This window comes from Plectropomus leopardus, chromosome 13 (genome assembly GCF_026936395.1).
Source record: "Plectropomus leopardus strain MGB_pleo_1.0 chromosome 13, ASM2693639v1, whole genome shotgun sequence".
NCBI lineage: Eukaryota > Metazoa > Chordata > Actinopteri > Perciformes > Serranidae > Plectropomus > Plectropomus leopardus.
The window spans coordinates 30,095,001-30,162,574 of record NC_142188.1 but is presented as its reverse complement, the minus strand read 5'-3'; the positions used below and the strand labels follow the sequence as shown (position 1 = coordinate 30,162,574).

Below are 67,574 nucleotides of genomic sequence, written 5' to 3'. Positions count from 1 at the left end.
CTTTGCATCTCTGTGGTGATTTTGTGTCTCTTCATTGTCATTTTGTGTCTCTCTGTAGTTCCTTTCCATTACTTTGTTGTCTTTTTGTGTCTTTTGGGGTTTTATTTGTGTCTTTCTTGGTTATTTTGTTTTTCTTTGTTGTCGTTTGGTGTCTCTCTGTAGTTCCCTTGCCTTTTTTCTGGTCAATTCATGTTAATTTACGTGACATTGATTGCAGGTAATCCATACTTGCAGGCTGAGATCAACAAAATGTAAAGCAAAGCACGATTTTGATGGCTTTCATTTAGCCACTGCTGATCTTTGACAATATGCCTGGATCGCCCCTCCTATCTTGGAACATCTTGACTGAGCACTTTGAATAGACCTGCTCAATAATCACATGCTCTCACCCACTGTTATCTCTGACTATGTAAACGCCTGGCTAGGAAGTTAGTCAGCTAAAATAGAACAGTTACATCCGATCCTGTGTAGTAACAAATGTCAAACGCTCTTACAGGCTTTGGATTTAAAATTAAGTTCAGTTTTATTACATGTTGCAGTAGCTTAACACTTTAGTCCTTTGTTAGTGAAGGAGAGGGAGGGGACGGGGGAAGAATTGGCATTCCTGTCTTTATCTCAGCACAGGACACACATGTGATTACATGCTCTCTTGCTCTTTCACTCTGACTTTATCGCACACATACACACACTCTCTCTCTCTTGCTTTCTCTTTCTCCCTCTCACGCACACACAAAGGCACATTCATGCTTACAAAGACGTGCAAGCTCTTACACATGCACTATCAGGCTCGCTCTTTCTCTCTCACGCACATACAGAATAAGTTATCAAGACTGACGTGTGGGGCCCATGCCATCCTTTAAGCATTTAAATTAGTCCGCTCACACAGCATGGCGGTTAAAGGTGTGAGTTTGTATAATGAACACATAAAGGCTCTGCAATTTTACTTTGTGTGCGCGCTGATTTAATGAAAAAGTGGACAAATAAGGCAGAGAGAGAGGGAGAAACAGGAAGTGAGCGTTTGGGCTGGGGGAGCAGGGTCAGAAAGGCCATGATGGGAGTCCTCCACATTCATTTGTGTGTGAAGAAGTAATTAGATCTGTGTGTGTGTGTGTGTGTGTGTGTGTGTGTGTGTGTGCTGAGCTGTGGGAGTATGTATGATGGCTAAACAGAAAGGCCGAGTTGTGTTTACATGGTAAATATGTATGTGTGTGTGTGTGGGTCGGGAGTTAAGGTTGTGGAATGTCACATGCTGATAGAATGCTTACTGGACAACAAAGCCGTGGAAAAAAAACATGGTGGAAACCATTAACTCTGCTGGTCACTGCCCTGCACTCAGTCGGCACTGTAAAACTGTAAAGAATGGAGGCTGCTTTCTAACTCTAACTGAAGTGTGTGTGAGCAGTGCTGTTAGGGCTTGTGCACCAACCTATTGCTCTTGTGTTGGAATGACATTGAAATTTCAGTAACTAAAAAAAGATTAAAAAAAAAAAGATTATCTCATGTCTCAAAATAAAGAAAAGAGGGGGGAAAAATCTAATTTCTAAAGCACAGCAGCAGTATAATTTAACAGTCATCCTGTGCTTTTGTGTGATGATGGATTATGCCTCTCAAGCAAGAAGCCGGTCTGCAAGTTTGAGAATAAGAACAGACAGCAGAAGAGAGTGGAAGTGACACAGACAGGAGGCGTCAGCTGCGGAGGAAAGTCACCAAGCTGGCAGGGGGACAGAAACTAGACTTTTCCACTAGAGTTGTGTAATTCAGCTCTCTCACGTCAATACTGTATGAGCGTGTATCCATTTGATTACTTATGTTATATATCTGTTAGAAATCGGTAGGTGCTCAGTGATCATAAGATAATCATATGATGGTGATGATGCTAGTGTGTGTGTGTGTGTGTGTGTGGGCACATACATTAGCTGATAAAGCAGTCAGAATACACTCTTTTGATCATTTCACTTGTGTCCAATGCAAATTACTTTAATGTAAGATTGTTATGTCTTGCATGTCCCAATCTCATTAATGCAACATCTCAAGAACACCTTGAGGGGATTTTTTGTCAAAGTAGGGCCCTACATCCACTTGGACTCAACACTTCTCTGATTAGATTTTGGTATTCCAAGGTCAAGGTCACTGGGACCTTGCATTTGTCTCATTATTGTGAATGGGATATCTCAAGAACTTCTTGAGGGGATTTTTTTTAAATTGGCACAAATGTCCACTTTGAGTCAAGGATGAACTGATTAGAATTTAGTTATCAGAGGTCAAAGTCACTGTTAGTTTGTGTCCATCTCATTTTCATAAACATGATAACTCAAGAACACGTAGAGTGAATATCTTCAAATTGGGCACAAACATCCACCTGGTCTTAACAATGAACTGATTTAAAACTGATGGTCAAACTCAAATGTCAAAGTCACTGTGACATTGTTCATCTCATTCTCTTTATATCTCAAGAACACCTTGCAGAGTTTCTTCAAATTTGGCACAAACGTCTACTTGGACTCAATGATGAACTGATTAAAATTTAGTTATCAAAGGTCAGGGTTACTGTAACATGGCCTCTCTCAGATTCTCATGTATGCGATATCTCAAGAGGGCTTTCAGGGGATTTCTGTCCAATCTGGCACAAATGTCCACTTGGGCTCAAAAATGAACTGATTAGAATTTGATGGTTAAAAGTCAAGGTCACCGTGATCTCAAAAAAACATGTTTTTGGCCATTGATCAAAAATGAATAATGACATCATTTTACACAAATGTCTAATAGGATAACATGATGAATTGACAACGTTTTATATCCAAAAGGTCAAAGGTCAGCTTCACTGTTATATCATAATGTTCTGGGAAAAAAACTTTTCTGGCCATTACGTCATAACTCAAGAACAGAAAAGGAGATATTTGGTAAGATACTGAATTGGTGGCACAAATCTTTGTATGGATCAGTGCTGCTGTGGGGAGGTCTTTTTAAAATGTCCACATTTTTTCTGCAAATCGACTGGTGTGCAGAGGCATACAACCGCGAGATGATAGATTTCAAGTAGTGGAATTACCTCACAGAAATGCAAGACATCCTCACTTGCTTGACTAAATGAAATGTTAATATGGACTTTTTTACAGTGTAGTGCAGCCCCACATGTGTTCATGACGTGTGTTTGTGTGTTCATAGGTGCTGTATCCTCTCCAGGCCGGTTGGCAGTCAGGGCTACTGTAAACATCCTTGACTGGAAGCTGGTGTTAGGTTCTGGGGCTTTCAGTCGGATGTTTGCAGCAGCCAACTGCTAGTACCATCGCTACACTTCACCTGCTGTAATCGTCACATGACGCGTGTGAAGTGCACTGAGGTCACTGACACACAACTGTAAGTACAGTGACTGCTGATTCAGAGGATGATGGCGGATGTTTTACAATAATGGTAAAATAAAAGGATAATGAGGTTAAAGGAAAATTATGGTTTAATATAAGTTGGTTTTTGTTTTTTGACGTCCGTCATGCCAAGGTATTGTTTAAAATAATTACAATACAGGTAACCTTAAAGTGACATTGATACCAATAGAGTACTCATTTGATACCTATCATGTGGATAAAAGCATTTAGTTGCATAAAATGCCACCACCACTGCCCCATTCAAATGATTTTTACACAAATGCGAATAATAATGATCAGTATCGGTATTTGCCTGGAGAACCCTAATGTATAGTGCTATAAATCATAATTACATGTAATATACTTGAAATATTTTGGTTTAAGTGAGTTGTTTCCAACCTTTTTCAGCTTGTGAACAGTCAGTGAAATTCATCACCCCAATAATAGTCTTGATGAATAGAGCTTGAGAAAGAGCACAAGTCGCATGGCTTTTAGTGGGAAAACATTATCTAATCATTGGGGATGACTCAATTCACAGCAAAAGTCAATATGTACCAATGAGACAAAGCACAAATCACATAAAAAAAACTGGAGGGAGGCAAAGGAATGTGATTCCAGGGAGAACCGGCGGGCAGTGATAGTTGTCTCCATTCAGGCCATTCAGTTCCCAGTGGATGGGAGCGGCTTCATCCTCCCCTGGGAGACGAGGACAAGGGAGGAGGAGGGGAGGAATGAAGGGATAAAGGGAAAGAGGAGCAACATGGGAAGAAGGGAAAAGTAAGAAAGGATAATAATATAGGAGAGAAAGGTAGAGAAGACACAGGCGAGAAGATGAAAATGGTTATTCCTGAATAATTTGACTATTCTCCCGCGTCATGAGTGGGAGCTGAGGGGAAGTGGGTGTAACGTACACTACAGGACCACAGACAGGGAAGGAAGGAAGGAAGGAAGCATTCTAATATTACAGACTCCCCCCACCCCCACATTCATCATACCATGAATGAAAACATGCTGTGCTTCTTGCAGTTTCTGTCTAAACAGTCTCAGCGTTCCTTCCTTGGTGCTGGAAAACCCAGGAAATAAGAGTTCAGCTCTCACAAGCTCGTCCACTGCACGAGCAAAGAGGCCGTCGAACCATGCAGCCTGTGATGCAGCAGTTTATTTGTTGCTGCCACGGTATTTATACGTAACTAAATCCCGTATCAGTTTATTTGAAACAGATAAAATCCAGCACATTTCCTGCCAAACAGTCTTAGTTGAGGGCGAAAAAAGTTTTGAAAACGAAATAATCCAACAGTAATTTCCTGCCAAATCCGTCTCAGGAAAAAAAGTTTTGTAAATGCCGTTTTTCAGTGGAGCTCCAGGCACAAAATGAAATATTTCAAAACCTGGGAACATAAAGTTAGATGATCCAGCAGAGCACTAGTTCTCAACCTGGAGGCTGGGACCCCAGTGAGGGTCACTAGATAATTCTTTGGGGTCACGAGAAGATTTACAGGATGAGAAAGGTGACAATATATTTTCGTCTCCTTTCTCATCCTGTAAATCTTCTCGTAACACAAAATTATGTTTTCTTTTTCAGATTTAAATACTTTTTTTCCCTCGCTTATTACTGAATAATTTGATGAATTAATTAATGATTAATGATTTGATTAATTTGATTTGATTAATTTTTTAAAATTGTGTATTTAAAAGGGACAACGCATATTAATGAACATCGATATAAAATACAAATGTAAATATGACAGAGTTAGCAGGACTGTTAATATGCATCTGTAGTAACAGATAATAGAAATATCAAGAACGAAAGAAAAAGTAAAAAAAATGCAACCATTCATCCACAGGACAAAGTGCACCAACAGTAGCAACTATCTGACATAAAGTGCATAGTGCAAAGTGCCTTATTTATGTGCAAGGTGCAAAATTCAATACGTGTTGGTCACTTGCATGTATCATGGAGCACCGGATAAAAGGACAAGGAGCTATAGTGCAGATATAGTGCATACAAGGAAAATTAAACAGATGATCAAAAAGTGATTTGTTTTGTTTTAAGCTCAGAGGCATATGCTATGTTAAAAGTATGACATATTTTTTTCCTTTTAATTGGTTGAAGTGACTATTTAAGCACAGTAAATTGTGTTGTAGAATGAACTGTTGTCTCAAAAACAAACCGTATCCAGGTCCACTATCTGTGCTGTGCTACTTCACACTTGTTTCTATTTCGAAGACGTTCTCAGGTCTCTAATATGTTTTAGAATTTTAACATTAGCATCAACTAACTGTATACACAGTGTAAAAGTGCCCTTTGACCTCTGAGTTGCAGGAAGTGTAAACATCCTACACTCTCGGCGTCTGACCCCTGGTGGCCGGGAGTGGGAATGTTTATACTGCCTGGCTCAGGAACTCAACCAACAGCTGGGGAGGAATGTTTAATTTTCTGTCAGTTTACAATGAAGTGAATGCAGATATCACTCTTTTTCACATAATATAATGTATCCAGTGTATTTTGTTTGTGTTACTTTACACATGATACTGCAATGAGTAGGTTTAATTCTACTTTGCTTATAACCTGAGTTACTGAAAGTCCTAAATTATGCATTCCACCTATGGGCTACATCCACTCTAATATGTTTTGGTTTGAAAACACACAACTATTGCTTCATGTTCGCATTTCTGATCCCCTAAAACAGAGACCTCTGAAAAGTCTGCTGATCCCGCTTTGGCATGAAAACTCTAGGGCTGCGTTTTAGTCTGGACCAGTGGAAACGGAAACTTTTGAAAAAATTTGGCGGGTTTCCATTAACCCTCCAATAGCACAAATTGCCTAATGAAACAATTTTAAAAAAATTCTCATTTATGGCAAAAAGGTTTTTACGCTCTCATGAGGTGGTATTTTAGGCGATTCCAAAAAAACATATTTCACAAAACTGCAATGGAAACACTTTTTGTTTTCCTTTTGGCTTTTCTAGGTCACATGATGCTATGGCTATGCGCTTATGGTAGGAAGTGGCTCCCTCATGATGCAGCAGGAGCTACAAAAGGTGTCATTGCATCACATAACTCATCAAAGGTTGAGTAGATTATCTGGAAGTTTTGAATCCACAATTCCTCCTCTGTGAAATCCCTCATACATGGCCGTTCCCACGTTTAAGGGGCTTAAACCATTATTGCTCGCATAATGCATCCACATGGCCTTTGATTGAAAGTAATGACAGCTAGTGTGGTGGCTGCAACAGAAATAAACCCGCTAATGTTTTGAACATCCATCGCCATGTTTCTTGGAGCGTTATCACAAGAGTCAAAGTCAAATAAGTCAAATAACATCACTCCATGGAAAAAGCAGTCACTCAATTACGTTTTATAGACGTTTTGTGAATCTAGTTTAAATTTAACTTACATTTTTAATGGTAACCTGCCTAATGATACAGACACCCACATTCCCCTCACAATTGGGTCTTACCAGTCACAGCATGTTTAGTCAAAACATTATAGCTTGGTCTGCATACCTTATGTGATTTCATCCATACTCCTATCCCAATGCCATGGATTCCTCTGGCAATAGAGAATACTCCCTGTACCACTCTGACATATGGCCATCTTTGCTTTGCAGCGACTTCCAGTCTTGTTTCAGATGCCTTGACCGCCTTATACTCCTGTTACATTTAGTAAAAGTTCCACCTCTCCAAGCAAATAATTCTCTGGTCTTACTTTTCACCCTCTCAATAGTATTTTCTGCAACTAAGCAACCAACTACAGAGTAGACAATCTGATATCTTACACTTTGCACATGCTTGCCAAGTGTGCATTAATGGCCATGTGATATGTGTTTTCATGCGTGTAAATATGGACAGTGCAAAAACAGTTGTGTGCACGGAGATCATTTTCGTTTTAAAATGTATTACGGATGTGGCCTTAAATGCCTCTTCCTATTTTTATTTGAGAAGAAAAGAAGGAGGATTAAATTGCATTTTTTACCCTCTCTATTAATAATGTGGTTATTACACTTTCCAGGTTATAATGCGTGGCATTTCTTTGTTTTTTATCAAGTAATTTGAAAGTGTTTCAGCGTGTGGATGTAGAGTTTGAAGTCATAGGTGCAACACCAACACAAGCACAATTTGCTTCTTGTAAATCTGACAACATGATATGCCAAAGTAAACGTAAACCATGCATTTCAGTGTGGAAATCAGTCGTATTTATTCTCCCAAATCTCTTTAATCCAGTTACGAAACATTAGCACAGCTAAGTGTTACATGAAGTCTTTGAAGTGTGGTGGTTTAGAGAAACCAGCCTGGCCACACACAGATTTACAGGACATTACCACAGGCCTACAGCGTCTCTCAGTGTCACAAATTTTCCATTTGTGTCCATTCTCAGTGGCATTAAAGAGGACATCAGCAGTGTTCAGTTTAACTTGATGTAAGCGTCCGGCAGCCCGTGTAAATAAAGAGCTATTAAAGTATCAGCTGAAAGATTTGAGCAGTTCATCCTTGGCTGGGCTGCTGGGGAATGCTCGCCATTCGGGACAGGAAATGGGGAGTGGCACATCTCTGATTGGCCGGTTTCCCTGACCTAGCGACCTCGGTCATGGCTGTCCCACTGGGGCAGGGACACACACAAACACACACTTCAGAGTATGTGACAGAGTCCAGGGAAGGGACAGAATGGAGAAACAAAGGAAATTACGACTTGTATAAAGGCGTTTTGTTTCACAACATTGTTTGTGGTCCTATATTCTGTAACGTGTGTGTGTGTAGGTTTTCTTTGGCATGTTAAGTGGCAATAGGAGGAAAGACGCACAGAGGAAGCAGAAACAGTGGGTGTTGTCTGAATGTGCGCTCACAAGTCTGCTGTTCTAGAACCAAAAATATACAATGTGTAACACACACGTAGGAAGGGAGGATGTGGCTGTTTAAAGGTGAAGGAATGTTTGGCCAGTGTACTCAATAGATCTCACTATAACTACTGTATACTGTAGATGATGGAATTTGCATTATCAATAACTAACACACACACGGAGCTGTGTATTTATTCAGTGAAATCCAACAGATGTCATTTCTGCTGATGAACGCTAGAGGTCAGACCAGACATACGTTAAATTTACCCTCATTAATCCCAGATGCAAGTGGGAGGCCTTTCACATGGCTGTGTCCAGGGGCCCATTGCATCATGATTTGTCCATAGTTTCAGACTATTTCAGTTAGCACAAGTATTTTTTTTATTTTAGGAACAACACAGTATTGACGATCTTGGTCCTGACAAACTAAACCAATATCAGAGAGATATTGAAAGCACCCTGCTGTGTCGCCTCATGTCACCTGCAGCCACTTTTACAAAGAGATCCCACTATAGGGCGGAAATGAAGTTCCCCCTTTATACCGCCCTCGCACTGTTACACAGAACCATCCGACGGCAGCATCATTCCACTCCTGTGTGTGATTATACACTGCGTTGCGAAATCATCCAGAAATTAAAGGATGCATGACGGGTTATCACGTGAGCGTCAGCATCTAGAAGACTCTTTGAATTAGCCGCTATGATAACCGCTGCTTTATAAATCTCCTGCAGTGAGTCACATGCAGAAACACAGAGCTCAATGGTTAAAGAAATACAGTCTTACCTCATGTAACAAGTTTGTTTCAGTCTCATTCCCCCTGGACTTAGGCCGTTTGTTTACACCCGTCGCTCGTGTTTCTCTTGTTGCGCCCTGAGCTGAATGGATAATCAGTGTAATGTCACTCGCTGACGGCAGGGATATTCAACTTGCTTTGTTTGGGGGCCACTTTTCCAAATTGACAGGAAGCATGGGGCCAGTTGCAGCGGCCCCAATACATGTTTCTAGGATTTTAGACATTTCTAGGGTTTTAGCAGGTTTCAAGGATTTTAGGATGTTGCTAAGATTATGGCATGTTCCAAGAAGTTTTTGACATCTCTAGGATTTTAGGTAATTTCTAGGATTTTAGGACATCTCGAGGATTTCAGGAAATTTCTAGGATTATGGGACATTTCTAGGATTTTACGTTTCTAGGATTTTAGGACATGTCTAGGGTTTTAGCAGGTTTCTTGGATTTTAAGACGTTTCTAGGGTTTTAGGACATTTCTAGAATATTGAGACATTTCTAAAACAGGGTTTTAGCAAGTTTGTAGGATTTTAGGACATTTTCTAGGATTTTTCTAGAATTTATGTGTATGTTCTCTGTGGGTTTTATTTAATTATTTTGTATGATGGCACTATTTGCAGTAGAAAATCTTTTCTTTTTTGGATGGATGAATAGAAACTGAAGCACAGAATGTCAGCGTGCAATAAAGTCTTCTTGTACTTTGATGTAAAAGCTCTCGAAAGAATTTTGTAAAATTTGCAGTTCATACGTTTACCACAAGGTGGAGCCACAGTGTCACAGTGTCACCAAGAGTGTAGTGTCACAGTAACACCACCTAAAGTAATCACTGTTGTACAGATTCAATGACAGACCTTTTGGATGTAGTGTTTGGCTGATTGAATTGATTGAATAAAGTGAATTATGAGTAATAAGATTTGACTAGACTGGTTATTGCATATCACTGTGTCTGTGTGTCTGCATAGTGAGCCTAAACACCACTACAGCATGAAAAGGTGTGTGTATGTCAGGGGTAGGCAACCTGTGGCTCTAGAGTCACATGCGGCTCTTTAGCCCCTCTCCAGTGGCTCCTGTGTCTCTGACTAAAAAATATATGGAAATGAATGGCGATTATTTTTTAAAGATTTTCATTCAGTTTTTCAATTGCAAAAATATGTAGCCTGTACACAGAATATGAAAATGTATTAGCATTTCATTAACTAAAATATGCATCATATTTCTGTGACCTGGGAGCCTTTTCTGCTTAATTTTGCCAAATTTCAAAAGCGGTGGACGCTCCTGAATCAAAAAATGCTTGACTAGCTATGGATTCCAAATCCAAGATAGGAAAAGTCTCAGAGGAAAATGGAGAAGTTAATGCATATAGATAATAATAATAATAGTGCATGAATAGATCTTTTAATTTTTACCACCAACACTGTAAAGTTAATGTAACAAAAAAAATTAAATAGTGGTAAAACATATTAATGAATGCTCATATAGACCCATTAATAATATTGATAGGCTAGTTTGACTATGTGTTGTGTTACTTGCGGCTCCAGACAGATTTTTTTTGTTTGTTTTGGGCCAGAAATAGCTCTTTTGATAGTAAAGGTTGCCGACCCCTGGTGTATGTGCATTTGTGAAGGTGATGATAATCAGGAGCTCCTGCTAGATTCTCTATGTCTGCAGAAGGTTCCCAGGTTAGAATCAGAGGCAATAAAAGGTAAGGAAAATTAAAATTAAGTTCCTGTTTTGTGCAAGGCAGAAAGCAGAAGTTATCTTTCCGTCTCGGCTCCAGTTTCTGCTATAACATGGAAAGCCCCCGAAACCAAGTCTTACTACAGTTTCATTCTGTCATCGAGACTGAAGCAGAGCCGCAACACGGAATGAAAAATCTGCAGTCAAGAGTTTTCAGCCACAACAGTTTGTCTGTGAGAGATTACACAATGACCCAGCCTTAACACTGCTCATAGGAAAGGTCATCCACTATGAACTAACTGAAGTGACCACATGGCAAAACAATAGGCTTGTTTAGGATGACCTGTGCCTCACCTGAGGAGTGGATGAGATAAGAAAGCAGCACAGGGCGGTGACACAATGCTGCAGTAAAGTTAAGTTTTTAGCAGCCTTTGAAGATCCTTCAGGAAGTCATAGAAATATTCAAATCCTGTTAGATCCATTGGTAGGCCTCCTGTAGTTTGCAAACCTCGATATAACCTTAATTACTATTATTATCAACCACCCAAGATATGTTTTGAGATTAAACATTTATTGCACCTCATGAGACTAACAGCCTACAATCTAATGTTTAATAAAGTCAATCAGCTTTCTTATTAGGCAACGGAGACCAAATGCAGTGCCATATCTTAAAAAACTGTGGCAGAAAAATGCTATAGCGTTTGCAGCTTTCTTCGCCCACTATTTCATTTTACTCAACTGGAAAACAAAGACGTGAAAGAGGCAAAAACAAAAGGAACGGCTGTGGTGCACTCTGCTGTGTCACAGATACGGCCTTTAGACTTACTGTTGTGAAAATAAGTGTGTTGGTGTTAACCCGTTTCCGGATCTCTCATGTTCTCCCCTCGAGGATGAGAGGGGTGAATACTGTGAAATATCTCTTTAAAAGCACAGCGGCGTGCTGCATAACATGCTGGGAGGAAATGGAAGACGAGAGGACAGGAAGCACATGGAGACACCATCTGTTGTTGGGCAACAACGCAGCAAAAAAGTGCCAAACTGGAGACACACACACACACACGACATAAAGCAAATGGTAAACAGAGTGCAGGCACAGACTGTATCAACAGTGTAGGCACACACTGGTCTGGAAATGATCCGTCAACATTTCAACAAAAATTCTGAGCTAGATGCACTGGTAAATTAATAAAAGATGAGAATATTTGAAAGGTAACATATAAAACAAACTGTGGAATTAACTCATTGTACAATTTGCATTATTACATTTATTCGTGGTGCAACTGCTGCTTTGCTTACATAAGCTAACATGCTTTCTTATCCTGAAACTACTTCTCAGATGGATCAGTGTCACAATTATTCAGCAGAGGCCTCCACTTTCCTCAATTTTCCGTTAGCAAACACAATAGTTAAGTTTACTGAGGGCAACAGGCCATGCAGTGAATCATAGTCACTGATCATAACTTTAGTAAAAAGGATGGTCTACTAGACACTGTCAATTCTGAAGTTTTGTTCAGATAATTAGTTTCAGTTCCTTTTTTAATGCTTGAACGCTGAATTTCATAGAGAAAAGGGGCATTCCAAAAATACAATGACTTATCCCCCAGCACCACCATAAGATACCTAGTTTGTTGCCAGGGTGCTATGTTCCCCAGATTTATATGGCACATAATTCCCCAGCTCTGTATTTGCTCAATATGGCATGAGCTAGAGTTAGAGTTAGGAGAGGGGATTATAATCATAACTCTGAAAGTCATGAAAGTGCACTGGACTCAGCCTTAATGGTACATACTGTGCCCAGTGAGATACCAGAGCGCCTCAATAATTTCTCTTTTTGTACCATATTTCAGCCCTGAATTTAAAATAGTAATAGGTCAGTCTATTGATTAACCAAATGCAAGAGAGGAAGTTTAAAAAAAAAAGATGGAGAAGGTGAAAAATAGCTATTTGCCATTGTAGAGTTTAGAAATCAATAGTAGTTTGCTATTGCCATTTCCAAACAAAGGAGCCTCGGAGCATAGGACCCTCAAAACATGGGACCTTTTGAACATATGACCCTGGGAACATAGATGTGCTCTGTATGTCTAAACAACTATTGGATGGATTGACATGAAATTTAGTCATGTCTACCTTCAGATTCTAATAACTTGGACGATCCCTCAACTTTTCACCACACAGGTTCAATGTTAATTTGGTCATGTATGACTAAATAAAGCTCATAACATATCCCTTCAGCCTCAGCTGTATTTTTTATTCAATGCTAATAAGCATAAATTATGTTAATATGCTAAACTAAATTGGTGGTGCCATTGGGGGCATATTTGCATGTTAAAGTTGGCGTCAAGCTCCAGGCACAGCTGACCCAAAAGTAAAGCCTCAGTCGTCACAGTACTGTAGAGTCTTGTTTGAAGAAGGGTCCAGGCTGTGCGCTGACTTCTATGATGTCTGAAGATGTATGAAACAACTTGAGGCCAAATGTAAGCCACACAGACACAGTGCTTGGTTGGTATTTGTTGCTTCCATAATTTAGTGTCAGAAACAGGATGTTTAGGAAGAACATAATGTAGGAAAGGGATGCTTAAATGTGCTCTTTGGATGGGAAAAGTTTGGGGTTTTTTTTAGGCATAAAGAACCCAACCAAAGGATTTTTTTAAACTGCTTTCATGCATGTAAGATGCAAATTCTGGTTGCTTATTTGAATCTATTCATTGGGTATATGTTATCATTCATTTTTGTTATTGCTATCTTATCTATTTATCTATCTATCTATCATCTTTTACTGCTACGTCACTGTGAAATCAGTTAATTTACAGGTTTTGTTCATCATGGCAAATCCACAGAAATTTTATCACCTGACTATCACTTGATGTTCCCTTCAGCGTCTTTCGCACGCATACAACACATTCACACACTATATAAAAAGGTGAGTGCCTTTTGTGAGGATTTGGTCTCTTGCAGTCAGCTGTGCCACCAAGTTAACAAGGCAGAACAACTCTGCACCGATCACCAGGTCACCCCTACACTGCCGGAACACACGCTTGCTCACTTTTTCTGCTTGAGCACACATTACAGAAGGCCTCCTCATTCTGTCAGTATGAATCAGGTGAGTGTGCGCATGGGAGATATATACATACAGAAACACACGCACACATCATGGATTATTATGTGCAGTGTTGCAGGGCACAGTGTGATGTCATTGCTATTTTCAAGTGCCATTTACTCTCTGTTTTTGGTCTTTAAAATTAGTAACTGATCATATCAAATATTTGACTGATCTTGTTTGGAAGACACACATGGACATTAAAAGGCGACATTGCAAAAGCAAACTGGCAAAGTAGCGTGTAATCACGCAGCAACACTTTAACACAGAGGCACCACGCTGAGCAGCAATCATTCCCTTGTAAGCATCTCATTACAGTGTCCCTTTTTACATGCACCTCATTAGAACGAGATGCCAACATGCACGTTTGAAACCTGCTCATTAGCTGCTTTCTCGAACGAGAAGTTATACTGAGATGGTGAGGGAGGAAATGTCAGAATCTTCCCTGATGTCTGAAAGTTAGGTGGATGAAGAAAAGACAGAATGGGCCGAAGAGGAATAATGCCTTGAATTTTACTTTGGCTCTATCAGAGAGAATATGTTCTCTCTAATACAACTGCAGTGTTGACATAATCCTTGTATCTGCTTATTCCTATGTACAACACATGATATTATAACTGCAAGTTTTTGTTTTGTTTAACTTTTAAATGTCCACATCACATTGCTGTGGCAATACTTTCCATTTCATCCTTCCATTACAAGAAAAGTTTTTCCCATTTTAAAAATATGTTTGAGGTAATCAGTGTATTACATACAGTAGATGTCAGTTGGCACACCCTCAATTTGGAGAAGCAGGATGCAGTCCGAAAGCAGGAAAGCTAAGCAATGCATTGCTTTGAATGGGGGTCAGCAACAAAAGGTATTTTAGCCACCTAAAAACGTGCCACCTAAAAAAACAATATCGATTTATATGTACACTATATTGAGAGTATGTTCACCACTTTAATTTAATGACAGACAGTGATTTCCCAACCAAATATAAAGCTATTATATCTCTGTTTCCAAAACCAGACTCTATTGAGAACAACAGTGACGACTTCCTCATCAAAACAAACTGTCCGGAGGAACACTAAAGCAGCAAGAATACACTCATTCCCATTTCCCACCAAAACAAGCTGTGCATGTGGGTTTTTTAAACACAGGTACACCCACTTAATAAAGGTGAGTACCAGTGAACACACCGCTGCAGCAGAAGAGTCTGCCTTTCTGTTATCTTTTGTGTGTGTGTATGTGGGTAGTTTTGTTGATGTGTCTGTGCAGCATCACAGACAGGCTGGAGAGCAGGTGAACCAACACAGTCTCAACCCATACTCATCACATGGTAACAGTTGGTCAGTGACCTTTCACGTTAGGCAAGGATGCCTAAAACATCATAGGTTGAAGTGGAAGGTCACTGACTGACTGTCACCATGTGACAACTTGAGAGTGAGACCGGGTTAGGTGAACAGTAGGTAACAGTAAGAACAGCAGGAGTTGATGTGTAAGAGTGGCTTTTCTGTATGCTGTGGTCTTTATGCACCCATTAGCCTTCACATCGATGTCAGCATCTTAATTATATGACTACAGCCAGATCTGTCAAGTCGTTTAACTTGTGCTGAATGAAAACTTCGGGCAGGCTTATTTTTCTTGTGTGTTCTCAGTAAAAGCAGCTATCTTACAGTATACAGACAGAATAAACTTTCCATTTTCAAAATGTTTTCAAACTGAATCATGTGTAGATCATATCTGCTGCTCCCTTGACACTTCATTTCTCCCGTTTACTGTTTTCTCTTCAAGGCTCATCGACGGCAGTGAAGACGAGTGGAAGGATCGACGCCGCGGCAGAAGGGAAAAACAAGAAAGGCTCTGCAGGAGTGAGATGAGTCGCACTACAACAGGACTGATGTTCTTTGAAGACCGTCACATCTCTCCGCGTAAGCCCTCTCCTGACAGCAGCAAGCTGTCTAATCATATCCCTCTCATTATCTTCCAACTTCTTTGTGAAGAAAACACTCATTGAAGAGCGTCCTTCAGTCGGGTTGCTATTGGCTCCTTGTGCCTCGACAGTGCTCTTGACTGAGAACTTTAATCCTATTATTCGGCTGGCAGATCTGCTGCAGCACATGTGTCCTTTGTAGTGGAGAACCAGAGTGTATTGCTGTCTTGTCTTGGCTCTGGAAGGCGAAGGCATCACATGAGTGACTGTAAGAAGCTTCAGGACTGGCCATGTACATAATGAAGATGATGATTATCAATACCTCAAAACCACACTAGAAATATATGGAATGGTTGTCAAACTTTGTAATGAAAGAATACTGCTGTAATGTACTTTCTGTGAACGGATCTACAGGCATAACATCTGCTGTCATGTGGTTTCAGGCCTGCTGTAGTTCATTCGCCTCACCTTTTGTCAGCTGTCTGTTTGTCACAGTGTCATGTATGAATGTGCATTTTTGTTTCAGGCCTGCCAACAGAGTAATCTGTCTCTTGTTTGGACACAACTGAAATGTTTAATGTCAACAGTTGATGATAGGATAAATTAACAATGTATTATGCCAATAACAGTCATGAGTAATCGATGCAGGCTGCCAAGAAATACTGCTACATTGAGCCAAAAGCTGATGATTCTACTGTTGCAGACAACAGAAAACAGCGCATAATATGAGACCAATATATTTTGTATTTTATTATCAATAATTTCTAAAACAGAGTTTTTGGAATACCAGGAAAAGTTTTTGTATATCAGTCTGTTGAGTGAAGCTATGAAACACCTCTAATACAGAGCTAAAACAATGTCCAAAGATAAACCAGTTTATATAATGTATAACAACATGATTTTCAGGATGTACAGGGATGAAGAGGGAGTTTGACGGTCACCAGCAGTTTACAGGGGATACTGTTTATTTATTTGGTTACTTAATATTCATTTTTCATTTTTATTCTCTTTTTTTCTGTAAATAATAATGAAAAATTGTAGATTTTGTGTATGTGGGTACATGCATATATGTTTGACTAATTAGAGAAAGAAGTTTGTGCTTCTTCACACTCCTTTTTAAATGTGTCATAAAGTGTTTGACAGTTTCTGTAAATTTTTAATTTGCTGTCTGTCTGCTTTTTTGTATAATCATTTCTCTGTTTTCTTTTTACATGTTCAAATGAAAACAAATCAAATCATTAATTAAAAACTCCCACTCAGCTTTAGTGATGGGAAGGAAAACAAAAAGATAAATAAATAAATAAATCATATAAACCAAATAAATATAATTTAAATTTCTATCAGATTGCAAGCATTTGTTTTTCATCCTTTGTTTCTCTCTGAATTTCTTTACTGATGATGTTGTTTTTTATCATTTTTTATTTATTTACACATTGTATGTACTTTTGTGTTTTACTACAGTAATTAATTGAATTAATAACCCTGGAAATAAAAAAATAAAACTTAAATATTAAAAATATAATAAGTAAAAGAAGGGTTTCATCAGTTAAATTTTGTTGAGTCATGCAAAATAACCGTCATTACTACAATTATTGGTGGTTGTGACATGACTTTTTATTTATTTATTTATTTAGTTTACTTATGTTTTTTTAAAACCCCCAGTGATACAATTATTTTCCATTAAGATTCACTGAGTGACTGGGAGAAAACACATGACCATCCCTGCACCATCAACAAGCGTATGTCACAGTTTCTGGCTATAATACATTATGGTATTTTGGAGATTTTAAAACACAATATGTCTTTAAAACCCACTTGCATGTTTGGGGGTTCTGGGTGTATTTAAAATATATACAAAACACAATCATTTAAAGATGAATGTCCCTCATTTAAGCCAAATCCAAAAAAATAACCCTCTCCTCAGTGCTTAAAAAAATAATCTGAACTCCTTCCCCCATTATGCACAACCCTCTCTCCTCTCATAAATAACAAACAGTCCCTTACTCCTCTGTTGCTTCAGCAGCTGCATGGATTTCAGTATTTTTAGATAGGCAGAGCTGTCCCGGCTCTCTTAGGCCCCCTAAATCACCTTCCATATGCACTATGTGCTCTGTGCTTACATTGCTTTCTCCTAATTCTGAACAAACAACAGTGCAGGCTTTGACTGGCAGGTGGAGCTTCAAACTCTTTAGAAACGTTAGTGTTTTTGAAGAGTTGGTTTGACTTTTGCTGTGCAGGTAAGCTAACTGTGGTGCAGCTAATGGTAGCCATATAAGCTAGCAGGCTAATTTGGTTGATAAAGGTTGCTAACATTTCACTCATGCTAACATCCACTGGTGCTATCATTTTTGGTTAATGCTACATTCTCACTCACTGAGGGTGTATTAGCAATTAGCAATGAAAAGCTTAGCATAACTAGGATGCTAACTTTAGCTTTAACTTGACATGACTTAAAGCTATCGGGCCTGTTTACTGTGAAGATGTTGATACTTTCCAGTTTGAACTTAGTCATTTTGGGGATTTTATTCAAACATCATTAATGCCACTCACTGCCATTTATTGTACAGGTTTTACTTAGTGGCCAAAGTATTCCCCTTCCTTAATGTAGCTTTGGCTTAGGCTTCAGACTGTATTTTGCTGCTTACAAAAGTCTGTCCTTTGCCTCTGAGGAATAAATCAGCTAAACTAAACTACTAAATTCTGATCTTTTTCTCTTAATCGACTCCTTGGGAGACATAAAGAGCAAATAATAAACCAGCATGAGTTGTTTTGCTGTGCTCTTAGGCTTCTCAGAGGTTTCTAATCTGAGAAAACATAGAAATATACAGAATTGAGACTTGAATTTTATCACTGAGACAAATTTCTAATATTGTGCAGGCTCATTTGTTAGCCAGTCAAGTTTTCCTTTGGAGGTTTTTGTTTTCTCAAGAGCTGATTTTTTAAGACAGCAAACCTGTTGAAACCTGAGCAAACTGGCTTAATTACTTTACATACATGTGAAGAAACCAGTGAGCAACATGAGAAGAAATTACCCAAAAATTAGTAATGACTTATGAAGGTACAAGAAAATTACCTGGAAATAATAAGTAAGCATTTAAAAAAGAAAGGACAAACAGAAAAACCAAAGTAAAAAAACAACAAAAAGGAACAACTTGGAAAAAAGTGCTTAATTTTTCTTATAATTTCATAAAATAATTTTAAATATGTAATTATGATCATTTTTCCCTAGCTATTTTTCCTAGCTTTAAAAAATAGTTATAACAGTTATATTTACTTACTTTTTTTTTTTTAAGGCAGTTGGTTTCCTATTTTCTTTTTATATATATATATATATATATATATATATATATATATATATATATATATATATATATATATATATATATATATAGGGCTTATTTTGCCTTTATTTGAGAAGACAGAGGAGAGGGGACGACATGCAGCAAAGGGGCAAGGCTGGAGTTGAACCCATGAACGCTGCGGCGAGGATTCAGCCTCTGTACATGGGGTGTCCGCTCTATCAACTGAGCAACTGACGCCCCCCCCCCGCTTTTTTTTTTTCAAAGTAAAATAAACTTGCCTGATTTTACAGTGCAGGCAGGACAAAGAAAATATCTTATTTTGAATTTCCTTTTCTCTGGGTACTTCTGTACTTCTGGGTGTGCACTAACACCTTAATAAGAGTGGGTGTGATTCACTTTGCATATCATAAATATTGATTATTCATTAACATCAATTAGGTTGAAATTAAATTTGTTAAAATTACAATTCACGTGGATATTCTGGTGTCATTCTGAATAAGAGTTTCAATCAGGCAAATAATGTAGATTTTTTCCCCACTTAAAACTCACCATTTCATTTTGAAATTAGTTGAGAAAAACAATAACAGCATGTTGCTTATGCTGTCAAAGATTTTCAGACATTTTGCAGCTTAAACCAAATTGCAACATTAAATTGTGTGTAAAGAACTTGAATAAGTAGGTTCATGCCTAAAGCAACAAATTATTATAACATAAAATTATTGCACAAGTTTTATTTTCTGAGCTCTAAATATTGGTTGTTGTCTCACTTTAAATATTAAGTATGATTGGTTTAAAATGTTTTATTAAGATATTATTTTGATAAATCATTATTGTTACCTAGTATGATTTTTTTTCTCGTCTAGTCTTATGATTCTCAATTAAAAAACACAGAAAATAAATTATTTGAAAGGAAGATTTTAGTTATAAGTAGATAACATCCTCATAAAGGCAAAAAAGGTAGTTTTAACATTTTAATTTCTGGTCTACTTAAAACTTTTTTTGTTGCTGGGCCTAATGTCTTTTACACACTCACTACATGGTTCTGGAAGCCAGCCACCGTTTGTCAGAGTCAGTTTGTTTAGGTAGTGTTTGCAATCTTTGCTGGTTACACAGAGGAACTGTGTCTGCATCACCTGCCTGCTCACACCTGGAAATCAGGAGAAAACCTGTTGATGTAATACCTGTAAACGTGTTCACAGAGTGCTGCTCAAGTGTTAACTTTCACTTCAGCTTGTCAGGTACATTTAAATTGAAGTGTTAATTTATTTCACTCACACCATGTTTCTAACTTCAGAGAAAGGCTGGAAATGTGTAGAGGACATGATGCAGTGTGCAGGTTTATTTCATGATGTGAGATCTGCATTTTTTGGCATTAAAGGAAAAGTTTTGTGAAATGTGGAATTTAACTTTCTCTAATAGTGAAAAGATGAAAGTACAGAGCTGGGCTATGATAAGTCCAACTTGGCTTAAAATCTGGAAGCAGGGGGTTAAGAGCTTCTTCTACTACTATTGTGCCATAAAATAATAAATTCTGTGACCCTGCCACCATGTTGAAAACAGTAGAACCAAAATGAACCATCGTCCAGCTGCCGGGTTTCAAACATTCTCATTTTACAGCTAAACACTACACTTAAGTTTCTGAAAACATTTCAATCAAGAAATAGGTAATGCAGTTACAGAATCTTGATTCATATTTAATCAGGGCTGTCTAGTTTGACTGTACTTCACGAGCAGTGATTGAAATGACGGACAGCTGAGTTAGAAAGTCTCTGGCTGTGATTTGTTGTTTTCCTTCAGGTGAAGTAGATTTTCGTAAATGCTATTAGAAGCAATACAAGAAGGAGGAAGAATGTAATTTTTTACAGACTATGTGTCATGTACCTCTGTGTGGATGTGGTGACAGTTTCAGCAAATGTGACAAAAGTTGTTTATTTTTTTTATAAATTATTAGATGTAGCTTTAATATGTGGTTGGATTTAAAGAAGTATTTCATCTGTATAAAGAGGTTCCTTACATAAATGAGAATGTCTGTGCAGTAGCAGGATGCAAATACTTAAGAAATCGATGCTACATTCCTTGAGAAAACAGAGGAATAGACAAAGGCATATTAGGGCCACTGAAGATTTAAAAAAAATGAAGATAGTATTCTTAGACATTCTTCAAAAAAAACCCTCAGAATTTCCGATATTAATGCCCCACAGTTGCAAGATATTCTGAGTTTCTTAAGTCACAAAGTTGTGAGAAAAAAAATCACAAATTTCTGAGAAAAAAAGTTGCATATTCTCTGAGTTTATAAAGTTCAAAATTTGTCAGGAAGAAATCTGAAAAATCATATTTATTTATTTTTATTTTTAACAATTGGTTCCACCTCATCTGTGTGATGAGCTTAATTATTATTATTAATTATTTTCTGAGAAAAAAGTTGCATATTCTCTGAGTTTATAAGGTTCAAAATTTATCAGGAAAAAAATCTGACAAATGTTATTTATTTATTTTTATCTTTTAACAATTGGATTAACCTCATCTGTGTGATGAGGTTAATTGCTATTATTAATTAATGAAGTAGCTTTCTTGCTTTGCCTAGTGAATGTACATTTTGAAAAGCTTTTCATTTTACGTGTGTAACTTACACTACAATAGTCATCGTGATAAGATTAGGGGTAATATGTTAATTTCACTACACAAGGGAATTATTGTTTTCTGTAATTAGATGAAAAAACATTTGTGCATAAATTGGTAAAGAAATTATTAGCATGTCGTATCTATACAAAAACCCACTATCCTTAAAATAAAATGCACAGCCCTAAATACAGTGCTCATGCTCTTTAAAAAATGTCCAGATAACAAAAATTGTAATTCACAACTCAATTTTTATTTAGGTATGGCAAAATTTCACATTTTCGGGCAAATGTCCAGTTATTGTGGCCCATTTATGTCCAGCAAGCATAGTGAATAATCATCTATGGAACAATCACATTTGAATCAATAAGCCAGATACAAACAGTTTCAAGTATTATATATGATGAACCTCCTCTACACCAAATCTTAAGGGACTTATTCCTACTCTTATTGTACATTAATGCTCATACTGTATATGACTATAATGCAAACAATAATGTAAATATCAAAAATGCTGTACAAAAACCAGGATGTACAGGAAATCAGTCGGGAAAGACGCTCCTTACAGCATACAGATCAACATAAAAAATACAAAAAAGGCACTTAAGAATATCACATACACACACATTCACACGTATATACTGTATGTACACACACTAAAAATACTTGAGCCCATGTTTTCACACAATTCACCTGAAAAGTTATTTTTACAATTATATCAGATCACTTGGCTGGGGAGCAACGTAGAGACCTTGTTGTCAGCTTAAACAAGGCGTCATCCTACAGGAAGAACGGCTGACAGGTAGTCAGGAAGGAGCGTCTCAATCCCGATCGCTGCCGTCTCACAACTCACATGGCTTTTTAAATTCTATTCAAAATATCTACTGTAACTAGGAACTTAAATGTCTGTGTTGGAAATGATAACCAAAATTAAACACCTTAACTGTGTAGAAAAAAACTTAAAAAAACTAAACACAAGCAAGGTGATGCTGTCAAACTATGATATGATGAGGGTGATGATATGTTTTAACAACATTTCAGAGGTGAGTGTAAAATCAGCTTCACCTCCTTGAGCAACTGCTAAACTAAAAAAAGGAAGAGTTTCAGTGAAAGTTAAATTACAATAGTGTTCTAAATGCTAATTTAGTGACTCCTGCAACCTCATTACTGTGTGTTCACACCAGACGCGAAGGACACGGTGCAATGGATGCAAAAACGTGCATTTCACCACTTGGCACAAATTGAAATTTTTCAACTTGAGCGAAAATTTCGCGTGGTGCTGTGTTGCGATAGTCTGTCAGTTTCTCCTGAAATAACTGAGACACGGGAGCTACATTCAGCATCAGGACTGTACAGAGACAGAGCAAATAAGGAGCTGAAGGGCTAAGAGATCCGTGAGCAAAGCTATAAAGTTACATGGTAAGCTCTGAAAATACACCTGTGTCTTGTGTAAGCTAGTTTTGTTGAGTTGCTTCTTAGCAAAACGCTCTGACTACTTTAAGTTGGTCTTTTATTGTGGAAAGTAAACAACATAGGTCGTGTAATGTGCTGTGAAGAGCGTGTATCTTGGTTTACTCTGCTTCAAAGAACGGAGCCTGCGTGTTTACATCCAGCTTTCTGTTGTATTTCGCCACAATCCCTGTTAGCCATCAGCTGCCCCTCCTAGCTAACGTAAGTTGAGGCCGAATTTTCGTGAGTTTCAAAACGCTCCAAAAATAAACAAGCGACCAAATACGAACGAGTAATGCCATGCAAATTGTTTTTCTGTGTTTGGTGTGAACGTACAGTTGGAGAACAGCTAAAGGGGAAATAATGTTTTTTTGGGGGGGGGTATTTTTTGCATTTAAATGAATACATTTTAAAATGTTAAAGATGATCTGGTTCTTTAAGCCTGGTTCAGAACAAATGATTACCACCAAATTATTGCAATCTTATACAATATGAGAACAATCAGTCAGATTCATGACACGGCAAGTTCCTGACTATTTGCGGATTATACACGTAGATCTGTTTCTAAATTTTGAAAAATCTACAGCGCTTTTAACAGGAAGACACAGATTGTCAAAAAAGTGCAACACACCACACATCACCTGTTTGATCACATGAGTCACAGTCCACATGCAATCACCTTGATGAGTTAATATTGAGGGGCTTTTAGGTGACACAACACACTGTGTGGCAGCCATATTGGAGATTTTTGCTATTGGCAACAACAGATGATTTTGGTGGGTCCATGAGTGCAGCACAGGCGGAGCTCTCAGAGTTTTTTTTTTTTGTCCTCAGCAGCAGTTTGTGACTTGCGAGCTGGATAATTGATCTGTCAGTTCTTTCACAGTTGATCAGATCAGTGGATGAGAGGAGCAGATGCTGCAGGTGAACGCAAACTTTTAGACCCAGTGGAGTGAACGTTAATTTTCACTTTCAATACTCCTGACGGTCTGCTGCTCCGTCTCTGCCCTGAGTGCGCCCTGCGCTCTGACAGTGTGGTGCTACAAATGATGGAATGGTATATATATATATATATACATATATATATATATATATAAGTATTCCAATAGCGCTCCCAATGAATAGTCCAGCTCCAAAAATAGAAAATCTATTTGTGGTGGCAAACATTTTAATCATGGCGGGCCGCCACAAATAAATGAATTTGGGGCAAACCCTGACAAACATACTTATCTTGGGCACACAAGATAATATCTTGTTCCCACCTTATAATAACTTATGCAGACAAGATAAGTTGTTGTCTTGTGCACAACAACTTGTGGGACTTTGGGTGCTCCATAGAATCAACACTATAGTTGGAAAAAATATTGATTGAGGTTAGGCTATTTCTGCCTTTTAAAACACAAATCTGAGGTCACCTAATCACTTGTTATTTTGCTGTCACTCAAGTGATGTGGAGGCATACTGAATGCTCCCTTTGCCTTGAAACACCAGCAGCATCTTGACCTGTTGTTAAATACTAAATATAGCCACCATTTACCGTTTTTTTATAGACACTTTTCGGTTGACCTCCATGGTGCCTGTCATAGTAAACAGAAGAGTGGTAATGTCACTTAAAAACCTCTCTATTCTTAACTGTTTCTTCTAGATATTACATCACAAACAAGTCTTGTTTTTTTGCTCTATAGTTATGTACAATTTTTCAGGGGAAGCAGCGACCTTCAACTTATAAGTAAAATTGCGGAGCAGATAAATATTGAGTTGTACCTGGTATCATTAACAACAATATGAGGATTCAGTCAACATATGGTTTAAGAAGTATTGCTAAGATGATTTACCCACTCTTGCCTTTTTCACTCTATTGTGTCCATTCCTTGGGTTTTTGGGGGGAAAAAAAGAAAAAAAATATCCCTGATCTCCCTCCTCACCTTATAGTTTCCACTTTACAGCACCTGTACAAAATGAGATCAGTCCAGCTTGTTGCTCAGAGGAGCTCCAGCTCCAGTTTTAGATGACTCGAAAGGACTTTAACCAAAACCACTGCAAGAGTGCCGATCAGCACCTTTGGTTCTAAAGTAGTCCTAAGAATCAGTAATCACATTTTAGACCTAAACATTCAATACGGCTGTCTAAGTTGTTTCAGAATTGTAGCCCTGATGAGGAAAAACCTTGCAGAACATGTTTCGGTCTCTACTGGTATAAGCGGTTTTGGGAATTGGTCCAAGGCATTTGTTCAGCTTGGCTCAAGATATGACTTCCGACCTCATCCCCAACCCATAGTCATATAATTATGCTGATATATAAGCAAAGAAATATAGTCGTGTATGGTAAGCCCTTAAGCTGAGTTGATTAATGAATTGTCTGTCAGACTCTATAAATGCGTTTTACTTTTACTGTCTTGACCCTAAGTTTCAGTGTCCAGAAGTAATTCTGACATATACAATGAATTTATTAAAATGTTACAATTAAATCGGTTAATTTTAAAAACAGATGTTTGTTTTCTGACTTGAAAACCACATAACAGTCTAAAGGGCCGTCCACACCAAGAACGATAACTATAACTATAACTATAACTATAACTATAAAAATCGTCCCAACTCAAGTGCATGACGTAGTCAACACAACAACTAAAATGACAACAAAAGTGGTGAAGGATATTGTATGGATCACTCCTAGAGCGATTTCATGAATGATAGAAATACTAACAGCCAATCAGAATCTGTCTTATTTAGAAGTCACGTTCAACAGAGATTCTAACATCTAATTTTGACCAAAAAACATATGTTTTTATGTTGAAAGAGATGTATGGAGTGCGTAGTGCATGTTCTGTCTTGCTGTTTACAGACGGTTATCATTCATCAGTGTGGATGCTTACATCATTATCGATATAGTTATGGTTATAGTTATAGCGCTCGATGTGGATGGCCCTTAACCCTTTTGCCTACAAAGAAACTATCTCATTGTACTCTCTTGTCTCTCCTCTAGCTACCATCATCAGCGCTCCCTCCAGTCCGGCCATATTAGAGCCAAATCCTGTGCAGCCCTTCAGCCCTCCTTCAGCCAGCTCCTGGCACGTCACGGCATCATGGGAAGACATAATAATCCCACTACTGGCAGATGTGGGGCTCTCCTTGCCCCTCCTGTGTTGCTCTGGTGTTGGAGCAGGTGCTCTGATCCCACTGCTCCCAGCTCCCACGCTGCCTCCGACAGCACCAGCTCGCCTTTTAGGTGGCGGACCCCAGAGAAAGGCGTGGGCAGGCTTGTAGTGCTGGCGGGCGAAGCGGAGCAGGCGTCTGCGGGTGGCCGGCAGGCGGATGGTGTAGACGTAGTACTCCAGGGCGCTGTGCTGCATGTTGGGGAGGGTGTTGTGGCACAGCGACTCCTCCAGGAACAGACGAACCAGTGGAGCCTTGAAGGCCTCGTAGCCCAGCTCGCCCAGGGACTTCAGGATTCGAGTGATCCGCAGGTAATTGTGCTGGGACCTTGAAAACACAAAGCAGGGGTTGTTGATTTTTTACTATAACTAGCCAAAATACTCCTTGGAAAATTGCAACCTTATATCAGTAATAATGGAGATATTAAATCATACCGAATGGCTCTGTAGAATAACCCGAGTATGAATTTAATCAGCAAAATATGCTGCAAACTAGAATTTACGCCTTGAAATTGATGTGCCTCCGTGCACCACTCACGTTGCAGTTACAGTTTACATCAATCAGTATTAATTTCGTTGCCGAGAACTATGATGGAAATTATTCACCAATGACCTTTTTTCCATGACCAAAATGAAACGATGTCAAGCTAAAAATAGATCTTGATAATGAAAACTGTGATGGAATCAATGTTTAATTTTCGTTGACGAGACAGGATGAGGTGAAAAATGTCAGTGGTGGATCATCATTTAAAATGAGATGATAGAAAAGACAAACAAACAGAGCAATTATTTTAAGCAAGTATTTTCTAATACAGTATCAGCAGCAGTGTGAGACTGGAGACTGGCTGTGAACTCCAGTAAATAGTCTATACCAAGATGTTTTGCAAGCCGTCAGAACAATGGAGCTGTTGGTGTGAGTTGTGGTTGTATTTCAAATAATCAGCTGAGTTTGTCTGACTGTGGATGATGGAGCTGTTGATGGATTTTCGGAGTTTGTTAGTGGCAGTGATGGCCATTATGTGCTAACGTTAGCTCCGCTTGTTAGCCGGTGAACAACAGTGGAAAGAGCAGCGGGCTCTCTTCACATCTGTTCCCCTGCTCTTTTTTTTTTCGATAATTTCTTAGGAAAACTATAAAATCAATCAAGTCTTTGTCTTCTGTGTGCATCAAGCACTGTGACTAGCTGTTAAACACTATGATGTCCCCGCTAAAATAAGAAATTACTCTCTCTGTGGCAGCTACACAAAACAGGTCTGGACTGTCTTAATAAGGTTCATTGTTTGATGCCGTTTGACAGGCAGAAAGGAGCCTCTGTTATCTGTGAGAAAAGCTGTGCTGTATGGAAACAGTCTGAAGTCAGCTCAGTTTTCACTGAAAAAAGTTTAGATCGAAACACCGACTGTGAGAGGATCTGAGTTTTAACCAACATTTACACTGGAGAGGAGGCAGACATCTCTACAGCCGATATCACCAACACTCGGCAGCTCACACCAAAACTATCTAGATTCATACATAACATTACAGGTAAGAGGAAAAATCTGATTTTGTTTTTAATTTAAGATTGAACTGTCCCTTTTAAAAATCTAACATGACAAAAATGACACAAATATTCCCCTTAAGAAAATTACACCAATCCATCTACAGTTGTTAAAAGAGTGAATAAACTTATATACATTATCAGCAAAAGACTAAACCTGAATCAGAATCAGACACTGAAATGAACCCTTTGACACCTGAGTATATCGACTTGATTTCTTTCGAAAAAAAAAAAAAATGGAGCATCTTGACAAGAAAGCGCCAAAAAAAATTACTAAAATGTTAAAAGAAAATTACTGGAAAATAAGAGAAAAAGGGAAAGTAAGAATCAAAACCAAAAATGAGAAAATTGCCTAAAGAAAGTACTAAAAATTCAACAAATATATAATTATAAGAATTATAACTACAGTTTTCTAAACAATTTTCTCTCAAAACTTTTCTCTATTTCCCCTACAAATTATTTTGCAGTTGCAGGACATTTCTTGCCAAGATGAACATTATGTTTGTCCCGTGTTTTTGAAAGACATCAAACCACAGTTTTCTCAGGTTTTAGTGGTTAAAGTGATTGTGAAAGGCACTTGAATGCAGCACTAGAGAACTGATGCTGATCTAGGTGTTAAAGGGTTAACACCGCATAACTCACAGTGTTGACATTGACTCGCATTTTGAGGTGTCTGACAATAGAGCGCCCTAATTATGAAGAATCTGGTGGCTGTTTGGCTCGAGAGCAATCTAGAAACCACAGTGCACCACATGCAAAAACCGCTGTGCATATTTGATGGGATATTAGAAGCAAGAGAAGGGAGAGGAAGTGTACTGAGCAGCTGCTTTATGCTGCAGAATGAGTTGTTTTTAATGAGGTTTGGATAATGGCAACACTTAGCATCAGATGCTAAGGTTTAGGGGTGGTTTGTGACTTGAGGAGGTTATAGAAGTAGTACTAAGGAGGTGGTTCTTTGGCAAGAAAATGCAATGACTACTCTAAGGCCATGAAACTACCCAAATAGGATGAAAAAAGACAAAAATCACTCTTTAAATGACCCTTTAACCATCTGTTTGTTGATGGAAAACCAGTCTCACATTAAGCTGCTGATGAAAGAACATTTACGATGTAGTGGAGTCAAAATAACTGCCTTGCTAAATGGCACAAAAGCAGCAACCAAACCATAAGTCGACACAAACTCTGACTGCATTTTTTTTTACCCATAAGCTGCTGCACAGCGGGTTTATGTGTGTGTTTGTATGTGTGTGTGCTCACTCATTAAGGTGCTGGAAGCGCTCCTGCCAGTTGGAAGCCCGAGCAACATTCCCACTCTTATCCAGCAGTTTGACGCCGTAGAAGTCCAACATCAGGGAATAGGCCGCCAGGAATCTGCGCTTAGCTTCCCGAGTGCTTTGGAATTCCTGACGGGAGACAAACCCAGCAGATCAGAGAGCAGCAAACAGGTACAACATCACCCAAAAATAACATCAGGGACACATCTGCACCCATTAACAATCTGATGTACATAAATTCCAGAAAAAAACAAAATTCAAAAAGGGAAAAAAACTTTTGGCTATACAAATGCAATTAGGACACATTTAAGTGGTTCAGGTCAAAGTTGAAATTAATAATCCTCAAAGCGATGTCAAATTTAGCAAGAAACACATGAGTATTTCACTAAGTTTTTGTTACCAACAAAATCCAAGGATTTTTTTTTTAGATAGATTTTTAGTGATTTTTGAACTTTAATAGCACAGTGCTCTCCACATTCTACAATATGTCTAAAAACAGACAAAAAAATAAAATAGTAATTACAATAACGATGATAATAATAGTAACAATAAAAGATAATAAGAACAGACAATAATTACAGTAATTAAAATAAAGACAAAATAAAGAAAAAAAACCAAACAAACCATATATACCCATAAAAGGCAGATACTTTAAGAAATGTGACTAAGTTCTCTCAAATAGACCATCGTCCTCCTTCACGCGTGCCATTAGTTTTCTAAGAGTAAATTTCGCGGTGCCACTGCGTGACTGAGGGAAGATTGTCACTTATCCACTGCTTTATAATACATCTCCTAGCAAGCAGAAGGAGCTTGACACACAGTTTATAGCCATATTTACTCAACCATGTTACTTATGTGATGAGGAAGCACAAACCTATCAGACATGCAACAAGCAACTCTGTAGTCAATGCATGTGCTGTATATGTGTCCTCATGTGTCTTACTTTGATCTCGTCCTGAGTCAGTTCATGTGCGTAAAAGTTGAGCCCTTGTTCTCTTAACGGGAACAGCCTGCCACAAGGGAAAGAAATAAAAAAATGACATAAGATTAAATGGGAATAGATTTTTAGATGTGATGAAAACACATATCATAACAGCTGTTACTGCTGACACTGTAAAATACAGAGAGTTAGTACCACTATTGCTCCCTAATACAGGTCTACAGCTTGGTGGACTTGGTGGACTTGGTGGACTTGGTGGCTGGAAATTACAAAAAAAATCCTTTAAGAGCCACTATTCCATTTGCTATGATTATGATAAGATAACTTGCTATAATATCAGTGATACCCTACAGTCATTAACGTTTTAACGTTTTAATGTAAGACTAGCATGTAGGCTTGGGCTGTATCTTGGTATTACAGTATACCGGGGTATCTAGAAATCCCGAAGGTATGTTTGTCAATACCCTCATAAATACAGGGCCTCCTTTTTCTATAAAGCTAATTACATTTAGTGCACACCATGCACCACCAGAGCTGGTCTCTGCTGGTAGAACAGGCAGCTGAGCTGAAAGACACTGTGACAAATTAGTGCTGAAGGTTTAGGTTATAGGACTGTAAACAGCTGGTGGCAAGCAGGCAGAGTGAGACCGCTGGAAATAACAGCATGTTTTTTACATCTAACTTGGGAAAGTAAAGATTAATTTTGACCAAACCGGAGCTGGTGATTGTTGTAACAGTGGACTTACTAACTAGATTATTAGCAAGAGTAACCAAGACAGTATGAATGAGTTTTATTTTGTTTCTGTGGAATTTAAATGAGGTTTGTTTTATGGTGAGTTAACAAGGCAAGTAAGCCTCATTAGTCTTAAGAGAAAGATGAATTCAAGAGGTGTTGAACTACAGATCTTAGAGGCTCACAACTTTTTAGCCAGTGATAAAACAATCTAACACTGTCTGGATAAGGTGTTTAATGGTTGGAGCAATAGCAATTGTGGGTCTCTTTTTGGTCAAACAAGACTCCATTTAAGTAGTTCTTTTCTTGTGTATTGATTCAGCATATTTTCACATGCATTGGAATGTTGCAGGTTACAAATGACTTACATATCCACTCTGTGGTACTTCTTTAATATGTGGAAGCAGGTCCTGGATGCTTCAGAGTCCAGGCTAAAGTTAGCAGCTCTGTTCTGCTCTAAATTAGATTTGGGGACATTTAAATTCCTGCAACTTCAGCCAAAATTAAGATAGCAATAATTTTGCCAAACATTTTAGTGAGTCCTCATTCTGGAATCTTCATGTCTTGTAATAACCTTAAAAGGGAAAAATGCAGTTATGCTAACCGCAAAGAGTTTTAGCTTTAGGTAGGAGTTGACTAATTTTTTTTTTTTCAGGGCCTACACTGATTATTGGTGCTCGATGAGACCAATAACCAATATTTGCAACCACTATGTATTTACAATAAAAATTAAAATCTTTCTGTCAATATTTAGAGTTTGGAATATTGGTTTAAATGCCTTTAGCAAATGTTTAATCAAAACTGAAACTTTCAGCATCATATACAGCAAGTTCCCGGCAACTTCACTCTCTTTTCACTTTTTACTTAATTATTTTTATCTGCAATCATTAAAATAAAATACCTATACAGATAATCAGCAAAATGCCAAATATCAGCCCGGATAATCGTCCAGGACGACAATCTGTTGACTCCTAGTCAGGTTTTCTTATGTGCAAATTGAAAATGTGTATAAAAAGGAGGATGGAAACGCAGCCCGTTCACTACAGGAACTAAAGCAAAGTTTCACATTCATTTCATCCGTTCAGGAAGTATAGCTAATAAAATCCTCACTTTATTTCTGGTGACATTTATTTAACAGCTCAACAGAAGAGAGCAAGCTTTTGACATGTCAGTCACTGTGGCTTTCAGCATGCAATTAACAAAACAGTCACTGAGAACTTTGTGCAATCAGGTATAGGGCAAATGGAAATGAAAAAGACAGATGAAATGTCTCACCACTGAATGTAGGTGTGATTGTGCTCCAGTTTGTCATAGTCGCCTCTCCACTTCGTTAGAATCTCCTCTATATAGATACCTGAGAAGAGACAGGGAGTCATTAGCTGCCAAACACATTTCTAGTCTGTGTGTGTGTGTGCGCGCACGTGCGTGTGTGTGTGTGTGTGTAAGTGTGTCTAAACATTGGATCAGTCCACTAATCTGCTGGTCTCTCCCAGTCAAACATGACCTTTAGCCAAACAAAACTTACTAAGCCCAAAGCCAACATTTCTTCTCTCCACTGTGGCAGGAGGTCTACATTCACAGTGTGTGTGTCTGTGTCTGTGTGTGTGTGTGAGAGAGAGAGAGAGAGAGAGAGACTGTGTGCGTCAGATCTCACCATCAGGAACTAGAGGGATCTTGTTCAGGTAGAAGCGCAGGTTACGGTACTCGTTGGGCTGCCGGGACTTTCTGAAGTTCTGCAAGCACACACAGATCATAGAGGTCACACTGGGGGTCTGCAGTATAGAGAAACCATCTGTGCACTGTATCTGTGTGTGTGTGTGTGTGTGTGTGTGTGTGTGTGTGTGTGAGTATACCGGGTAGCTGTGACGGTATTTGTAAAGGTCCCTGGCAGCGTAGAAACTCCTCTTCATCTTTGGAACGGACTCTGGAGAATCAGACAGCTGAGAGAGGGAGGAAGAATGCAAGAGAGAACGAAAAGACAGGAAGACAGAAACAAAGAATGAAAGACAGAAAGAAAAAAGTAAAAAGGGAAGAAGAAAAGAAGAAAATAGAAAAAGGAAGAGAGGGAAAAAGGAAATAAGAAAAGAGGGAAGGGGGAGGAAAAAAATAGTGGAGCGAAGGACAGAAGGAAAAAAGGAGTGAAAGAAAAAGAACAGAAAAAATGAAAGGAAGAAGGAAATGGAGGAGGAAAGAGAAAAGGGAAGAAAGACAATAAAGGAAAATAAAGAAGGACATAAGGATAGGCATAAAGAAGAAAGACATGAGGGAGAGAGGAAGAAAGGAAGAAAGAAAGAAGACAGGGAAATAAGTAAAAAGGAAACACAAAAAGAAGGAAAATGAAAGGAGGAAAAGAAGAAAAGAAAGAAGGAAAAAAGAATGGAGAAGGAAAGAAAAAAGAAAGAAAAAACAGAGAGAAAAAGAATGAAAGAAGGAAAATGGGAAAAAAGAAGGAAAGAATAAAAGGAAGAAATGAGGGAAAGAAAGAGACAGAAAGACAAAAGGGAGGGAATAAGGAAAAGAAAAAATAAGGGACAAGAGAAAGACGAAAGGACAGACAATAGATTGAAAGAAAGGAAAGAGGGAAGGAAGGAGGAAAGAAAATCAGTTTAAATGCAGATCTGAAGAAGCAGCAGCCCGTGTTTAACAGATGCAGTCCAGCACTCGTCGGCCGCTCAGCCGAATTAAAAGCACTGACTTTGCTTTTGAGGTCGATGGCTGTCATTGTCCATTTCTTCCCAGCAAAGGAGGACAATTCACATCAGCGCTGCCATGCAATCACTACGAAAGGACGCTCCAAACTAGATCTGATTCTCAAATCAAATCTGGGCCACGCTTATTTCCACCGGTTAGAGAGGCTGCTAAACTGGGCTGCATCCTCTTACATCTCACCACATCCATCTCTACCAAATATAGGACAATAACAAAATATAAGTATAATATAGTTTTTTAAAAAAACTTCACCAAATACTGATCAAGGCTTTTTAATGCTGATTAAGGCATTATTTTTAGATTAATGAATTCAGTGCCTTTAAAGGATCCACATGAACCCCACAGACGATCCCTCGCCCAAAATTTAGCCTAAATTTGGAGCGTTATTTAGCCTCCTAATCCGACAAGCTATGCCAACAGGTTGGTACTAATAAAAACCTAATTCATTTAAAATCACTGCATTGACTTATTTAAAAATATTTTAATTTTGGTTACATGCGCTTTTCTATTTGTCTTTTTCTTTCCTTGGTGTTTTATTTGATTTTACAGAACAAGAAAGATGAGCGTTCATTTTACAATTATGCCCTTTCCTCTACCCGCTCAAGCTTACCATCTGCAACCACCCTCTACCCCATGGTGCGAGTATCTAAAGAGAAAAGTAATAATAATAATAATGATGATGATGATAATAATAATAATAGTAACACCTTAGTGCTTTCTTTAAAAAATGAGTGCATCACAGTCTATGGAAGACAGTAATGTATGCCTCCAATTAATTTTTTCATGGGGGTCCAGTGAGGAGGGGGAGGCAGCAGTTATTTCAATGTGGCCATGGCCCCCTCTGGCCCCCCGTGGGGACGCCACTGGTAATCATGACAAAAATTACCATTGAAGCAAAATCTAACAAAAAATGCTTCAGTGATTTACAGTTTCTCAAATAGCCCTGTTATATCCTGCTGACTTTAATTTTCTGAAAATGTGAAACAGTTTAATAATAACAACTACTCAGTCAACTGTTCTAATAATTCAGGGCACTGGGACCATTATCACTATTCTCTCATTTATTTATTTAACGAAGCAGAAGGCAGGCGGTGGAAGTCTTCTAATAGAAAAAGCAATAATGGGAATAACCCACTGGCTTTGATAATTAACTTACACAATGATGTGTACAGTATGTAGTCAATAATACCCTCCTTGCAGGCATATCAACCCTATATAATGATGTTGACCTACACCACCTGCATCATACAGTGTATAAAATAAGATTTAATACTTTTAAAATTTGCAATAAAATTCCTCACAGCAGTCTATCAGTTTGTCTCAAATTTGATATCAAGTTTACAGTTGGTTCACTGCTGCCCATCACTTGTGTACTTGGTGAAAGTGGCAGTAACAGGGTGAATATTGCAAAGAAGTGCTGCTTGGTGGATTAGATGCCACAGTGAGGAGAACTGGATCTTATTTTTCCTTACACTGTAAAATCTGACAAATTGATCTTACTTACAATTATATTGGAAACCAACCAATTTATTTAGGTTTACTTTATATCTAATTGTTAAGTTTACCCAAATTTAGCCGTATTTACTTTTTTTAAAGTTGTTGCAACTTAAAATGACAAATAGAATTATTTTGTTCTTTCTAAGTGTTAGCAACTTCTGTAAACCAAGTAAGTCTGACTTCACTTGGTCATGACAAAGAGGACTTTGCCAGTGATGAAGTTAGGAGATCTGAGAGCTCTGTTTTTGTTAACATGTTTAATAAAATAGAAATATGATTGAATAGTTTGCAACTGGCAGAATATAGATATTTAGCACAGTGAATTTGTTTAAGTAAAGTTGCTGAAACTTAGAAAGATAGATTTAATTTTGAAGTTTTTCATTTTGAAGTTCCAACAACTTCACAAAAATAATTGAAGTAAATTTTAACAGGTAGATGTAAATCAAACAAAAATTCAGACTAATGTCTATATTTACTCACATTTTTCAAGACAACAACTAATCTTAATCTATGTTTACTTTATATCAAATTGTTAAGTTTGCTCAAGATGTAGCTGTATTTATTACATTTTGTGTAGTTGTTGCAACTTAAAAATGGTAAGTGGAATAGTCTTGCTCTTTCTAAGTATTAGCAACTTCAGTAAACCAAGTTAGTCTGTACTAAATTGATCACGACAAAGATGATTTTCCCAATGTTGAAATTAGGAGATCTGCGAATTCTGTTTTGATAACATATTTAAGAAAATACAGATATGACTGACTAGTTTGCAACTAGCAGAATACAGATACTTATTATTATTATTATTAATAATGATAATAATAATAATTGATAGGACTTATAAAGCGCTGTTCTACATACATACATAAAATTCAAAAAGAAAACAAATACAGATACAAAATAAAGAATACCAAACACAGTAAAGTTGGTTTACTGAAGTTGCTGAAACTTAGAAAGTAAACTTAATAGTTAGATATAAAATAAACAAATATTCAGACTAATAGCTTATATTTAATAACATTTTTCAAGGCAATCAGGTTCCTATTTATTTTTTTATTTTTTTTAAGTAAAGTCAGCATGTCAGGTTTTAAAGTGTATCACCGCGGCAGCTTAAAAAGTCATATTTTTGAATGAAGTTTGGTTAGCAGTATTCTCGCCTCCACAGGACCGGCAGCATGATGGGCTGCTCGGTTGCCCTCTCTGTGTCCCGGCCTTGTCAATAATGCGCGCTGCCGGTGGCACACACCTTAAAGCACCGTGTCCCCGGTGCTGTGCACCGGTTCTACCCCTTATCGTGTAATCGAATGCATACTGTCTAATCCTCTGTGTACCTGCGGGGACGCGTCCTCCGGGTCTCCGGCGGCCCGCTCGCTCTCCGCCGGGCTGACGGACTCGGAGATGCCGCTGTCATCTTCAGCCGCCGGCTCATCGCTGTCGGAGTCCGACCCCCACGTCGAGTCGCATTCCTCAACGGTGCTCGGCTCCTTGAAACGCCAGATGCCCAACAGATTTCCCATTTAAAAAACACGCAACACCTGCTCTCTTCTATTGTCCTCTGCGCTGCACTAAATACTACATCATTTTCCTCACAGCCTGGTGTTTAGTTTCGCAGAGCGCTGGGCTCACATTGCCCTCAGAGCGGAGCTTTTAAATGGCAGAAAAAGGGGAATTTCCAGATCAGCACCGATGATGCGTGTTTGTGTATGAGGGGTGTTTAGTGCCACACACCAACGGGAGGAGGTCTTAAAGCTATACACTGTCAATTCTGAGCTGAAACAGTGGGCAATTAACCCTTTGCAACCTTTTTTTTCAAAACATGGGAGGAAAGAAATGAGCAGTGACAGAAGAAATGACCCCTAAAATTGCCACAGAAATTAGTGAGAAGAAAAGGTACAAGAAAATGACCTGAAAATTAGTAAAAAAAAAAAAAAAAAAAATTAAAAAAAGTGGACAGTAGGCTAGTGGCTGTTTCAGAGAATGTATAGTGTGTGTATGGAATGAGGCTGCTCATTGTCAAAAGTAAATGTTGTCTATGTCCCAAATCCGAAACTTTGAGTTTTGATTCCCAAACAAGTCATAATGTGCTCTTCACCAAATGCAATGCTATTTTAAAAAGAGTAATGATATATATTTAAAAATCATCTTTGTTCTTTTTTAAATGTGTAGCCTGTTTATTGCTCAAAACAAGTTAAATGAAATTTGTGACGTTGTTGTCATTCTTAACCCTCACACATTGCATACTGCAGTTCATACTGCAGATTATGTTTATTAAAATTAAATTATCTTTGCTACCATTTTCCCAACTATTCAGTAACTCTACCTTACTTCTTCATGGTTCTCTTCTGCAACCAGATTGGTTCAAACAAAGAAGCATGGATCTGGAGAATTAAATGTTGACTTGTGAAGAATGAATATCTTTAATGCTTTTTCATAACGTACTTTTTAATCTTTGGGCTTGCAGGAAGGTATCAAGTATTTTCAAGTCAAAAAACTCAAATCTAAGTAAGGTCACAAGTCATTGGTGTTAAAGTTCTAGTCGAATTAAAGTCTTATTTAATTTTGTCAAGTCTTAAGTCATCAAATTTTTGACTCAAGTCCACACCTCTGCTACCTTTTTTACTTTTGAACTGTTGGATTTTTCCATTACCTTTGTGTCACTGTGGCACTCTGATAAGTGTGGATTTTTAAAAAAAAAATATTATGTATATATGTGTGTATATATATATATATATATATATAGTTTATGTTACAGGACTCATATTTCAGGTTTTACACATTAAAAACACAGCAACTGTCTAAATCTAGAAATAATAACAATTCTGTTATTATTATATATAAAAGGAACTGTATATTTTATATGGTCCTCTAAGGCCACTGGTAACATTTGTAACCAGTAATTTTCTAGTCTCGATATCACTGACATGTTCCTTGCTTCTCCTCATCCTGTTAGTTTGTGGCATTAATCACCCTCCATACATGGATAGTCCCGGTAACAGCAGCATCAGGACCAGAACTGCGTCACGTGACGCCGGGACAGGCGCGAGGAGGTCACGGTACCCGCCCCTCCCGCTCTCTCCCCACATTACAATGTCACTCCAGGAACGAAAGGAAACTGTTAAGGTTCCCTTTTTGCATAATTCAGGCTATATTTGAATTTTACAGTGTAATGGGTTTAACTTTGCAGAAATATATAATATATAATCTTATTCACTTTTCTTACAATGTTCTAGGCTATTAATTGAGGTCATGTGTATCCCATGATATATATATCCCACTGATAGGGTAATTTATTGAAAGAGTTTCTATAAAGAAATGGGGAATTCACACAAGGCTATATGACCTGGGTTATGTTTCACACGTGCACCTGATTCTTTAGAAGCACTTGTTTCTTTCTTTTTTTTGTCCAAAAAAATTGTAAATGTACGTTTCATTTTCCCTTTAATTGTTATGTCAAATTGGGACTTTCCTTGAAAATATTGTGGAATGTAAGTCATTTTTGTGTATTTACCCTCAGTTATTATTTTTCACTTTAGAAACAATAGTTTAGTTCGGTCTTCTACAAAACAAGGTGTCGGCGTATTTTTTTGGTAATCCTGAAATATAAGGAAACCAGTATGTACTATCATTAGAGATAATATTAGCCATTTATTACTAGTGTCACTGTCATCCATCACTAATGTGACTGGTATGCTGTAGTTTGAGATATCCACATAAAATGATTGAATACAAGAGAAATAAAAAAAACAGTCAAATAATACACACGACAGCACATGATGCAAAGTGCTACAAAGAAGACACAAGACAGACAATACACCATAAACCTACACAAAGAAGCACATCACATAAAAAACACAGAAAATAAAGCTCCACACAGTAGCGCATCCCAAGTGAATGCTTGTCAAAATTATTGCCAGGGGCATTTCACCTATTTATCATAGCTTTTTTAGTTTTAGTTTAGTCATCCTGTTTTTCAAAATAAAATGCAACTGGAGTATCACCACAAATAAGCACCTTCACTGCTAATGATAGTAGTATCAGCCTTTAAATGCACAACGCTCGCAGGCATTTTAGTTGTAGTTCAGCCTGTAGGTGGAGCAGCCTAACACTGGCAGGAGCGCTCATCCAGAGGGGGAAGTACAGTTGTTGCAAGCATGAGCGACACCTGTGACATTGATGTGACTCTGATCATTAGATGCGTCCGGCCCTCCAGCTGAGGCTGCTACTGCCGCGCTGAGTGAGAGTCAGTCACAGAAGTCAGGGTGAAGTCATCATCCCAGTCAAATGAAATGTCCAAATCAAGTGAAACCAAAAGATGAGGCAATCGAGAGTCGAGGCGACGGTATCAGAGGCGTAGTTTCGCTCTTGCCCACGAGTACAGGAAGACGAGTCCAAGTACTTCTGAGTGACCTCTGTAGCATTACTGGGTGTTCAGAATGTAATAATGTTAAACCTGAAGCAGCTCGATAGAGTACAATCACAGCAAAGCTGCATCGCCTGTGATGCTTCATATTTGTCTGTTGGGTTCTGCCAGCTTTTATTGTTTTATAAAAGTGAATGCAAAGTTTTCAACTTGCAGGCTTTATTTTTTTAAACTTTTCAACTATGTGACCACAGCAGAATCCTTCCAACCATAAATCAATTCTTAGGGACTGTTTTGGGACAGGGACTTTTCGTTCTTTTTTCTTTGATAATTTTCTCTGTGGTCGTGCATATGTCAGAAATTTTGGCAAGATTGTATATTTTTGTTTGATCTTGGAATTTCCAGCTCAGTTCCCACAATAAGTCTAAAATACACTGTGGAAGCAAAATTGTTACATTCATGCTGTTAAATGCAAGAAAAGCACAACTGAAACTCATTCAAACTGCAATTTTTGATCCCACAGCCATCACAGCATAAAAACATGTACTAAATTATTTCTGGGTGTCATTCTGAGCTTTTGCCTTGGAATTAGTCATTTTTACTTTTTACCTGATAACGTTATTTTTACCATATTTGGCATACAGAGAAAATACATGTATTCCACTAGATGCACTGTCACAATGAGTGCTGCTGCAAATCATTGAAATATCCCAGGCTGTGATAATAAAAAAAAACACTTTGCATGTTGTATCTTGAAAATATATTTTTTTTTGCATTTAAAAACATAGTGTCATCATGAGAAAAAACTGGCATTTCAAGGGTTAAAATTTTCCAAATGTATGAATATTTCATTTTTATGATTTGGACTGATGTTGGTTAAAAGAAATAAACTCAGTGAAAGAAGAAATGAATAATATTTTCAAAGCAGGATTTTGAAAGAGCAAAAGCAGGATTTTGAAGAGCAGCATTTTGAAAGAGATTTTGAAAGAGTGCAGAGCGATATGAGTGTGAGTATATGATGCTGCACAAAAAATAATAATGTAGAAAAATCAATGTTATGAGCAAAAAAAAACACAGTTTACTTAGCATGTAGTATATTGAAAATAATTCATTTTTGTGGGGGGGTTTATATCCTTGGCTATGATAAAAAAATAAATAAAAAATGAAAACATCTACTTAGCATGTAGTACATAGGAAATAATTCATTTTTTTTCAAAACATAGTGCCATCATGACAAAAACCTGGCATTTAAAGGGTTAAAATTCTGAACATTTATAAATATTTGACATTTATGATTAGGACTGATGTTGGTTTAAAAATGAACTCAGTGAAAGTAAAAGATAATGTTTAATATTTTTTAAATTTTGATTTTGAAAAGCGCATTCTGTGTGCAGAGCGATACGAGGGTGTGTGATATTAAAGCGTGTAAATTATTGTTAATGGTGGAAATCTCAGGATCACATGACTATAATCAAATTAGCTATGGAGAAATCCCCCTGTGTGTGTGTGTGTGTGTGTGTGTGTGTGTGTGTGTGTGTGTGTGTGTGTGTGTGTGTGTGTGTGTGTGTGTGTGTGTGTGTTGTGAAGAAAAGCTGTTTAATACAAAACAGTAAGAGACAAGCTGTCAGTAGTGAAATCATTCCAGCTTGTAGAGGTGAGAAATTTGACATTTTCTTCCTAATCTGAGGACTGAAGAACAGCCTCAAAGTATCAGCGTTTCATCTGAATATGAGCCTTAATTTTCCACAGCACAAAATCAATTGAGATACTTCACTGCCGTGTTTTTCGTTGACTCTTATCCCTTTATTACTCTAATATTGTGTCAGTCACAGAGGAGTTTTCTGCCGGTGAACACTTTATTGCTTTCGGTCCGACACGTTTCCTCTAAAGTGCTCTGAAAAAACGAGCACAGCCTGGATACTGAGAAATAATGACTCCTACACAGCTACACCACATAGTGTGAAACAAGTGTCTACGGCTAGTGATCACTGGTTAATCTGTTCATCATTTTCTCAATCAATCACTTGTTTGGTCTGTAAAATGTCAAAAGAAAAGCGGAATTTCCTCAGTCCCCATGTGACACCACCTGCTTGTTTTGTCAGCAGATATATTTTAGCAGATATTGCATTTATAGCATTTTTTCTGACAAACAAGTGTTTTAGCTTCACATTAATGCAGCTTGCCTATCTGCAGAATTCAATTTTTTTAAGGTATTTTAAACAAAAATAAAATAGAGAAATAATTATACAAACAAGCAGATGGACAAAAAAGTAATATTTACAGATAATGAAAAACATAAAGCAAAAGAAATGGTCAAACACAGGATGACTTGGTTTACATATTAGAAAAGGAGTGAGAAGACATACAAACTTACGTAATTAGTGTGGATGCCTTAAGTATCCACACTATTGCTATTCAGATCTTTATTTTCTCATTTTTAACGTTTTCAGTCAACGTCAAATTCTTCCTTTGACATGCTTTCAGTTCAACTCATACCTCCTTCAGTTTAGAGCAATTCAGCTTTCATTTTTGCCATTTTTTCCAGATATTTCTGGCAATTTGTAATATATTTCATCCTTTTTAGCCATGGTTTTGAATTAATTTCAGCTTTAAGCATCCACACGCATGTTCCCCAGAAGATGCATTTTCTAATTCTCTTAATACTCCATTCTCCATACGTCATGAATTTTAATCCACTAGTTTCCTTATTAATTTAAAACTATACTCTATTAACTAAACATATATGCATACACCCACACACCCAAAATCAAATATCTACATTTTTTCATTATTATTTACAGAAAAAAAGAGAAAGATAAGTTAGGAAAAAATGTAATATTAAGTAACCAAATGAATAAACAGTAATCCCTGTAAAGATCTGGTGACTGTCAAACTTTGGAACCTTAAAATCTTGTTTTTCACTTTTCAGATTAATTATAAATAATGACAATAAAATTATTAGAAGTTGTTAGTCATTAGTATTTAGTAGAAACTGAATACTTTACAACCATTGACTTGTATTGAATAGATGTAGAAAATAGTTTGGTGTATGTATTTATGTAAAAAGTGGTGAAATGTAACTAAGTGTAATTATTTAAGTACAAGTATAAACTCAATAACAGATTATTAGATCCTGGTTATAACTAGGCTGTCAGCGACTTTTTTTTTTTTTTTTTTTAGAAAATAACACAGTCAGTGGAAAATATGTGATTCCACAGAAAAACACCAGTGTCATAAATAAGGGCTTCAACAAAGTGAGGAATATAGATATTTTTATTAAAAGGAAGTTAAATAAGAGGATGTCCTTTATTTAACAGTGTTATGTGGACATCATGAACATTTATATAACTCTGCCCGCTTGTTTATCAAAAGGAGGCAGAGGAAAGAAACACATGTTAATAATAATAATAATAATAATAATAATAATAATAATAATAATAATAATAATAATAATAATAATAATAATAATAATAATAATAATTGGCAGTTAAAGTAAAGCAGCACAGATTAATAGTCCTTTTTTTTTTTACAAGTATACTTTAATTATACAATACATATTTATCGGTTTAGTCATTCAACCTGCCCAGAGACTGCAGATGAAAAACCACAGTAGATCTGAACCATCTTTATGTCACACAGATGTAAATTAAAGCTGCCCTTATCAAATTTTTTTTCACAAGGAAGATGTTTAGAATTAATACATGCAATGTGAAACGGGTCGCTCAAGTTAAAAAAAATAAAGAAAATGCTTCCTCTGCAGAGTTAGCGACCAGCTGGTTTGTTAGGCTGGTGGAGCAAGTATAATGCAACCTTAAAGGTACACTGTGGCATAGCCCACCTTTGATTTTACAAAAAAGTTGCATGATATAAATATAGACATGAAATTGTAAAATATTTCCCATATGAAGTTAACCCTAAAAACCTTAGAAACCTTAGAAAATTGGTTTGATTTCTTTAAAAAAATAAATAAATAAAATAAGTTCATGAGAAACTTGGCCAAAACATTTTAAGGAAATTAGTAGAAAAAAAAAAAGAAAAAGAAATGTAAAAAGTAAAACAAAACAAAAGAAAAGGAAATCAAAATATGACACCAAAAAAAGTGGGAAAAGAAATTATAATTATTTTTCTGTAAAAAAAAATGTGAAATGGTTATTTTCTCACCTTCTGATAATTTTTTAAAAATATTATGGGACATTTCTTGTCAAGTTGGTCATTGCCTTTTCCACCATGATTTTTCAATAAAATCAACCTCTTCAGGTTTCAGAGGGATAAGACATCACATGTGAAAAAATCTATTTAACATCACATAAAGACACATGTAGCCAGTGGACATTATGCACGACAAAGATCATATATCGCACAAGATGTAAAGGAATGTTATAATTTATTACAGTGATTTTGCTGAGAAACAGGTGCTTGTGCATCTATAAATCCACCTCTATCTCTACATAGAGAAAAAAATGTATAATATTGGAGTAGCAGCACAATGACAAGTGCAAAGAGTGTTTTATCGAAGAAAATCTAGATTTTGAGATTGAGTGTGAGATTCTGAGAGCTTCTTTCTCTTTCCTGTTGTACCATATATTTACCACCAGAGAGCAGTGTTTCCAATCTAATGCTGTCAGGCCGTCCCATCCTCCGCCCCTCCCTGCTCTGTGTATGTGTGTGTATGTGTTTATGTATAGTTGTTCCTATAGGTAGACAACCTCAAGAGGAGGAGGGAAAGTGGAGGAGGTCCACACACACACACACACACACACACACACACACACACACACAAACACACACATACACACATATGGGGCTGGTGATTAAGTGCACCAGCAGCAGCTGCCAGCACAGACGCAGCATGCACAGTGCTAAGAAAAGACCTCTAAGTGAAATGGGCAGCTCAATATTCCCCACCCAGTGAGCAATATAGGTGTGTGTGTGTGTCTGTGTAAAAAGCTGTTATGTTTCTCCAAGGATTAACTTGGATGTGTTGCTGCCATTAACAGAATGTGAGCTACCTGAGATGGTGCTGAGAAATGAATCAGAGCGACCATAAATTGTGTGTGTGTGTGTGTATGTGTGTGTGAGAGTGTGTGAGAGAGATTGAAGAGAAGGCTTTAAGTACATCTAACTGAGATAAAAACGGATCTGAACAGAGTTTACTTTACTAAATTAGTAATCTGTGAGGTGATTTTTGGCTTCTTCTGGCCCATATTCGGTGTGATGACCTCATTGCTGGGATGCGTTTTTGTCGCTGTGACTCTCAGAGGTCACCTGCCAATCAAACAGTGTTTCCAGTCCAGCAACACGACATCTGTAACCTTTTGATTTTGCGTTTTGATTGGAGGCTGTAACTGGTTACACTCTGTATTCAGCTGATGTACTTGTGTGTGTGTGTGTGTGTGAGAGAGAGAGAGAGAGAGAGAGAGAGAGAGAGAAAAGGGAGAAATCACTGATGCATAGCGCACTACAACCTCTCAAACCCACGGCTACAGAGGATTGACTTTTGTGAAATTTGAGGGGAGAAAAGAGAAATTCTATCTAACATTTTGTCATTTTCTTGCTCCATATTTCAACATACTGTAGCCTATTTGTCTTAATAGTAAACCTACAATACACTGTGTCGCTGTAATCTGCAGAATTTGGTCCACAGCACACTCTATTAATATTAAAATTGAGCATTAATCATGAATAAATCCCATTAGAGGGATTTTAACCGAATAGTGTTTCCTCTAACAGCTGCAAATTAAACATAAGTTTGGTCCACTAATGATGTGAAAATCTAGCCCACATTCTCAGCTAATTAAAAAGAGGGAAGAAAGTCTTAAATGTTTATAGATTAAACACTTGCAGAGAAAACCAAACTTGATGTATAGGAAGTGATGCATTAAATGATTGTGCAATAAACAGGAGTAGAACAGGGTGTGCTTGAGAAACTAATTGGCATAATGAGGGTCAATAATGTCACCGTAACTCACTGTTCATGTAAGTGGCTCAGAAAGACAGATGGATTATTATCATGGAGTTAAGGGGAGACACTACAGGTGAACACGGTCAAAACAAAAAATAACTGTTAGATATCACCATGAAGCTTCCTCAGTTGATTACTTACATTTTAATATTACAAGTTTTGTGAAAATGTATGTTTAGATATGCAAATGAGGGATTATCTAATTAAATATGGCTGTTTTACGGACACCCCCAGAACAAAAATCTGAAGGCTGGATTAAGCCAGGTTCAAAATTTGGAGTTTTTATTAGAGTCCACGGTTAATAAAAACTCCAAATTTTATTTATCTATTTTTATCGCCCCCGTAGCTCAGAAAATACTGTCAAACAGCCATTAAAAAAAAAAAAAAAAATTCACATTTTTTTTAGATATTTAAATAGATAGATACTGAATTAATTCTTCACAGGAAATTATTATTTGTTGCTGCAGTTCATCCACAGCTGACTACACACAGCCACACACAGCATTAAAGCACGTCTGTAATTATCCACAGGAAAAAAAATCTTTTAAATAAATGACCATACCATGCTATATAAATAGTAAAATAATACTCTAAACTAACACTTCTTTTAAAAATATCCAATAATAATAAATACTCAGTGCGTAGTATAGAAAAAAATCGGTGTGCAATATTGATACAATTTTGGAAATAAAATGTTAAATAAATCAGGCTATGAATTATATATAAACAAACCCTCTGATAAAAACCTTCAGAACATAGATAGGAATAAAACTGAAATGTTTGGTGCACGTAAATACTACTGAAGAGTAGAATTTTGGCTCTGAATATTAGAAACTACAAATACTGCCTCATGGTTGTTTGCTTCTGCAAACCAGTCAGGCTGCACTTACGGTTTATTAAACCATGACATTCATATTCTCATTGTTGTTCATATTCACATGTTTTTGGGTGGGTCTGGCTATGTTTTGGCTGATCTGAAGCTCTGACAGTCACAGTTGGCCTCAGCAGTTTGTATTCATGTCTGTCTTGTTGTAGAACATTATTTATTAGAAAGAGGAATTATTGACCTTGACCTTTTAACACCAAAATCTAATCAGTTTATTGCTGAATCCAAGAGTATGTTTGCACCAAATTTGATATAGGGTAACAAATATAACTGATAGATATATAAGTTTTAATATGTAAGTTGTTACTTACTTAAGTAAATATTTGCATTTTACATACATTTCCAGAACAGAAATCGGAACTTAAATAAACACTTAATGTGTATTTTGAACATTTACTTATCACTATTCTGGAGTAAAACATGTTATTAAAGCAAAATAGACCAGAATCTTTAAATTGATCAGTGTTGGTGTTGTAGCTTTAACCCTTTGAAGAAGGCAATGAATGACTCCAAAACAAATGGCCCTGATATTTACAAAAATTTAGTGAGGAGTTACAAGAAAATAACCTGATAATAAGTAATAGAAAAGAAAAGTAAAAAAACAAAAATAAACAAGAAAATTCCCTTAAAAACTGTTAAAAACACAAAAAAACTTTTTTTGTAACATAATTTTGAAAATATAATTCTAAGATTGATAAATTGTCAGTCATAAGCTGTCACATTTTCCTTTGCTTGTTTTTGGATAATATCTAAGAATCCCTCCCAGCTAGTTTTTAAGTCATTCTCTTATTACCTTTCACTGTGTATTTCAAATTTGCATATTTTGCCATGTTTTCAAAAGAAATCAACCAATCTTTTCAGGTTTTTAGAGGTTTAAATGCTTGTGAAAGACATCTGATTGCAGCACAAGAAAAATGATGTTGATCCAGTTGTTAAAAGGTTAATCGATGAATCAGTCAATCAGATTTTATTTATATAGCACCTCTCAGACAAATCAAATGCAATCCAAAGTGCTTTATAGTTTGATTGAAGAAACACAAACATATGAAGGAAGTAAAAATGGATCTTAAAAAAATAGAATAAGTAAAAACCATAAGGTGTTGATAGCAAGACACAACATAAAAGCCAGACTAAAAAGACTAAAAAGATCCAATCCAAATTTATTTAGAAAGCACATTAAAACATTTTTTTAAATAGCATTTAAAAACAACAGTGTTGACCAAATTGCTGTGCATCAATAAATAGATATAAAAAAAAGCAATAATAATAAAAATAAAACATAAAAAATAGCATTAATATCATAAAAGAGGACAAAAAAGGATAGGTTTTTAGTTTATGTTTAACAGTCACTATATTAGGGGACGTCCCAGGAGTCTCTTGTGCTATCGAGGACTTTGTCTCCTGTCTGGGTGAATCCTCGGGGTCAGGTTTTATTCCTGCCAGCAATGTCACAGAGACAAACATGCTTATGTGCGGCCTGTCAATCGCATTGAATGGCTTGAGTTGGTTCAGGAGTGCCCTTCTGACTTTGTTCAATGGATGCTGCAGTGCTGCTGTTTGTCTTGCTGGCAGGAATAAAACCTGTGGCTCTGAACCTGAGGATTCACCCAGACAGGAGACAAAGTCCTTGTTAGCACAAGAGACTCCTGGGACGTCCCCTAATACAGTGGCTGTTAACATCAGCCTCAAAGAAGAAAGCTTGCAGTTTAACCCTTTAACAGTCACACTGACTAATACCTTTGTAAAAAAAAAAATACACAACACCATAGACAGTAGAATATGTGAACAAAATACATCAATTTATTAAGAAAAAACATTATAATGCATTGTGGAAAAAAAAAGTGCAGAAGTCAATGTAATATAATAGAAATCTGGAAATAAAAGTGGCGTCATACAATAAAAATATGAAAAATAAGTAAGAAAAAATGAATACATGCAAATAAAAATGAATACAGTTTAAAAAAAAAACAAGAAAAATCCAAAAAAATATTAACTTAATAAAATAAACAAATGGACAAAATAAATCTAAAAAAAATAAACATATAAAAATATATACAAATAATAATGAATCTAGTAACAAATCAATTTGATCGCAAAAAATGGCTACTGTGCAGTTTCAATGCCTGTGAAGGGGTTAAAGTGGTAGTACTGTGACATCATCGTGACCACCTCATTCGGTTTTAATTAACAAAACAGAATACATCACATCCTTTATGCTGAGTGTTTTTCCACGATAGGTCTACAGGATAGTGCACACTTCCTCGAAAGACCATATCAGCGCTGGGTGAAAAAGATCAGACTGAGCAAATCATTCCCCGGACTCTCTGCAGCCTGCAGTTGTGCATACTGTTTGAAATAAATCAACCTCCCACTCTGGGTGGACAGCAGCTCCTCCACTGCCCGGCTACTTGGCTTGTTCCTCCGCCCACTCATTCACAAGCCAAACACACTCAAGGTTATGTCCCTTGAAAAATGGCTTCTGTAATACATATGCTGGGCCCTTTTATATCAAACCGCATGATGTCACCATGCGTGGCCTTTCACATACGATGGGAACATGGGACATATAGGTCAGTCAGTGCGTTACGTGTTATGGGTACATTAAACCAAAAGTACCACCTGCAACACATGCATTATAATAATTTATTAATTTATTTTTCCAGAAATGTTGTACATACAATTTTCTCTGAAAATAATTATATTCATAGTCCTTTAATAAATGTAAGGAGGGGGACTAAAACATTAGAATATAGTATTGAAATGAATTCTCATTTAGGTCTAAGATGAAAAAATATCTGTGCTGCAGTTTAATGTGTTTGCTGTGTTGATGTGTTATGTGTATGCATCTGCTTAATTTATGATTATTATAACTACTTGTTTGTTTGTTCTAATTATATAACTGTTAGAATTTGAATATATTGTAATTTCTAGAGGGGAGATTTTTACTAAAAGCCCCTTTGGGTTTCCTAACGTCCTGCACAGTTATTATCAACTTGTTTTTATCAAATCTTGTTTGCTATATTTAAATTAAATTAAATTAAATTAAAATTTGGTTTCCCAGGTGTTGCAGAGAAAATGACAAATGGACCTAAAGTGAGAACTTCATAAAAATAAATAAATATTAACAGCAAACATAATAATAATACTAATAATACTAACAATACTAATTATACTAATAATAACAATAATAATAATGATAATAATAATGATGATGACAATAAACTAAGAGCATAATGATACATTTTCAGGGAAAAATAATACCTAATAAAAATAATACACATTATCAGTCTGTCTGACAAAATAATTGACCCTTTGCGAAGCCCCTCCCTAGAACGGCCACTGTCCAATCCTATGCATGCAACCGTAACTATGCGTGGGAGGCCTGTCAAGCTTTCAGCCGAGGCCAATATGCTGAAGCTGTGTGCTTACAGAACCTGCAAGTCTGACAGCCAATCACACATATGTTCTAACGCATATACAGTATGTTGGTATGTAAATGTACCAACATATGCATGTTTATGTATGTTAGTATATGCACGTTTATGTTGGTTTATGCTGGTATTTATGCATACTGATACATGCATGTATGTAGATACAGTATGTATGCATACTGACATATGTACATATGTTGATATGTATATGTACTAAGAAGTATGTTGGTACATGTATTTACTAACATATGTAGGCCTATCTTTATATGTACTGACAAATGTATATGTATGTGTGTTTTTTTACTATATGTGTGTGTGTGTGTGTGTGTGTGTAAATGGATGTAAATATACCAACTAATGCATGTTTATGTATGGTGGTGTTTATACATACTGACATATGCATACAATATGTGTATGTACTGATATATTTACACATATGTTGGCATGAATAAGAGGTGAGAGTTGCTCGTCATGTGAAAATCAATTTCCATAGTCCAGATCAAACTATATTTCGCATAGGTTCAACTTGTACCCATCTGATGTTGAGAGCAAAGACTTCATGGTTTTGGCACTTTAGAGAGGGAACGAGAAAGCAGAGTCTTTGCTCCGCTGAACGACACCTGGACCATTATCATCATGCTGAAATCACCACAAATGAGTGTCACAATCTGAGAGCGCTGTGTCGAGCCATTTAGGATTAACAATCAGCAATCAGCACAGATTACACATGAAAAAAATCACTATCTCTCCCCTTCAGTAATTAGGACCTGTAGCTAATCTCAAGTCAGCTCTCAGGTTTTGTGTGTGTGAAGCAAAACACTGCAGAAAAACAATGTTTGGTCAACTCTCTCCACATAAATAATGCTTAGAAAACCAGTCAAACACCTTCCAAACACTCCCCCGAACTCACTTCTAACTGCTCAGTGTCGCACTCAAACACATTTTGTCGAATTCCGCCTCCATTTTCTATTCCCCCGGAGCTTTTAAGTAGCAGCGCGCTAGCAGCTAATCTCTCAGGCCGACAGCCTGGCTCATGGCGAACGACTAAGTGTCAGCGTAACAGATGAGGCTGCTGTCTACACTGACCTGTTTACAGACACTAAAGGCTACAGGCATAAATGTTGCCCAGAATAAATCACTCATCCACAATGGCTAGAAAATGAACTGATGGTAAATGAAGATCAGTTACCAGCCCATAATGTTGCTAAATCAATACATCAGCCAATGCATTCATCAGTTTAAGAACATGGAATTTAGATTACAAGTTTGGGATGCTTGAAACTCCAGTTAACCCTTTGAAACCTAAGCAAGTTGGCCTGATTTCTTTCAAAAACATGGGAAGAAGGCAATGAGCAATAAAAGAAGAAAGGACCCAAAACTTAGCCAGAAATTAGGGGAAAAAATACAATACAATTAGTAAAACCAAACTAAACAAACAAATACAACTAAAAAAATTAAAGTAAAACAAAAAACAGAACAAATAAGACTTTATAAAAATATAATAATTATGCAACATAATTATAAATATGTAATTATGATAATTACATAGTTTTCCCCCCTAGGCCAAAAAAACCCACAAACCCCCCCCCCACAAAAATGAAAGTAAAAAAGCAAACAAGATTTCATAGAATTATAATTTTGGAACATAATTTTTAAATATGTAATTATGATAATTATAACAAACTTTTTTCCCTTGACATTTTTCACTAGCTCTTTTCCAAATAATTCAGTAAATCCACTCATTTCTTGCAATTTGTGGAACAATCCTTACCAAGTTGCTTAATGCATTTTTCTTCATGTTTTTGAAAAAACTTTCACCAATTTACTCACTGTTAAAAGGTTTTAAACATATATGAAGGCGTATGAAAGCAGCACAAGGAGAGTGATCTTGCTCCAGGTTTCAAAGGGTTAAGAATAACCAACTGTAATTCTTTATGTAACAGTGAAAGGATCAGCAGTAGGTATAGGGCTGATTCAGTTTGGGTTTTCCCATGCCAATCATCTCACAGTGTGCAGCTGGAATAGTAGATGCGCAGTTTGATGCCTGAGGGATTATTCAATTTTCAAATAGGAAAAAAACCTCCAGTTTCTAGTTGAATTAGAATATTAAACTGGTAAGTTGGACTCCCTGAGCGCTCAGTGCAAGTTTTTCAGCCCAGACAGAATGGCAGGTGTCAGAGTGAAGATGGATTACTGCGAGCTCTCAGTGCACTGGTGGACAGCGAAGGCACAATGAAACACACAGACAGCTGTGAGGTGATATATTAAACTAAAGTGGTAGACAGAGTGGTGTGCAGTAAACCAGACAGGGGAACTACTGACTTGAGGACTACAGAAGGGAACATAGGGTACTGGGATGAATGTACAATCATAAATTAGTCCCTGGAGAAAATTGAATCTACTGAGATATGACTCTTCCAGACGTCGTAACATCTGGACGATTGAGATGAACATCATAAAAATCCCTCTCATATGCAATATTTTCTCAGTTAATATGGTATATCTTTAAGCCTCTTTGCTGGCAGTAGCCATTGCTGCGGGTATTATGTTTTTGGGTTGTCTGTCCCATTCTCGCGAATGTTATATCTAAAGAACCCCTGAGAAATTTGGCACCAGCGTCCAATTGAACTCAATGATGAACTGATTAAAATTTGGTAATCAAAGGTCTTTGTGACTCCATCAGTCAGCTTTTTGTAAACACAATATCTCAAAAACACATTGAGAGATTTTGTTTTCCACATTTGGTGCAATCTTCCGCATGGACTCACCGATAAACTGCTTATATTTTGGTGGTCAAAGGTCAAGGTCACTGGGACCATGCATCCATCTCATTCTTGTAAAGAGAGAATCTCATGAACACCTCGAGGTCATTTTTATAACAAATGTCTACTTGGACTCAATGATGAACTGATTAGAATATGGTGGTCAAAGGTCAAGGACATTGCGACCCCATCCGTAGCATTCTTTTGAACGCACTATTTCAAGAAATCCTCTGTGGAATTTTTCAGATTTGGCGCAAACGTTCACTTAGACTCTACAATTAACTAATTAGAGTTTGGCAGTCAAAAGTCAAGATGACCTTGCGTCCCTCTGACACTAATCTTTGGTGTCCACCTTGAAGTTGCTGTAGACCGATTGTAGACGTGTGTGAAGTGTCTATGTTTTTCACAGACACGGACGTAAACTGTGCAACTTGATTTGTTCACAGAGGCATACAAACACGAGACTGTAAGTGTAGTTAAGCAACGTTTTATGGTAGGCTCTAAACATCTCATGCTGTCTTCACACCCAAAAAACCATTGCAAAATGTAATTGATGCATAGATCCTGAACTGTACTTAGCTGCCACTGTTGCAGTTGTCAGGTATTTATTGGTATTTATTATATTTATATTTGGTTGTGCAAGTCCCCAGGGGAATTCTTTTGCAATGACACCCTAAAAGAAAGAGCACAGGCAGAGGTGATTTTATGCACGACACAGATAGATTTTAATTTACAGTTCGCTAAGTCTTACATTATACTCCTTAATTAATTAATATTTTGTTACTATTAAATCAGCACTCATTATATTCTTGTTCACAGGCAAACAAGGGACAAGATGGAATAGCCCAGTGCTGCTGTGAAACACCAGACTCAAATTGCAATACACAAACAATGAATCAAGAAATACATTTGTGAAAATATCATGTGTTAATTTAACCTGTGTGCTATATATGCACATCTGTGCATCAATGAACTAGTTGTAGCAAAGCTGTATTTTTATACCAATACAGCTTTAATATTTTTTATACCGATACGGCTTTAATATATGTTTTGGGTTCGATATGCAAATTCATTCATTCAATTCATTACAGTTTTTGCAAGTGTTATTCTTGATGATTTGTGACTTTATAATCACATGGAACACATTTTTGAGTTTTTCTTGTGTATTTACAACTCTTTCTTAAGTTTTTTTTTGTTTATTTTTGTCAGAATATTACCCTTTCCTCCAGCTCCCTATTTATTTATTTATTTATTCATCATTTCCTTGCAATGGCATCATCATACTTAAAACTTGATTCAGCAAAATCAAAAAAGACTTTGAACTCAGCTTAACACCAATGACTCGTGACTTTGCTTTGACCGTTTTTTTTTTTACTTGGAAGGACTTTGTATGACCGCCAAGACCAATTATTATGTTAAGTGATAATCTATTATTAAAAACTGCAGTGAATAAACTCCCTATTATTCAGACAAGGGAGTGAAAGGAAACTTCAGATTTTAAAAAGTACAGGAGTTCATAGCCACAAACTCACAAAGCAAGCAAGAGTTGGAAATGTTTAACCTTACACATAGGGGCTTTAAATAATTTAATTACTAGATCAATTTATAGTACCTACAGTGTATGTTGATCTGTATCAGGTCTATTATTTATAACTACTGAAATACACTCTCTTTAGCTTCTGCCTTCCATGTCCCATAACCAAAAAAACAAACAAAGCTAAAACATTGAGTAAACAGATTGCCAGCTGATTTTAAATTGACCTGTAAAACAGTCCAGTGCAATTTATAGCACTTAACACTCACTCAGCCAAACCCTAACATGTAGTTAACATCGCACGCACGCAGTGTACAGACTTTACATTGACGCCGTGTTTCTAAAGGGAAGGTCTCCTCTGTTATGCTAATGTGGCCAGATATTGCCAGTAATTCAAGGTTAGTCAAACAGCAGTTTGTTTGGTTGCCGGGCACGCTCGAGAGACTTTCCTATCCCTCGCTCGACAACACGCTGGCAGAGCTACAGCCATCAATGTCACTGCACAGACAGCGCGACGTGCAGCATTTGTTTCCGAGTCCAGCCCTGTGTTGTACACAAAGGAGATGCCAGGCTGCGAGCCAGCTCAGAGTGTATTCACAGGGAAAAGTAAGGAGTGTATAGCTGCATGGTGTGTGTGTGAGGGACAAGTCGAGGACGCTGAGATTTTGCCACCTTCATATTGATATTAAGTGGATGGATATATACATTTTAAAATGCTCTTTATAGATATTCTGATAACGTCGGTCACCCAGATCAGTGTCCTCACAGCTGCTGCTGGGCTCTTTTTGGACGGGTCTTAACCTTTTGAGCCTGGATCGACTTCAATTTTCTGGTGCTGCGTTAACCCTTGTGTTGTCTTAACTTTAGGTAGATTCTACTTGTTGATGTCAAAGTCTGATTTAATGTCAATTCTGAAATGAATGTTAAACATACAGGAAGTGAATACACGTCTCTCTCCATGGCCATGGTGTAAAGAAGTGCAAAAAGAGAAAATAACAAATAAAATTATATTTTATTATATACATTAGGTCTTATATTTTTATTTATTTTATTCTATTTCTAATGCCCTATTACGCTCTCTCTCTCTCTCTCTCTCTCTCTCTCTCTCTCTATATATATATATATATATATATATATATATATATATATATATATATATACACATATATATAATGAAGTAATAGGGCATTAGAAATAAAATAAAATGAAATAAATAAAAATATAAGACATAATGTGTATACATACCTATATATGCTATATACTATAAATGTTCATATATTCGTCCTAAGGTTAAAAAATGATCCGCCTTCACTAAAACCCTAAAATAAAGCAGCTTGATTGAATTTTAACCCAAAATCTATTTTGCATGAAGAAACAAACTGTCATTCATCACAAACTTTGCGAAAATCTATAGGTTTTCCCTCTTCACAGTGCAGAAAGACTGCATTTAATCAGTGGAATCTACTCATTTTTTATTACAATACACCTTATATATTGTACTTTATAAAAAGATATAATGTAAATTTGTGCTCATGCAGATGTATATCTCTGTGTGTGTGTGTGTGTGTGTGTGTGTGTGTGTGTCTGTGGTATGAAAATGATTGTATAACTGCAGGGTGAAGAATGACCCCTAAGACAATATTTTTATCCTGTTGGTGTGCAGCTTTCATGGAAATATGAACAAAGCAATGTTTGACTTGTTCTCATGTTGGGGTGATTCTAGGAAAAGTAAATTAATTTCAAGTTGAAAAAACATCATTTAGGGGGTTTTCTATGCTGTTAAACATAGTAGCTGAAGCCAGAACAAACATGTTTGGTGTTTTTCTTGAGGAAACATGGGGAAAAAGGCAATGAGCAAGTTGACAAGAACTGTCCTGCAAAATGACAGAAGAAAATTAGGACATTTTCAACAGAACAAAACAAACTAACAAAACCCCAACCCTTTCAAGACCATTTAAAACTTAAGCAAATTGACTTGATTTCCTTTAGAGACATCGCAGGAGGGTGACAAGCAACTAAACAAGAAATGGCCCAAAACTTAGCAAGAAATTAGTAAAAAAAAGAGTAAGAAAATGACCTGAAAATACAAACAGAAAAAAAGAATATTAAAAAACAAGGAAACAACCTCAAGAATGTGCTAAAAAAAATTTCAATTTTTTAAAAATTAAATATAGAATTAAGAGAATTATAAATACAGTTTTCTGAAAATGTTTCATATATATATATATATATATATATATATATATGGATGGATGGATGGATGGATGGATGTATCTTTTTTTAAAAATATCTATCTGATATTCCCTCCTAACTAATTTTCAGATCATCTTTGTCACCTTTCACAAATATTTTGCAGTTCCAAGGACATTTTATGTCAGGTTGCTTGTTATGTTTCCCATGTTTATAAGAGAAATCAAACCAATTTTCTCAGGGTTCAGACATTTAAAAGATGATGAAAGGCATCTGAAGGCAGCACAAGAAAACTGACGTCAATGCAGGTGTTTAAGAGTTAACTGAGTGTGTGTGAGGCTGTGTTTTCCAGACCTCTGCACTGCACTGTCCCCTCAAACTGCACTGTTTTCTCAAACAAATCAGCTTAGATTGCTTCAGCGCTCTCAGACAGAGAGAGAGCAAGGAAGAGAGATAAATACCAAATAAAATAAGAAAAGAGAGGGAATGAGATGGAATGGGAGGGGAGGGGAGGCGGATGGAAAGCCAAAAAAGGCACAAGAAGGCCAAAGAGACAAGGAAAGAGAGAAATTGATAAACAGGGAAGACAGTGAGAGAAAATCTTTATTGCATTTTCATCCAGCCTGTCTGGTAAGAAAGGAGGCACAAAAAGACTTGTTGTTTTTTTGTGGAGATTTCATTTTCGAAGCAGAGAATAAATTCAGTACCCTGCCAGGTTTCTGGGAACACAGGAGAGGCAATTTTACCCTTTAAGGTGTTTTTCGCACGGTGTGTTATTGTTCAGCGTTCACCCAAATGGTCAAAGGTGTTTTTATTGTCCAAAAAACTGGCTAGTACCAAACCCACAGATGTGTTTTGTTGATGGATGATGGGAAAATCTGCAGTGATTCAGTGTAGTGATATCCAAAAAGGGAAAGATTTGTCCGAATATATTTGGGCAGTGACATAATTAAATTGCACTGTTGGAAACGTTGTGATACAACTATGTTCGAACTTTTTCTCAAACGATTTTTTTTTGTTGGAAGTGCCCTTTAGAGAAAGAAGCCCGGTTTCACCTCATGAATAATCATGTTTCCGCGGTATTGTCCTGCTGCTCAGAGAAGCGTTAACTGTGCCTTCTGCGGACACAATGTGACCACTGAAAGCTCATTTAAAGAATCCTTAGTTGGTAGTTAGTGTTTTTGAAGCTCAGCAGCATAACGGAAACATTTAGCATGTATAGATATATAGAGCAGTCCTACCAAGCTCACACACAGGGGCCTCTGTGATCAGAGGGGCCCCTGATCCAGAGCCTTTGGAAGTGACTGTTAGTATTTCTTATTGGAAAGTCAGTCAAATGGAGATGAAGAGATGCAAAATGATGGCACAGAGATGCTTAGCAATCACAGAGGGACATAAAACAACCACAAAGAGATGCAAAAAAACACTGAAAGGTTCAAACTGAGCATAAAAGATAAAAAAAAACAACAACATAAAAACAAAATCTGACTACAAAGAGACTCAAAACAACCATAAAACATCACAAAATAACCTGCAAAACATCCACTTAAACTTTAAGGGACGCAAAAAAATAACTTAAAAGGACACAAGCTGACTACAAAGAGACTCAAAGAAAACACAAAGAGACAAGAAACAACCACACTGAGATGCAAAATTACTCCATAGGGACACAAAATGATCACAGATGCCAACTATAGAGACGCAAAACAACCACTTTTAGGCACAAACTCAGCACTAAGAAACACAAAATGACCACAAAGAATCACAAGCTGACAGCAAAGAAACTCGACCACAAAATGAATACTAAAGACGACCACAAACGGACATAAAATTATGGCAAAGTGATGCAAAATATCCACTAAAAGATGCAAAGTGGGCATAAAGAGACTCAAACAATTTCATAGGGACATAAGCTGACTACAAAGAAACTCAAAACAGCGACAAAGAGATGCAGAAAGACTACCAAGAGATTCAGAGAGACCACAAACAGATGCCAAATGACCATAAAGACATACAAGCCAGACACTTAAGACACAAACTTAGCATAAAGAGACACAAAAAGACTACAAAGGGTCGCAAGCTGACTACAGAGACTATATGTATATATTGATGATTAGGACTGATGCTAAAATTTAACTCAATGAAAGTAGAGGATAATATTAATGTATAATATTTTTAAAAATTGACTCTAAAAAGCCAATTTGTGTGCAGAGCGATATGCGTGTGTGTAATATTAAAACAGGCCCTAAGGGTTAATGAGTGTTAGACATTTAGTACTGACCGTGATGCAGTATGATAGCATGCATTTACACTACTATATCAATAAGATACTGGTTGCCCGTGGGCTCACTTTGACTTGAATTCAAACAAACCTGGTAGTATGAAGTTTCATTTGAATAAATATTTTGTTTATCAAAAATAGCCTCACTCAGAGTTGGACTGAGTGACTGCCATCATAGCCTCCTCAGGGCTGCATCGCACCGCTCCTTCTTCTTCTATCTGACTAAAGATCTCAGCGTCCTGTGTGTGTTTGTTGTCTCTATGGAACACTTGATACAAATGGAGATGAAAGACGCACACTCAAGTCTCTCCTCCAAGGCTGTTGACTCACTTTAGCTTAACACACCGAAGCTATTTCACAGCGAGTGTTATGCTATTTATTTCATTCATTTATCAAATGCTATGTTATTATTTTACACAAAATAAGTGAATCTATCTTTCAGAGACTCTACTCTACATTTCAATACACTGTCATGATATATGAACGACACGTTCACCGCTAAACACAATTACTCTGTCTGTGTGTTTTCTGGTGGTGGAATGGCATGTCAATCATTTTTTAAGATTTTTAATCTTCAATAGAAAATAAAATCTAGCGATGTTGTGTTGTGCACACTCCCCAACACTATGAGTGCTGGTGTTGTTCCTGCTGCTCATGTCCTTTCCCACTGCCATTATTAGCTTGGCAATAAATAAATAAATAAATAAATCTGTTAAGGGTGTTCCAGCCACACACAGATTACAGATGTGCACATCAGAGGCGGTAGCTGCTGCCCTTTTTGAGATACATATGAGAATTGGATTTGGCAATAAAGAGGATCACAGTAAATAGCTGTGTCATTATCATACCTGGCAACAACTGAAAAGCAAATGGCTGCCACACAAATGTGAAAATGGTCTCCAAAAAAACAAAAAACTCTCCTACACTGTAATACAATCCAAAAACCAGTCCTGATTTAATATTTACCTCTGTGATACATGTGTGTTCTTGACAATGACTACCAGTGTTGTCAGGCCTGGGCGTCCAAGGCTTCAGCCACAATTGTTTTTGTAATGGCTTAATAATTAGATTATATTCTTAAAAAAAGAAAAAGAAAAAAAGAATAGGCCTAACAATATAAAAAAGCAACAGCAGATCTAATAATCTGTCATTTCGTTCATGCTTGTTCTTGAATAGATGTACTTTTGTTACATTTCATCCTTGTAAACATCAGTACACACATCAGTACCTAATTTTCCATGAGTAGGCAAATATTCTGTACTCAATATTAAATACTAACGGCTACTAATGTTGAAAGCATATTTCCTTTTTAAACGGTATATTTCACAGAGGTAGGATTTGTTTTAGGACAGTTGTATTGGATTGAATTATAGTGTACAGGTGTATCTTCTGTTGGATCAATTAGTGTCAGATACCAACAATATGTCAGATAGAAAATGAGACCTTTATGAGTGAACACCACCTTGGAAATACAGCTGCGATCAAAGAACTGTCATTTTGTTAAAATGAAGCCTTTTTCTCAATATGCCCTCAGAAAGGAAAACCCATCTTTTGTGGTTTTCTTTTTGTTTTGTTTTTTAAGGTAAAAGTCAGTAGAAATCTATAACAAGATATGGTGCTTATTCTACCAACACAATAAAAACAAACAATTAGATTAAACTAATAAGTTCTCATTTGCTATGGTATTTTTGTTATACAGATATGCAATGATGATTGCTGGGTAATGTGCATGGTGATGTTGTCCAATAAGACAGAATGATACGTGCACCACAGTGCAAATCAGACCACATCATGATAGTATGCACTGGGGCCCATCGTGAATAACTTACACCACTGATGACATATTATCATGTATGATAGAAATTGTGGCACAGCACCAAAGCAATCAGTGTACCTATAATATTGTGCCTCGAGCACCCAGGATGTACAAAGATCCACTTTTTTTCTTCTTTTTTTGCTTCAGTCATGCACACTCCTGCAAAATGCCTCCAGGCCCACTAAGGTTGTTGTGCCCCACAGTTTGACAACCGCTGATTGAGCTTTTCAGGGACTTTTTTTTTTTTTGCCAAATAACAAAAAAAACTGTGCGAATAAAAACAGAGCAAGGTGCTATACACTGCATTTGTTTATCATAAATGCAGGGTCCCTTCTTCTTCTGGCACACACGGTTAAACGTGTAGCCATTAAATATCAGCATCTGTTATAAGCATTTTAATAAATTTGAGACGTTTATGAGTCAAACCATTATTCTGTCTGCAATTTAATCAGATCCATTTTAAATATAGGTCAATCCATATTTAAGAGAATGTCAGGAGACTTACCAATTTAACCTCTAACGGGAGTATTACACTCTTGACTTTTTTAGTGTTGATGCCATCAAATGTCAAGTGCCGCCTGTGAATGTCGCCTCATCGCGGTGTAGAATGTATCAAGTCAGGGACCAATCTGCAGAAGTGCCGGACAGAAACTTATTTCTATGCTAATGGTGTTGACAAATGTGTTGTGATCGGGTTGCCATTTTTTTTGAGCGGATTTGAATAGTCCCCCTGAATTGAATTGTACTGTGAATTATCATATAATTGCATTTTCAGCCGTGATTTATGTGCACATCGGTGCCGGTGTGCTTCAGTTAGTTGGCCGTGGCATTTCTTCAGCTGGTCTCACTCCAAACACTGCAGGATGTTTCTCCACCAGTAAACATCAATCTTTAGCCCTCCACTTCCCCCTTCCTGCCTCCCTCTTTCTGCTCTTTTCTTTCTTCATTCATTTGTTCTTTCTTTCTCTTCCTGTCTTAGTTGCTTTCATTCATTCGTTTTTTTATTTTTTTGCTCTCAGTTTCCCCACCGGCCATGCTTTCACTCTCTCCTTTATACTTTCCGTCTTCCATCATCTGTCTCAGCTGTGTGAAGGAATGACAGTGAGGTGCCCTCAGGGTTATACAGTAGCTCTGTCTCGTTCATAGCAGGCACACGCACATGCACACACACACACGCACACACATGAACGCTCAGATCTTCTCTTCTCTATCATTGTTCTTTTATTCTTTCCCAGCATTTGGCAATGACTACATATACATCCACACTAATATTCATCTCATAGACTGTGAAAATAATGCATGTAGCCACCGTGACATAAGCCATTTGTGGACTCTTGCTTTGAAGGATTGAATTTTTCATTTAGGTTGTCACTGTCTTGGATTTTTGGAGCCAGAAGTGACCATACATGGACCAGACGGAGGGGTTATGCTGCATTCATGTGATGTTGGAAAGTGGGAGTTTCCGAGTTGGGAAGTCGCTCTTCCTACTTCGTTGTGTTCATGTGCTTTTAATAGATCGTAAAGTGGGAGCACCATAGAAGCGGTTGAAAGAGGTTTCCAGTTTATTTATATTTTTATATTTTATTTCATATATATTTTATATGTAATTTTTTTGTATATTTTTATATTTAATGTAGGTCACTCTATGTAGACAGCAGTCAACATGAATAACATATTATACTTTACATGTGATCAAAAATTGATATTTGATATGTGAATTAACAATAAAAGTTTCTTACCATTGACCACACAGAGACTTTTGCCCGCCATGTTTATGCTTTTATGATGTCAAGTCGGCAACCCATGTTATAAAATAATTTTAACAATGTTAGTTTACTCGGCTGGCATGCTTTATATAAAAGTTTGCTTGCTTGCAACAGCTAATAGATGCATATACTAAAATGTGCAGCTACTAGAAGTAAATTATAGCTACAAGCAACAAAATAGTAAAAATATAACACTGTTTCCATTCTTTCCGCCATTTCTGCTGCCCTGAAACATCATGCAAATGTCACAACTTGGCAACTTGGGTACCATTGAAATTTCCCAATTTCTCACTCGTTCTGACTTTGGATGGTTGTTTATGTGCTTGTAAGTTGGAATTTTGACATTTTCAAGGAGCATGTGAAGGCAGCATAAACCTCTGCAGTTTGTCTGGTTTAATCAGCAAAAGACCTGCTGCTCGAGATACATTGAGAGTCAGGATCGCATAGTTTGCCCGCATCCTCTCTGCTGATCCCGCACTTCATTATCCACTTTTGTCCTCTTAAAAATTCAGTTTTTCAGTTCATGAGTTTGTAAAAACTAAAGTCAGGGCTCTCTACATTGTTGATAGTGCATCCAAACACAAAGCAGCATTTGGACATTTTTCTGTTATTTGCTATGGATTGATCCATTGATGATGGCTTTTGTCTTCCAGATGGACAGTGTAAATTGTACAGTTTGAAAAAATGTAAAGGTTTTGTTAAGTAGTTTACATCCTTACTGTACTTTTAAAGAATTATTCTGGCAACCACAGCTAGTTTTGGACAGTGCTGATAATTTATGTATAGTCATAGCTCAGTTAATAATTGCAGGTTAAAGGCTTCCTGAAGGCAGTGTTACAAATGGCACAACAAATATGACAAACTGCATTACAGGCGAATGTGAGAGGTGAGGGACCACGTGGCTGCACAGTCCCACTTTCCGTCCTCTAGCAGCATTCTGCCGTGAGCAGGCGAGGCGTCAGCCGTTGCACGTCAGTACATGGCGTGCCCCGGCTGCCCTCAGTCACACACACACTCCTGACATTTAATATGATGTCACATAAGAGCCAAACCTTCGGGGTCAAATCGGCTGCAAACCCAGCCTTACATAGATGGTGACGACAGGCAGCTGACTCGAGTCCATGTCAAAGGTAATAGTGCTGGAAAACATATCATGGAGGTTGACTTCACTGGGACCAGCTTGTTTACTGGTCATGCTTTTAGTAGCATGCAGCTCGACCAGGACTGATGGGATGAAAGAATAATGGACTGAAATACCCGAAAGTGTGCTTTCACACTTTGACAAAGTGCTCAGGTAATGCTGAGCAGATTGGAGTTTTAGCTGTACAAACATTTCTCAGAGCGGCTCTGAAGGCAATAGAAAGAAACACTGGCGGTAGAAAGCACAGTGTTTTCAGAGCTCGAGGCAGGGGCATCAATTTGCAAACTGGCAAACAAACCCAATATTTGCAGCAAGTTAAAACCACATTTTTATATTAACATTGAATCAATGGTGTAAGATGTAAAGTAAAAGGTGTTGCTCGCTCGAACAAACCCACAGAGATTTTACCACTCAACACATTCCTTCAGTTCTATGGAGCCTTTCATTTGGCTTTTTTCTCATTAATTGCATTTCTACCCTGAGTGGGCAAAAAGCTCTGTATATATTCGACATGCCCACCATCAAACAGCACATAGACAAACCTGATTTGCTGTCTCGCTGGCTGGCTGCCAAAAAAAAGCTAACATCTAGCCAGTATTCTAGTGGAACATTTTACAGAGCCAGATGCACTTAAAAATGTTCGTCTCAGTGGGATTTTGGTGCCACATTTGCTCTGTGTTTCTGGATTTAGGTTTGTTTGTTTATTTGTCTCATATTTTGGTGCTTCTTTTTTTGTTCTAAATTATATAGTAGTCTGTAGATTTCTCAGGAGTGTTTGGAGACCGACAAAGAGCTGAAAAGAAAGTGAATATTGGATATTAGTCAGATGGACAGAAACACTACTCAAATAAATGTTTCTTTGTGTGCACTATATGTGTAAATCAGCTGGCAACCTCCAAGGCTTAAAAATCAAGTCCGTTCAAAAGTGCCAAAAAGTGTAGTTCACTGACTGGCCATCTGAGGCTGGCTCCAAAACACACTCAATCCCCATAGACCTCCATATTAAAATGCCACACTTTACAGCAGAAATTAATATGTTCTCTATTGCTATTTTCGACATCTATGACAACTGTAGGGGAGTTGAATTTTTAGCCAATATAACTCAACCCTCTGCATTTGATTAAAGCTTAAAGTTATGGATATTTGAGGGCGGGGCCGCTTGAAAGCCTTGGCTGTTGAGATGATATGACTGAAATGCCGAACTTGAGGCATCAGAATGGCAGTCCATGAACCAATGGGTAACATCACAGCAATACAAATTTTTTTGCATGCCCTTCAGCATCTCATAGTGACGCACAGGGCACCCTTTAGCGTTTCTGTGTGATGCGTGACTAAAAGTCATAAAATGTGGCTAATGTTTTGAAACAGACAGGTTTAGACGACAAAAATACTTGGTAAGGTTTTGACAAAAAGGTAATCATTTGGGTCATCAAGTGAGTAATGTCATTGCGCAGTGACCAAATATAAGTTACAGAATGTTTCACATGGGACATGAACTATGGTCTCCTGTTTTGTTTTGGCCTCACCACCTTTACTATCTTTATTTACTCTTTATTCTACGTCAGTTGCTCTTCGTGTCAAGTATTGCTGTGGATGGATTTACTTACATTGGAGTTATTTGACATGGCAGTGCATCTCACAGGATGCTAAAGGTTCCTGTGGTGTCAGTTTCATATGCTGAGGGGTGTAACAAAGCCTCTTTATTTGACAATCTGGGAAGGAGAAGGGACTGGCAAACATATTAGCTTTTACACATAAGGAATGTGTTAATAGGCAAGTTTCCATTACAGATTTGTGCAAAACTTACTTTCTAAATGTTGATAAAACACAATTACGATATGACTGCATCCATTAGCAGGTTTATTTCTATTGCAGCCAACGCGTTCGCTGTCATTATTTCCAATCGAAGGGGAAGTAGGAGTGTCATGAGAGCAATAGTGGAAAGGCGAGCCCCTTATAGGTGGGAGGGGCCACATTTGAGGGATTTCTGGGAGATGAGAGTCCTAATCATGTGACATATAAAAGCAAAAAAAGTGTTTCCATTGCAGTTTTGTGAAATATGACTTTTTTAATTCACCTCAAATACTATCTCATGTGACTGAAAGAACCTTTTGGGCAATAAATAGGTTTTGTGAAACTGACATATGTCTATTAGACATATTTTATATTCAGTTTTAGGGTTAATGAAACCGGCCCAGTGTCAGTGTTGTGTTTCTATCTTGTTTTTCTGCCTTCAAGTGACAAAAATGCTTACGTAATAGTAACTAGTAGAGTAACTTCTTTTGGATCCCTCCACAGACATGACTTCATCTTGGAGGGTCAGCTAGCTTACAAACCACCAGCTGTCAGCCAGTTAGTGTGGCTTAAATTTGGAGATTTAGGCCAACTACTGACTATATTTCATTGTTTAATTTAGCAGCAAGAGAGTGTGTGTCTTTTTTAGTATATCAGCTGACTCCACTTGTTTTCTTTGCTTTTCATTGGGCTCATGTCTGATTTTACAAACTATTTTCTGATCATTGAGGTTCAATTCTGTCTCCAGAGCAGCTCTGCCACTGAAAAATCTGCTCTTATCATGTCTCAAAGCTTTTTGTTATTGTAAATTATAATTTGATTTAGCAAAGCATTCCTTAGCTGTGAGAATTAACGACATGCTGAGGTAATTAGTGCAAACGCTGTTGATGGGGGGCTGATGCTTTACATTAACGGAGCAGTGCATGATGCATCTGCAGCAGGATCAGTTCTGCGACAAAAAGTTAGAATTATGTATTCTTTAACATGTCTATTTTTGGACTTTCAGTTGTCTGTCATTTACATACTTGCACAATCACTTCCTGTGAATGAAACGGCATTCATAATGTGGAGACAGGTGACTGACGAGGCGGTTTGACAGGTGATTGACGGGTGTGACAGCATGACAGAAAGAAGAGATGGGAGAAGTTTTCACAAAGGTTGACGGATCGCGAAAGGAGTCATGACTTGACACCAGATTTACATGACGACAGCTGCCTCTGACAGCGGGATGTAAAGCAGAATACGGCTGATTTTTTTTGTTGCACTACAGCATAAAATAGCAACATTAACTCAAACGTTGCTCGTCTTTTTGCTGAGAATTCTCACTCTCATTATGTGCTGAGATAAACGGGTCAAGAATTTCTGCAAATCAAGTTTCAAAACACGTGATTATCCAGTAGTATCATAAAATATGAGCTTTCTATATATCATCCCTTCGAAAGCTGGAGCAACATCATTTTTCTCATTTTGCTTTCAGATGACTTTCACAACTCAGCAAGACAAATTGGAAAAAAATGAGTAAAAGTGATGCAGAAATGATCTGAAATTAGCTGGAGGGGATTATAAGTTATGATCAAAAAATGAGGGAAAAACATCCACAAAACTATATTTATAATTCTCTTAATTTTGTATATGAAATCATGTTACAGAAAAAAAGGAAATATGTATTTTTAGCACTACCTTAAGGTGATTTTCTTGTTTTACTTTTTTAAACTTTGCTGTCTTTGAAAAAACCCCAACTTATTTTCAAGTAATTTTCATAACTTTCAACTAATTTGTTGTTAATTCTGGCGCCATTTTTCTTAAATTCTTTGTTACTCTCTTCCCATGTTTTTTGCAAGAAATCAAGTTTGCTCAGGTTTCAAAGGGTTAACCATGTCAACTCTGAGCAAATTGGTGTGATTCCTCCATGAATAGCAAGAAGCTGGTAGATTTTAAAATGTTTTTTAAAAAGGTAGGGGAAAACTATATTTATAAGTATCATAATTAAATATTTTAAAAATTATGTTACTAAATGATTATATAAATATTTCTTAATTTACAGGTAATTTCCTTGATTCTTCATCTTCTTCTTCCTAATGTTATTATTTTATTTTACACATTTTACTCGTCATTTTCTTGTTCTTTTTTTTTTTTTGCTAACTTTTGGGTCATTTCTTCTTTCATTGCTCATTACCTTCTTCTCATGTTTTTGAAAGCAACCCAACTAATTTTCTCAGGTTTCAAAAGCCTCCTCAGATGTATCATCTTGTTTTTTACATCCTATACGAAACAAAAAAGCTGTCCTTCCTCTGTGTTGTTAGCTACTGATATCTGAAGCCATTTCAATCACACCGATCTCATTAAAAAATTACATTTTGCTTGATGAGTTATCTCAATTTCCAAATTGCTCGTTGTGCGTGAACAGATGGCAGAACACGCAATCAAGGTTGATAAAGCGTGACAATCTAATATTGGAATAGGGCCTGGTAAACCATTTGCTATCATCACATCAGTCTCTTAAAAGTGATTTATCATTGAGTAAGCCCATTACTTGGTTTTCACCCAAATCATTGGGCATGAGATTGATTAAGCCTCCGAAAGTCATTTTGTTTGAGGACAATGTGATGCGCGTTATCATCGAGCGTGGAGCTTTTAAAATAGTGCCAATCTTTACCGCTCTCCGTAAACATCCGCTTTCCCAGGCCGCTACCTAATCCAAACAATCAAAGGTGCTTTCATCCTGTGAAATTATGAGCTTGTTTGCCTGCAATTAGTTTGGTGTGAACCAA

General features: G+C 37.2%; 1 protein-coding gene and 1 long non-coding RNA gene across 3 annotated transcripts; one reads left to right on the top strand and one right to left on the bottom strand.

Moving 5' to 3' along the window:
- Window positions 1-21,824: 21,824 nt before the first annotated feature.
- Window positions 21,825-36,530, bottom strand: ogfrl1 (opioid growth factor receptor-like 1). Its single transcript, XM_042502145.2, has 7 exons — window positions 36,212-36,530; window positions 32,531-32,617; window positions 32,332-32,410; window positions 31,953-32,031; window positions 29,948-30,014; window positions 28,988-29,133; window positions 21,825-26,521 (listed from the first exon to the last, which is right to left on the bottom strand). Exons 1-7 carry the CDS (start codon window positions 36,395-36,397, stop codon window positions 25,981-25,983), a joined length of 1,185 nt encoding a protein of 394 aa, XP_042358079.2. The 5' UTR covers window positions 36,398-36,530; the 3' UTR covers window positions 21,825-25,980.
- On the top strand, window positions 26,371-61,712 carry LOC148187747 (uncharacterized). 2 transcript variants are annotated; one of them, XR_015778457.1, is made up of 3 exons: window positions 26,371-26,505; window positions 28,996-29,175; window positions 61,467-61,712. It is a non-coding gene; the product is annotated as an uncharacterized LOC148187747 (long non-coding RNA). The 2 variants fall into 2 exon arrangements; XR_015778458.1 differs by lacking the exon at window positions 61,467-61,712 and adding an exon at window positions 37,831-38,134.
- The last annotated feature ends 5,862 nt before the right edge of the window (window positions 61,713-67,574 follow it).

What these genes read in the sequence shown, in the direction of transcription:
- ogfrl1 (XM_042502145.2), bottom strand. Translation starts at nt 36,397, where the DNA reads ATGGGAAATCTGTTGGGCATCTGGCGTTTCAAGGAGCCGAGCACCGTT. An exon ending in TGACTCAGGACGAGATCAAA is followed by an intron (nt 29,134 to 29,947) that starts GTAAGACACATG and finishes GTCTCCCGTCAG; the next exon opens with GAATTCCAAAGCACTCGGGA. An exon ending in CGCTTCCAGCACCTTAATGA is followed by an intron (nt 26,522 to 28,987) that starts GTGAGCACACAC and finishes TGTGTTTTCAAG; the next exon opens with GTCCCAGCACAATTACCTGC.